Below are 72089 nucleotides of genomic sequence, written 5' to 3' on the forward strand. Positions count from 1 at the left end.
TTTCTGCTCCCAAAATTTCTCCAAAGCTGCTTTGCCCAGTTTCATCCCTGTATTTCCAATACTGGAAATTGTGACTTTAACACTCTAATATTGAACAGCATATGACAGCATACATTCAAAATTAGAAAGCCCTTGGCCTTGGCAGTGCAATATGACCTGCACAAGTCAGCATACTTCCAAAATTGGAAATCCAAATTGGCTTTTACAGTCCACTATTGGACCAGCTTATGCCAGCATGAGTTGATCTTGGAAAGCGGTTGGCTTTGACAGTTGAATATTGACCAGCTTACGCCAGCATGCATCCGATATTGGAAAGCCATTGGCTCTAACAGTCCAATATTGGACAGCTAATGCTGGCATGTATCCAATATTGGAAAGCCATTGGCTCTGACAGTCCAATATTGTACAGTTTATGCCAGCATATATCCAATATCGGAAACCTATCGGCTTTGACAGTCCAATATTGGATAACTTATGCCGGCATATATCCAATATTGGAAAACCATTGACTTTGACAGTCCAATATTGGACAGGTTATGCCAGTATATATTCCATATTGGAAAGCCATTGGCTTTCACAGTCCAATATTGGACAGCTTATTCCAGTGCATCACCAATATTGGAAAAACATTGGCTATGATAGTCCATTATTGGCCCAGGTAATTCCAATATTGGTAAACACATGGCTCAGTTGGGCCATTGTTGGGCCATTCTTTGTCCCATCAATTCCAATGTTGGCCCAATATCGTGTGCTGCCTGGGTAGGCAAGCGCCTTTTTTGTATGCTCTTCGTCGTCTTCATCTTGGAATCTTCGAAATGCCTCTAGCAGACGACGGAGGGATCGTAAGGTGCACAGAGCTGCTCGATCTTGTGGACTCGGCAAATTTTAACCGGGCTACAATAAATAAAAGACTCGCGGTCGCCGCTACAGTACGGCCGCCATGGCCGACGCGGATGTTTGTTTACCCCCCGACCTCCCCCGACATGTGCGAGGGCGGAGCTTAGTCGGAATCGTCATCAACCTCCTCTGCCGCCTTCGCGCCTCCTTTCTCATACGCAGAAGACGAAAATGAGCCCACTTGCGGGGCGTATACTCGGCGACAACTTTTCTTGGCAATGCAGTGGAAGGTACAGACCCGCGTCCCCTCTCCCATTTTGAGTGTGCGCGGGCTCTCCTCCTCTCCCCACTTCCGAGGAGGGGAGGAGGGCCCGCGCACACTCAAAATGGGAGAGGGGACGCGGGCCTGTACCTTCCACTGCATTGCCAAGAATAGTTGTCGCGGAGTATAGCTCCTTTATTTCATCCCCCACTATTAGTCTAGGAGTAAGCAAAGCTGCATCCACTATGACTTACCACCTAAGCTTAACAAGTAAATTAGCATTTTGTGATGAATGAACAAGCTAATACATTAAAGCCCGCCAGAAAAAATACCGGCATGACCTATATACCGCTCAAAATTTCACCACTCTGAAAACAGCCATTTTTTAATGGCAGACAATATTGAAAAACACTAAACAATGCTTTAACGCTTTAGTTTTTGTGTTCGGTTATCACTTGACTGATGTTTGCATTTAAGGTTTTTTTCTTTCGATATTGTTATACGATATCAGTAGTCTGCTTCAAATATCGCAGTTTTTGGCGTTGTACTCCTAAGCAGAATAAGATCATTTAAATGAACAGAATTATGTACGCCACATTAATTACCTCCAATTTATTTCAGCGTCCTTCATCGAAGTCCGAATTAATAATGACAAAAAGCAGCTCGTAAAAAACTTTACGAAGTCCACTCTGGTCACGTGGAACGAAGTAGTGACTGGATCGTTGATCCCGGTTGACCCTTGGGAGTAAGACCTTGATTATTTTCATCACAAGAAGTAACGTTCTGTCTCTTGCATTTCCGAAAAAAGGGAGATACGTGATTGTTTTTGTAGTTGGCAAACGTGTGTCACATATATCATGCACAACTCGTTACAATTTTAATACGTACCAGTTGCAAAAGCTTCACGCCCCCGAAGGGTAAAACCAAAACGTCAAAGCCGCGCTGTTAAACTTCTTGACAATATCATATCTGTAACAATGTTTGATGATGGTTCTGGTTGGTCAATATCTAAGATTTTTTGAACAAAATTTCGTTCAACAAGGCCTAGAGGGTTTCACATTTTTAAATGAAAGGTGACAGCCTCCCGACATGCACCTTGAAAAGCAAAACATGCATTCCGGGGTGGGTTGCAGAAAAGAACCGCCATGTTTCATGCCCTTATCCAGAGATGCAGTAATGACACTACTCTAATGAAACTGCAGTAATTAAATTACTTTTTGGAGTAATCAGTAATGTAATAAATTACTTCTCTGCGCTAGTAATTTCGTGTGTAATGAATTACTTTCAGGCAGTAATTTCCAGAAAATTACTATTTCTTTTGAAATTACTTTTTTTCTAAATTAGAAGGTTTGTTTGCAAGCTTTAGAAAAGAAGGGAAAACGATTTTGCATGGTGAAATGTTGCGAAAGAGCATCGGAGGAAATAAACGACGGCCACCTGAGCGCAAAGCCTTCTACGAAGAGCTGTGTAGACGCACAAAGGAGGGCTGGAAAGGTGTTAGACTGGAGGCGGCCGATAAAACCCGTTTGTTCTACTGACGTCCAACCCCTGGTTATCTCAGTTGGTAGAGTGCTCCAGCTGTAATGGAGAGGTCTCGGGTTCGATACCCGGACACGGCGGATTTTTTCGGTCGCGCACCAGTCACCTAGCTGTGCTAGGAGACTTGTGGTTGTCCTTTGTTCCTCTTTTTCCCCTTCTCCAGAGATTATTTTCGTCATTCTTGCGAAGAAAAGCTCGCGTGTAGACGTCGTTGGAAGGTAACGGCTTACTAATGCCCCTGAATAAGAAAGGCAGCGACTTCTCCCTTCTCCAATGACGCGCACACCTTTTATCTTTGTTTTGCTCTTTTACACCCGCGCGTCGATTGTGGCGTCGCCTAGATTGCTCCAAGAAAGCAAACGGCCTTCCTATATTTGGTTTATACCTGAGTCAGAGCGCAGTCAAAGGTTGAAAGACACGCAAATGCACAGACAGGATAAAAGCGCACTGTCACGGTCTACCAGCCGCGAAGGATGTGCTCAAAGAAAGACGATGAAAGCCGTGACGTTGCACGGTCGGCATTATTTCATTGGCGACATGAGCTCATAGCATGCACTGCACTCCGACAGCATAGGCATTCCTTCTTCCTCCCTTATGCACACTCTTATTGCTACACTTTTCTCTTTCGCGCTCGCGCGTCGAAGTTAGCGCCGCCTGGATCGCTCCAAGATAGCAGGCGGCATTCTTCAAAGGATGTCCTCCTTTTTCGTATACAGGGGCTTTAACAGCTTACGAACTCCATGGCACGACCAGGGAGTAAGATAGACAGGTGGGGTAACAAGAGCCAAATGAGCGACCAAATTGTGTCCCCCTCGGTTTTCTCTTTTTCTGTGGCGCCATTAATGTGGAGCACCGCGAACTCTTACTCCGAGTGAACGAACTGTGGCGACCGGCTAAACTTACGGGGAAGGTTTCTCGTGGATTTTCAGTGGAGGACTGTCGTGCTCTCGGTTTATTTTGCGCACTCTCCCATAAAGTTTCATGCAAATTCGATTTCAATTTTTTTCTTTTCGCCGCAGCGCCATCTGTCGCAAATCGGGGGTACCCGCAAGCAGACGAGTGCACAATACGGTCACGGCGCTGCGGTAGGTTTCAATGGGCCGTTTCTCCACCTGTCTATCTTACACCCTGGGCACGACAGACTCAAGCCATCGCGAGATCAGGACGATACTATGCTTCGTTTATCCCTAAGCTGACAGTGCATAGGAGCTGCAAGCTTACCAGAACCAATCAAGCACCTTCTTTTAATCACTTGTCCCGCCCCTTTCGTTGAGCGTGGGCATGAACGAGAGTGGGGCGGGTTACGTGGCGGACGATAGACGTGTGACCGCTCCAAGAACACGGAGGTTTCACCGTTCATCCCTAAGCTGGCAGCGCGTCAGCTTAGGGATGAACGTCTCATAGGCTACAAGGCGACAGGCCCATCACCAGTGAGTTAAACATAATTTGAAACCTGAGAGGACGGGGCAAGCAGATCCCCAGCCCTGTACTTTCGTAAAGCAAAATCAAACCGTAAGTTTCGACCATAGTGAACAGCAAACAACCGGAATAAATAGCTATTTCCAAATGCCTTGTCAAAGCCCCAGAGCGTTTCGTGCGTCCTCGAGCAAAGCAGGTGCCGCTCGCGGTATGCCTCGCTGCCTTCCCTTGGGAAGTGTATTCGGGAAGAAGCCTACAAGCAGACATCGCCCGCCGTTTGTGGGGAAAGTGCACAATTTAGGAAGCTCGCGCCAGTCTGCAACTGGCAACGCGTCTGCTTAGCAATTATCTAGGCCCTTTGTATGAGAATACACAGAAACTAGGGCCCTTTGGGTGTTTGGGGAAAACGGTCCTTGAAAGGAGTGACCGAGGCTCGTTGGAGAAGAGAATTAGATTGTATCCGGAGGCAAAAAGAAACGTTTCACGTGACGACTAAGAACGAGCTGCCATTGTCCGACCTAAAAAACGGACTCGGACTACAACTTCTAAACCAGGAAGGCGCAAACATGTCACCCTTTTAGTGAGAACCTTCACCGTTGAATGAACAGGGAAACCGGTGAGTCGACTGTCTTTCGGAGTCACGTCTAAAAAAGCTATTCATCGTGCTTAACACTTACGTCGTATGCGCCAGCAAAACCACTGTTCAGTATGGTTCACTTTGAGGCGCGTAGGGCTGTTGCGGTGTAAACGGGAAGGTCTCAGTTTTGGTACATAAAGACCAACTCAGCTCTTTGACGTGACATCACTGTGGTGGTGCTGTTGTCGGTACTGCGCACGCGCAGTGCCTCGCTTTTCCCGGATCTGGTTTATGCACACGCGCTGTGAGGGCAAAAGAGGGCTTGTTTTGTAAACACTGTTTGTGTATGCGGTAAATAAAATGAGCCCCAATTACCACCTCAAAGTATTCAAAAGTAATGTGAAAGTAATTTCAAAGTAAATTCATTATTTCTGGAAAGTAATTGTAATCTAATGCCATTACCTTTAGCTTGCGCTAATTTGCAATGTAATTTAATTAAATTTTTGCAGTTTTCAGAGAAGTAATTAGTAATGTAATTTAATTACTTTTTAAAAGTAATTTTGCCATCTCTGTCCTTATCTGACACCGCATCAAGAACTTTAGTTTTTGCGCGAACCCCCTAGCCCGGGCGTCGTGAAACACTCTATATATTGTCGCAAAACGCGGCAGACAAGATGTTTTAAAGCGCAGCTCTTATGCCTGATTCACATGGTGCGAATTAGCCTGCGATTTCGCAATTGCGACGCCGTTCTTGCGGCACAACGCAGTTGCGGTGCGAATTCGACTAATTCGCTACTCCGTATTTTGCCAAACTTTCCTTGCGAACGGCCGCTCTTGCGAAGGGGACGGACAGCCAATCAAACGCGGCTCGTGAAAGACGTCCCGGTGGTCATAGCAACGTGGGAATCAAAAATACGAAAAATGCGTCACCTACGTCGTCGTCTTCAAAATTCGCTGCGGGAATGGGGCGGTGGATATACTTCTCCCAAGTGAATATTTTTCACCGGAGGATGTAAGCTTGAGTTCGGCATTAAAACGAACTGGCGTTTGCGTAGCACGCGAGGGTTGTGGTTGCTTCCTTTGTAAAATTGTAGGCGGTAACAATTGACGCTTCTGTTTGATCACTTTGTGTAAGGGACTCGTTGCATAGTAAAAAAATCCTTTCTTCAAATCTGCTTGCAGATGACGCAAAGGTCTGTCCAGAAACCGAGAAACGCTGAACAGCACCTTGTTATTAAAACAATTTGATAAAAATCGAGCTTCATATTTTTACGAATTGCCAACAACTATTGATATGTAAACGCGCTGGACGCGTGCTACGCAGTGACACGCGTGTAAAATGGCTTTAATTACAAGGTGCCGATCAGCGATTCTCGGTTTCTGGTCAGACTTTCGGGTCAGATCTGCGAACAGATTTCAAGAAAGGGTCTTTCTACTATTCAAGGAGTCCCCTACGCAAATGTCACACGTGCCATGCGTGCGTAACATTTGTCGTGGAAATCCTGTGACAATTTGGTTTCGTGCATAGTTTGCGATTATTTCACCAACATGATTGTTTTGGCTTACTTTGGAAACCTGTGTTTTTTTATTTATATCGTTTCCTTTACCTTCAGTGTTTTTGTCATGTTCGCAACCGCTAATATTGTTTTGAATTAAAAAGAAAAGCTAAACATTTACGTAAGCTTGTTCATGCTGACCTAGACTGAGAAAGTACAGAATGTGTTTTGCACGTTCACAAGCACACACGTTGTGTGTGTGGTCCAGCGTGTCGTTCATTTCATAAAAATCGGCTGATAGAACGCATTCTGTGTTAAGTAAAGACCCGAATGGGCAGCGTAGGTCCAGCGAAAACAGTAAAATAGCACCTCACTTTGTGGGGAATCAGCCGGTACTCTGTCGATCTACTTTAGGCTATACCTGCCACAAAAAGTGTCCGCCAGTTTGTCCGTAAAAGAGGCCAAAAACCACTTTCTCTTTTCTAAAAAAAAAAAAAAAATATTGATTTGTAGGCAACAGGTCTGGGGTGGAAATGAACTAGAGAGGTGACATGAGGCAGGGGTGATCCACGAATAAATTTTTTATTACTCGCTTTAAATGTTGAAAGATAACAACCAACAAAAGACAAAAAAAAGTTGCAATTACAAAACAAAAACAAAATAAAGTACATATTTACTTGTTTGGCTGACATCAAATGTGAATAAAAAGAAACATAACAAGTTGCTGGAGTTATGGGGTGCACCGGCGCCAAAAGGCAAATATTTGCATTGTGCGCCGGTGCTGCAAGGTCGCCCACTCATCTACGCACGCCGCCAACGATCCGAGTACCCCTTGTTAATAGGGAGTTTTAGAATAACGTACGCAATTTTAGCGCACGCTAGCGCTAAATTTAGCGCTTGTATTAGCGCACGCGACGCAAGAGAGTTTTAGAATAGCGTTTCTCCGCCGCGACGACAAAGCCCAAGCATCTCGCGCTTGCGACGCCACCAAGATACAGTAAAAAAATTTATTTCACACACGAAATGCTGTAACTTTAGAAAAAAAAAACGAGTTTTTTGGTCCAGAGTAGCATTTTATTTTGTTTAAACATGAGAACGCGACGCGAGCGGTTGAGCGGTCGTGTCCGCTTGGTTGAGCGGTCGTGTCCGCTTGCGTCGCCTCGGCAAGAGAGGTCTCGTGTACTTATAATAATAATAATAATAATAATCTTTATTTGCAAGAGCAATGTAACCCGGGGTGGCTTGCGAGGCGATGACAGAAAGGCGAGAGCCCGTACACTAGAGTGCCTGTCAGCCAACCACCCGGGGCATGAAATAACAAAACAAACAACAATAACAGAGAACGAATAAAAACAAAATGAAACCGAACACTGATCATGGCGTAGAATCAGTTTAGGTGCTTTGACCGCGAAAATGCACGGCGCAAGGCAGCGGACTCGTCACGGTTGTTGGGGAGTGGAGATCGAATCGACAGGGGAGCCGCAAGAAAGTCTCTGAGGGCGGCGGGGAGTACGGAGTGCGAGTGGCGCACTGTTCGGGCGTGCAGGAGTTTTGGCTGCCCGGATCGCTTCCCGATCCTGATGCATGAGTGGAGGTGGGTATCACTCATGGACCCGTCGAGCAACCTACAAAGGAGCCCAACCCGAGCCACTGTCCGGCGGTGGCAGAGGCTTTGCCACCCAAGGGCCCTAAGGCGAGCTTCATATGGCGGCACAGGAACTTGCCGGCCCAACATCCGAGAATGAAGTGTTCGAGTAGCCCGGCGCTGCACGCCCTCCAGCCTGTCGATGAGGTGAGCCTGGAAGGGTCCCCACACGGAGCAGCAGTATTCCAGACGAGGCAGGACTAAGGCAGCGTAGAGAGCGCGGAAAGTTTCATGTCCCCAGTTCCTTGAGACACGTGTGACAAAGCCAAGAGTCCGCCGGGCCCTGGACACAGTGTCTGCAATCTGAGGTGAGAAGTCCAGAGTTGAACTGAACACAACCCCAAGGATTGGGAGAGACTGACCTTCGCACATCATACCTTCGCCGTGAAATGTTCGCGCGTCGCAAGCATCAAGTTGTCGGTAATCGTTGCCAAACCGAGTACAATTTCGTCTCGTATTGAAAATTGCACTCGCGAGGATGCCGCCGACGTCGCACTCACGACGCCGCCAAAGCAGCCGCCGTCATAATCCTGGAAGCCGCCATGTTTTTTTAACTGTGCTCGTCTTGGATTTAGCCAACTTCTCATCACGAATCCTCCTAGGAGAAGCGCAAAGACTCTTTGCGTACGCACGCTATTTCCGAGAAATAGCGCACGCTAAAATTGCGCACGCAAAGCGCAAAACCTGGTTTGCGTTCGGAGCATGCGCAGTGGCGACGACGCTATTCTTTGCGTACGCAAAGCTTTAGCGTGCGCTATTCTAAAACTCCCTAATGGCCAGACGAAATCGACCCCTACGTGACCCGGAAGCTACAACGCAAGGCACGATCAGAAGGAAACTCGCCGTGCCTTGTGTTATAGTTTCGTCATAACCACATAACCCTCTACATCACACCCCACACTGCACAGAGGGCAGATGCTACGCTTCTTCGGCGTGTACAAACACACTCCCTCTCAACACTACACTACCCCCAGCAGGTTGCAGGTCTACCTGAACCACCTAAATGCACATACTTCGGAGACTACTCAAATAACTCTCACACACCAAGTTAAAGGGAAGCTGAAGCGGTTTTGTATTTGAGGAAACACACTTAAATCGTCTTGGTTTCACCTCCAGGATCTCGAATATCGAAATTATTTCTTTTATAATTTGGTGCATGGAGGTTGCAGAAAATCATCTTCAATGTACCGCCGAAGGCCCTCCTTCCAGGAGCGTGACGTCACAAAAGGAGTTTTCGGAATCTTCCTTCCAGCAGCGTGCATCAAAGCTATGCATGCGTACTCTTGCTATTTGTTTTTAAGAAGGGCAGAAAAAGATGTTAACACTTTTGCCAGTAGGGGGGAATACACCTGGCAAGATAGGGATTGCATGCGCGGCTCTCGAGCGACACAAGCTTTGCGGCCGGAAGGCCCTCTTATGACGCCACGATGGGTCGGGTGTTTTTCGTGTTTTCTCACGTTTAGTTCCATCTTCGGGGAAAACGAACGCGATATTCATATCCACGGGATAAAACTACGCTAGAATCAAGCTTTATCTGTTTTTATTTTTTTTTAAAGGAGTGTTCCGGCTTCCCTTTAAGGACTGCGCGACAGTTCAGGATCTTGCAGAACGTGCACTGAAAACACTCGTCCCACTTATCCAACCAAGGATCTGAGAGGACTGGGTCACTCCTCCACGGGCGGCAGAGTATAAATTACATCCACTCCTAGTTAAGCACATTAAGAGCGTACATGAACAGGGAGAGTCCCTAATTTCATCCCTCTCCAGTACCACCGGTCTGGGTACAATACAGATGTTTCACTTTCTCTGTTCAAAGTACTAGTGGGCCTCACACGGAAGCCGTCTCACACCAGAGCGCCCGTTCAAAAGTAGCTAACTCGCAGCGGCAGAATATTGTTGTAATGGTGGCCTCAGCTCCCTGTTCCACCGGAAATAGGTCAGACGATCCTCACACACAAAAACTTGAAAACTTTGTGATTTGTCGCCATACCACTGACACTACTTAGGATTTCAGTCTAGCGCTGTTTCTTGGCCATGACACTGCAGCTTCCTTTACAAAGTATCTCCAGCACAGGTCTCTCACTGCGGTGGCCATTGTGTTAATTTTCGGGCAGATTGGTTGACGTGCCGCGATCTCAGCCTCGGTAGGTGGAGCAACGGGCTTGTCTGTTGAGAGACCTTGCGCCACTGGCCATCAACGATGTTGCCGAAGTGGTGGACTTCAATCAGCATAGGCATTTAGCATGTGCAACTTGTCGTCTTGTAGGTAGTTGTGCAGTACACAAGCTGCGCGGACGACTCCAGTGGCGTGGTCTGGGAGGAGGTCGATGGGGCTGCGGAACATGCAAAATCTAGTAGCCAAAATTTCGAATGCGTTCTCGAAGCACCTTCTGAAAATGGGACAAAGACAACATTGTGATTTTTGTTATTAAAATGCAAGTGCAACAATTCTAAAGGTTACCTCGCTCTACACAGTCGATAGTTGAATATTTTTAGATAATCGCTGAGGTATCAACCAGGACAGGGCCTCAGAAAGTCAGGCCTCAGTTCAGCTAGGTGCCTTGTCTCCAACGAAAACGTACGCGGCGATAACATGCGAAGATGGCAGCAGATTTGGTGGTGGACAATTCAAGGCACTTTGACTGAGGCACTGTCCTATCCTTGATGCCTTGAAGACGCCACCATCACTTTGGTGGCCATACGCTCCAGCGTCTGTGGCCACAAACCTCAACTTGCTGCCCACGACAGCCACCAGAATTATAGAGTAGGTTACCCTGAAAAGTCGAATGTTACGTCACTTCATGTGCTCATGCGAAACATGATATATGTTAAAGTAAATTTCTAGACCCATATACAGCACCTTGTAGTTATTTTACACGCTTCCAGAATCGGCAACGGCCTCGATATGTACGTGTTTTCCGTCAACGGCCCCCACACAATGAGGAAAATTCCGGCCTGTCTCATAGCCCTCGGCCATTTCTTCCCAGTCTGTGATTCTTTATGGGAGCTAGAAGTACAGCACAAAGTTCACACGTGGTTTTACGTTGTTATTTAAAATCAGTTCATGTAATCTTACCTCACCTATAGTAATACTGGTAATAAATGCATCCTCAAATATGAGAAATACTTGTTGACGCTTAACAATTGTGAATACTTTTGTAACTGAATCTGAAAAGCTGTGGGTCTGGTTTTTTTTTGTTTTCTCCCTCGCTCCGTTTTTTCTACGTTCAGCTGGAAACTTTCGGAAACATGTTTAGCCAACCAGCCCAGCTCCAGGCACTCACAACTTACTTTTGTGAGCTATCATATTATGCCCAAGTCAGACCGGTGTAAGACTGCGTATACAAAAGACAAAAACCAGTCTGCAGACATCGATTGAACGCGACTCACTGACTCACCCGTGTTTCTAAAGCCGCGTGCCAGGCTGCTCCTTTCATTGGTTGCCGTGCGACATACAAAGCAGGGGTGCTGCGGTGCCTCGAATTGCTATTTGTCTGCAAACTGTATTCGTAGGATGCGTAATGTGTGGCCCGTCTTTCGAAGGTGGCGCAGTAATAGCATTGAGGCCCTCAACATCCTCAGGTCAGCAGCCCTCCTTTCCCAAGTTCGTCCCTATAATCATAAATCAATGGCTCTGCTGTGTAAACTTTTTAAGAAACCATTTTTGACAGTACAGCTTTCAACATAATTCATTTAGATATTTCGGCTGCGCATATAAACCCATGGAACCGCAGAATTCGCCTCAATATTTGCGATCCCGTCTAGTTAGGAGCAGCTGCAAAGGACGAGTTTGCTGCAGTGATTTGTACGCCCGACTCTAATAATTACCTTCAGGTTGGGTGTGACACCCCCCCCCCCCCCCCCCCCCAGAATGTCTTAAGCAGTGTATATAAACCCAAGGTCAGCCCCTTCCGACACCCCCCTATTTATCTCCAGGTTGGGGGCGACACCCCCCAGATTTTCTTGACCAATGCATCTAGACCTAAGGCCACCCCCTCCCAACAGCCCCCCCTCCGCCCCCGAATAATTGCAACACGCCCTGATTTAGAATTCTGGATGATTCCGTGGTTGGGTAGTGTGTGGAAAGAGTACACCAGGGCAAGGGGGGGGGGGGGAGACTTGAATTCATCACTTTCCTAAAACCACCATTATGAGTCTTGGTGTTCGCAATGATCTACATCTTTAAAGGCGGTATTTAGTGGACGCCGTATTGGCGCGCATTGTTCGCAGCTACAGCTCAAAAAGAACTGCCACGTACTGCTGGCAAAGATAAACAATCTTGACGGTGTGAAATATACGTTGCAGAAAGGTTGTGCAAATTCACTAACAGCGCGTGCTCTCAACAGCAACCGGCGCAAGCTATGGCCGCCAGTGAATACCAGACTACCGAAATACCACCTCTATTTAAAGCATTTGTTTTCATTACGAGACGCCAGCGACTCTTTTACAGCATGCATGCGATATTAAGAATACGGTTGGTTTTGGACAAGGCGGGTTTTTATTGGCTGTCTTTCCGTACCGTCGTAGCGGCGCTGGTGAAGTCACGAAAGATGTTTGACAATTGACGCAGCTCCGATTATTTCATAATCGCATTGAACCTGCCTGTTTGCCACAACAGCGCCGTCGCAACTGCGAAATCGCAACTAAAATCGCTCCATGTGAAACCGTCCTCTTTTCCACAAGTTACCAAAAACGAAATCATATTTCTTTGCTAACCTTCATGTGTTTTGGGCGAAGCACCTTCCATATATGCGGACATCTCTCATGCACGATGGATGCCACTGTCGACACTCCAACCTTGAATTGCAGTGCGAGATCCTGCGTTGACGTTGCCAATGGCAGGTACCTGAATAAAAACAAAACATTGTTGTGTATATTATGTCTGGAAGCCGAGAAACTAGTAATGAGTTCGCCATACAAACCAGTTTAATTGCACCTCGTATCCACTCCAAACAGTGCAGTTTAAAAAGAATACCATTTTACCTCAAAGTGATAGCAAGCCGCACCCACGACGAAATGGGCTCTCTGACGACATATTGCTTCGTAAGCTTTGTTTCCAGGCGAGCGTGGAGTCTTTCAAGAAGTGTTCGGCATTATCCGGTAATATCTTCGAAACTGCTCCGGGTCCCTGTGCGGCATAAATAGGGTCTGCAGAGAAAAAGTATGCCAGAAACCCGCTCGCAGAAAAGCACAAGTCGACTTACCGATGAGTAAAACTCCGATTCTTTAGCTCTGTTTTGCCAGCACGGCCTGACCAACCATCCCCGCGGGCTTCCGTTAGGAGCAGCAGTTTTTTTTTTTTTTCCGCAGAAGTAGGTATATTTTTTTACAGAGCAGACTGAACTCGTCGTCACCTAGAGTAGCGGCCATCATGCTCTATGAAAGTCAAGACGCGCTGCTACTTGCCCTCTTTCAATATGGAACAGGGGGATCGGTGGCCGACAATAAAGAAAAAAAAAAATCGGTGGCCGAGTGGTCTAGCGCACACCAGCTCGGAGCACGTGGAGCGAAAGCTCGCGCTGCAGAACCCAGGGATCCTGGGTTCGAGCCCCACCGCTGCCCGTTTTGATCTGGATGAGCATCGTACCGGCGTGCGGTCGTGTATCACTACTGCGTGGTGCACGTTAAAGACCCCAGGCTAGCGGCTGTACCGCACTGGCTAAATTGCTCATCTACAGCTGGGAGACTCGTCGCCCCTGTGAGGTAGACCAAGTTCTAGGCTGTATAAACACACACACAACCCAATTTTTTTTTTCAATATGGAACATCGTCCACGTGACGAAGCCACCGGGACAACTGTTCGCCTTGAGCGACATGACAAGCAACGCAAGAACTAGCTTGCTCAAGCAGTTATGAGCTGTGGCTCTCCCGGTGTCCTTGTCGCATTCGTCGTATTCGTTGTTTTTGTCATTTTCGTTGATGCGAATGCAGTCTATGCAAACGTCTGAATCGGCCCTAAATATAAGTATACCGCGTACTTTTTACCAGAAGCTAAAAAATAAATCTGAAAATTTTATCATTTTGTTAAATATCAAAATTAGTATCCTGAAACGAATTCAAAGGCTCCAACCATGTGCTTCGCAAGTGCGGAAAATCGCATATGTTCTCAATCAATATGAAAGAAACGCGAAATTTCGCATGTGCGGTTCATCGCTTCACCGATTTCGCAGAAGAAAATCGCACCATATGAATCAGGCTTTAGGCGCCCGTTTCCGGCGTGAGCGGCGTCGACGTCGCCGTTGGCGTCACCGTCGGCGTACTTGCGCGGTACACTATGGGTAAATTTCCCCGCTGAATTTAGCAGAAATTTTTCCCACTAAATTTAGCGGAAAAATTTTCTTGCTAAATATAGCGGAAAAATGTCCCCGCTAAATCTAGCGAAAAAATGTCCCCACCCTGAATCTAGAGGAAAAATGTCCCCGCTAATTTTAGCGGAAAGAATTCCCAGCTTAAATTAGCGAAACATATTTTTCCCCCCAAATTTAGTGGAAACAGTTTCCACGCTAGACCTAGCGGAAAGATTTCTCCGCTAAATCTAGCAGAAAATTTTCCCAGCTAAATCTCGCGGAAAGATTTCCCGCTAAATTTAGCGAAAACTTTTTCTCTAAATGGCAAGCAGGAGAGGAGGAGGGGCATAGCCTCCTCTCCGTACCTCACCTTCCCACTCCTTAAGAGCTGCGCTCTAATTCAGCATTACAGGGAGCTGTAAACGGCTTTCATTTTTTTATTTGGAAATTTTAAAAGGTCTGACCATTTTATGGATCCGGTGCTCACCGCACTCTACGCGGATCAATTGAAATCAGATTTATTTTAATTTCAAAAACCGTAAAGGCCAAAGGGCAGTACATAGGGGGTGTTTCTGTAGAATCAGTTCTCATAAAAGCTTTCAAAAACGCAGAATGAACCATTATGGAAGATATTAAAAAAAGTCAGATAAAATGAGGGTTACTTCGACACATTCAGTGGTACAAGAAATTAAACTCAAAATTACAAACGACTAAAACAAGAAACAAAAAAAAGAACGCCGTTTACAACTTCCAGTAACGCCGAACTAGAGCGCAGCTCTTGAGGAGGAGGAGGGGAAGGTGCATAGAGGAGGCTATGCCCCTCCTCCTCTACTGCTCGGCTCCGATTCAGGGAAAAAGTTTCCGCTAATTTTAACGGAAAAATGTTTTTGCTAGATTTAGCGGGGAAAGTTTCCCGCTATAGACGCTTTACACACGCGCCCAATTACAGCCGCCATTGATGACCTTCAGTTGTCTTTCCCAGATGCCAAGCAACTAAAGCGGGCGTTGACGAGCCTCTACAAAGGTCAGTGCTGTGGAGGAGGACGCAGCAGAACCTAAAAGGGCAATAACCTGCCCTGCTGAAGTCACAGTCAAGTGAAGTAATTGTAATAAAAGGTAACAAAAACTGAAGGTCACTTATGGCGGCACCCACGCTCAGCTGCTACAAAGCGTCTATATTTAAGGGGCAAACTTTTTTCGCTAGATTTCGCGGGGAAATATTTCTGCTAAATTTAGCGGGGAAATTTTTACGCTCAATCTAGTTGGGAAATTCTTGCCCAGATTTAGCGGGAAATTTTTCTGCTAAATCTAGCGGTGAAATTTTTCCGTTAAATCTACCGGGGAAATTTTTCCGCTAAATCCAGCGGAGGAATTTTTTCCGCTAGGTTTAGCGGGGAAATTTTTCGGCTAGATTGAGCGGGGAAATTTTTCGGCTAGATTTAGCGGGAAAATTTTTACGCGAGGTTTAGCGGGAAATTCTTTTTTTGTTAACTCTAGCGGAAATATTTTCCGCTAGATTTAGCGCTAAAACTTTTCTGCTAAATTTAACGGGAAAATTTACCCATAATGCACTGCGCTGTTAAGCCGACGCCGCTCAAGCCGGAAACAGGCGCCTAAGGCCTGGTTCACAGCTACAGGTAATCCGCTGCCGCCGAAGCGGAATCGGCCGCGGCAGTGCACAGTGGACGCTACGCCCGGCGGCCGAATTCTCGCAGGTTCGGCCGCCGATTCGCAAGTGTGAACCAGGCCTAAGACAACGGTTAAACCAGCTGAACTACGAAAATAGGGAGAAAGGAGTGAAGACAAGCGATCGCTGGTTTACTCCTTTCTCCCTATTTTCGTAGTTCAGCTGGTTTAACCGTTGTAATATGTACCACCAACTGGCTCAGCTTCTACCCCCAGGCCTAGAGCTGAGCTCTAAAAATAAAGACGGATTCAAAAACAAAATCGCAAAAAGTACACAAAAAAATTAAAAACGAGGCAAGAGGGGAAGGGGGCTACATATCAGTCTCAGCACCGAGGGTGGAGAAGGCGGCAGGCTGGAAGGCAGAATATTATGTTAAAGTGACTACGCACTAAATAATAGACCTTTCAAGGAGGTAAATAATGAACTAAATTATTGCCTTCAGCATTTTCGTTATTGTTTTGATGCACCGTTGCCTTTCTTTGCATGAAAATCTGCTATAAAGCGGTGATCTAAAAATAGTAGCATATCTGCGTTCCGACATTAATTTCTCGTTGCATGTACCCTCAACTCAAGAGTCCAGAAGATGACAATTGCCATTCCCCCGGAGTACCTAGGTGACGACGCAGATCTTCTTTTTATCGGCATGCGGTTCTGGAACAATTTCAGCCGAGCGAGCGAGCTTTCAAAAATTGTGGAAGTCAGAGTTGAAAAATCTGTAAAGTCCCATACTTCAACTTTCACAAGCATTACACCTGAAACTAGCAGAGCAAGCTGGACTGGAACCTCAGGAACAGCCACAAGCGCCCCAGAAGTTTTGCAGACAGTGCGGAGTGTGACGATTCCGCCTAAACAGTCATGTGCGGGAGCATCCATTCTGCTGGGTTCTGCTCTACTTATATTTTTTTTCACAGTCATGTGTGCAGCCCATGTAATAGTGAGTCGGCGGAACGATGGCCCTGAGCATCGCGAAGAGGCTACTCCTTCAGGAACTGGTTTCGTTTCTAGCTGATACGAAATGTACGGTAATAAAATACAAAATAGACAACAAACCTTCTGAGCTTTCAGCATTGGTTTTCTGAACATAGATCAAACCCTACAATATCGAATCTTTTTGACACAAACCCCTCAAATGTAAGAGCGCACTTGTTAGTTTTATTCATTATGATGAACAAGCCGATTTGGTGGACCTCGCGTTTTACGTTGAATGCGTGTATTTCACATTTTAATATTTCATTATAGTAGACATTTCCGATGAAACCAACGTTCACGACCTTGCCGGTTCGTACTGGTCCCAGCCTGGCACCAGTATGCTCGCACAGACCGCCACTGATTCAGAAACTTTTTTTTGTCACGGTGAAATTGTGAAATTGCGAAGATAAAAGGGCACTACTTTTTTCAGTCTTGCCTCTGCAAAGCTGGATGACGTGATTGTGAAATCGAAACCACCCGACTAACGGCAGTCGAGCGCGGCTCACGAATGGACTGGACACGAGAACTGGGTGGGCACTCGACTTCAGCTCGTATCAATGAATGCCTCGGCGGACAGTCGGGTAGTGCCACAGCGGCACGTGTCCAGCCACTGCGGTGATGAGAGGAGCCCAACTCTAACAATGTCCGAGCTCAGCACGCCTTCTCTACGATGTCAACCCCAGCTAACCTTGAACGCATAGGAAAGGCACCAGGCCATGTGGCTGCTTCTTCTGGCTCCGAGTTGAGGGGATGAACGATGTTCGTATTTTTCGAATTTTATTGGCGACTGTCATTGCCTAGAAAGAACAACTAAGGCAAGTTTATTCAGTTATTATCGTTAGGGAGTGATTCTAAGTAGTATTTAGCGAAAGTAAAAAGATCGTTTCAAGGCTCCTTTAGGGCGCGCCTTAGATGACAACTTCGAAGCGAGGAACTCCCGATAATTCACCGGTTCTTTTCGTGCAGGTAAGATATGAAACTTGGCCAATCGGCAGGCAATATGACGAAAAATAATTTTAAATAATAATTTAAGATATATTTGTTTAAAGGCTGGTCGATATTATGGTACACTTTTCCTTTCTAATAGGTTTGATATAAGATATATCGAAATTTATATTAGCATTTGATAAGTGGTTGCAGTAATGTATCATGGGATGAGAGGTTCCAAATATGTCGCAAAAATATGAAAGGTACAATGTCGCTTTTCCTCGGCTTTATTACGTGCGAATAAAATAATTCAGTTTGCAAGGACGAAATTCAGTAAGTGCCGTACATTAAAAGATGTAATATGTGATTTACGTGTTTATTCAAACCAAAGAAAAAAATATGTACGTACTATCGCGACACATCAAAAGAGGAATAAAAGTGTGCATGGCTATTGATCAAAGTTGCTCAAACTGGACACGAGGAAGTGAAGCGTGTGCATGCACAGCAAGACAAGGGATGCTAGGGCCCTTCTCCTTCTCTAAAATGCCTCAAACAGAAAGGTGTTCAAGGCGTCGCGCGGGGCGAGATGTCCCGTGACGCTCTCGGCTTCTAGCATAGGCTGCGGTCAATCCTTAGGTGAAACGGAGTATAGCTTGGGGTCTTTAGGTGCACCACGCAGTAGTGGTTCTACGAACGCACGCCCATGCTAGTCTTCCGTACAGTGCGGTGCCATTCAGCAGTCATGCTGCACTGACCGGCAAGATACTGCGACATGTTGACTATCTGCATGGAGGGCTGCCAAACATTATGCTGTCCAAATGATCCACAGAACCCTTCCGCCCAGTTGAGCTCACGCTGCGTAAAGAGTAACGCGCTGTTTCCATACAAGCCCTCACGAGGTGTGGGAAAAGGCGCAGCTTCCGCACAAGGTGTGGGCACTGCACGTGCGCACAGAGCGCGTCAAGTGGACCGTCTGCGCGTGCGCAATGCCGATAGCAGCACCACCGCAGGGGCAGGACGTTAGCGCCGCGTAGGGTGCCTCAATGTCCTTCTGTTTAGGGTGATGCCACCTTTTGTAGTACCCGATGCCGACAGCACGCGCTCACGGGAAAAATACAAAGAAATCGACGAAAACAAAATGTCGCCATAGCACAGTCAGCGCCACAAACGCGTGCAGAGACACGCTCTTTCACGCGCTTCTGAACAAAAAATTAAAATAAACGTGTGTGACAAAATGGCGAGATGCCACCACCCTAAGCAAATCGCACATGAAGGCACCCTAGCGCCGCGTGTTGGTCTAGACGTGCCCCGTAATTCCGTCACCGATTGACTGTTCGTTCATTTCTAAATCCGAGAATTCGAGTCACGGCAATGTATGCCAAGGTGACCGGAAACCGCCGAAGAGACCTTGTGCGCTGCCAACGTCTCTTCGACGGTTTCCGGTCACCTCGGCATACATTGCCGTGACTGCAGATGCCAGCCTGAGTTCCAACAGTGCGAGGTCGTTCAACGTCACCGGGACCAGCTGACACGCGAAATTCTGGAGGCTCGAGAAATAGAAAGATTGGGTGTCATGTGTGTCAGCTGTTGCTTTATTAAGGAAGGAGATTACTTTTCTGGCCACTTGATTAGCATGGTTTTAGCGCGTGCCCTCTGTATGTTTTTTTTAGAGGTGACACTTCGTTTATTGTGCGTTTCTTTTCGGTGTTTTTTAGGCTGATTTTCTTCTTTTTGTTCTCCACTGTGCGTATATATCGCACCGTTGCGTTCAATAAAAAAATAGTTGCGAACCAGCGCTCTGTCTGTGCCCTTCTTTACCCTGTCCGTCGTTTTTTTGCACTGTTTCAACCTTTTAAGTATGTCGTTCCAACTCGCCCCTATCCGTGTATCGGCAACAAGCGATTTCTTCAAAGAAGCGCAAGAAGTTTTTTGTGATGCGTTTAGTTTTCGGTTCTACAAATGACGGCTTGTGCTACATCGTGTTGAATCTTCACGGACAGCTTCCTTCTCATTTTTTTGTTTGAGTGGATGTCATGCCCGTGTCAACCTGTATCTCGAATTACACCTTTCGGGTCCGGTATCGTCAACGTAAGTGCACTGCAACCTACTTCGCGACAATTGATCGTTTTCCTACAGGTACTCTTTCAGATTACCTCTAGAATTTGGCCGTGTCTATCTCCTGGCAGCCGGGAGAATACTTTCTCCGAAATTCTACCAGCATTCACCTGCCATTGGCGGTCTGAAATCATGTCACAACTGCAGGTAGAATACTGATATTTTTATGCTCCCTGCGTTTCATGATAACACGTTCCACGGCCACCTTCTCGTGGATACACGTTTCACGGACACACGTTTCGTCGACAGTAACGTTTCATCGACGTTCAATACGCGAATGTCGATAATCCTGCTTTCCATGGGAATTTGGTTGACCGAAATCAGAAGTGGCAAGCGCAGCTCATGTAAAAATTAATAAAACTTGGTACATGCTCAATATTTAATTGGTACCTTTCTTATACAAAAAAGAAGTCACTTTTGGTAGATATTTGTAGAAAACAGCTATATAGAGGTTGCCTTATTTGATTGGGACATATCTGGCTTTATGTGGGAGGCAGATATACCCCTATCTGGCAGAGTCAGATATGGATATGTAAAAAATTTGGCTTATCTGGCCAGATATGCCTTATATAAACTGATGTGCTTTATATGGCCTGTTTTGCCGAAAGCTTTATATAACCATATTTTTGTTATATAAGTCTCAGATATGTCATCTTTGTAAGGAATGCATCGAAGAAACTTGAAACTCATCGAGAACGTGACGCTATCAATTTGGATAGACCGCGAAAGTTTAAAAACTTGACGTTAAGTAGATAAAAACATAATTGAGAAAAACAAAATTTCTCAACGAGCCGACGTCCTTTTAAGCCTAATATCGTCAAAAAAGAACTCGACACTGGGGATGACCAATAGCAGTGGAAAACAGTCGTGAGATGGGGAGGGGGTATTGTTTAATTTCTTTCGCTCATTTTAATGAAATAAATGCGACAGCGCCCACAGTGTCATTTCTTGTTTTGAATAAATTAGCGTTATAGGTGCACCCGGGATAATAGAGAAGTTTCGTTTTATATATTGTAGTTTGATCCAAATAGCGTTATGCCCTCAAGCTTTCGCGTTCGGTCCCAACCACTAGCGTCACATTTTCACGGAGTATAAACTTTCTGCGATGCATAGTTGATTTACCCGGGCAGAATAACACAGTTCTCTCTTCTCAGGAACTCCCGGCACATCTAGCTCAACAACAATGCGATAGCGTCGGTGCGAACAGGTTTTGCTTAGGTTGGACGGCTGTCTATGTCGCAGCCTCGGGCTTCTCTTTTTGAAATTAGGAGGGGTGGCTGGCGCCATATGTTGTTGTCGACTGGCCAAGCGCAATTCGAGACAGGACGAGAGAGATCAGTTTCCAAAGTCGGCTACCGTACACCAGATCGGAACACGTGGAGCAAAGCCTCGCGTTCCAGAGCCCAGGGATCCTGGGCTCAATCCCCACCCCTCCCCGCTTCGATCTGGACGAGTATCGTACCGGCGTGCGGTCGTGTTTCCCAGCTGCTTGGTGCATATTAAGAGGTTAGCGGCTGTACTGCACGGGGAAAGGTTCCCATCTACAGCTGAGCAACCAGACGCCCATTGGGCTGACTAAATTCCTGCAATATAAACATACACCCAACACAATTATTATGGGGTTGAGCGATGCTCACATTTCTTGAATTTTTTTGGCGACTGCATTGCATAGAAACAGAAGCTACGGCAAGTTTATTCAATACGAAGAAAACAAAACGTAAAAAAACAGGAGACAGATATGTATAGTTCCGAGGTCTGCAGACGGTTGCAAGTACAGCTTCTGGACGCCTCCATATTGCTGCTCGTGTAGGTAGATTGTCCGATAGTCAAGCATTACTGAACTCTGGGTACGCCCCAACAATGGTTGACTATCAGGTACGCCTTAGCAATGCTTTGTTTGCATACAATCTGCCCACATCAGCCGCAAGGTGGCGGAGCCCAGAAGCCGTAGTTGCAAATGTCTATAAAGAATCGATTTTTTTGGGGGGGAGGGGGGGGGGGTGGGGGAGTGGGGGGGGGGGGGGGGGGGCCAACAGACAGTTTTAATATAGCGTTGCTGGATCTTACGTACGCAATACGCAACAGTATAGCGTACACTAAAAATGACCTGCTCGGACCGAATTTAGTTGTGCTTTACGTTTTCGAGTGAACACCACGCATGATCTTGGATAAATTTGCTAGAGCCGTAGAATTCCGCGTGCGTATAGCGCAACCATGCTCCTGGAAAGAAATATTGAAAAAGAAAAAGTGTCCAATCATTTTATTTGAGATTAAACCAAGCCACAGCTGCCTCGTTAAGCGCGCTTTTCTGCGGGGTACAGAGGCTACGAGTACGAGTGCGTAGCCAAATTCGATCACGGAGCCTCCGTCAGTCGTCCCGTGGAAACGGCACCGCAAAATGAAATTAGGGAGTTTTAGAATAGCGCACGCTAAAGCTTTGCGTGCGCAAAGAATAGCGTCGTCGCTACTGCGCATGCTCCGAACGCAAACCAGATTTTGCGCTTTGCGTGCGCAATTTTAGCGTGCGCTATTTCTCGGAAATAGCGTGCGTACGCAAAGAGTCTTTGCACTTGTCCAAGGAGGATTCGTGATGAGAAGTTGGCTAAAGCCAAGACGAGCAGAGTTGAAAAAAGATGGCGGTTTCCTGGATTATGTCAGCGGCTGCTTTGGCGGCGTCATGAGTGCGACGTCGGCGGCATCCTCGCGACTGCGATTTTCAATACAAGACGACATTGAACTCGGTTTGGCAACGATCACCGACAGCTTTATGCATGTGACGCGCGAACATTTCTCGGCGAAGGTACGATGTGCGAAGGTCAGTACACGAGACCTCTCTTGCCGAGGCGACGCAAGCGGACACAACCGATCAACCGCTCGCGTCGCATTCTTCTGTTTAAACAAATCTAAAATTATACTCTGGACCAAAAAACTTCTTTTTCTTAAGTTACAGCATTTCGTGTGTGAAATAAAAAATGTGACTGTATCTTGGTGGCGTCGCAAGCGCGAGATGCTTGGGATTTTGCGTCGCGACGGAGAAACGCTATTCTAAAACTCTCTCGCGTCGCGTGCGCTAATACAAGCACTAAATTTAGCGCTAGCGTGCGCTAAAATTGCGTACGTTATTCTAAAACTCCCTATTCATGACGCCGATGTACAGTGCATAGCGAGAACTTCGGCGATTTCTTTTAGAGTCGTTCGTCGTCGGCGATGAACTGTGGTAATAGGCTTAGGGCTGAGCAGATCGCAGCGTCAACGCACACTGCGAGCAGCGAACATTTCCACTGTGCACTCCTTCAGCTGCAGGGTGATCTGATTCGACCGCGGTAGGTCCCAGAAAGAATCGCCGAGCTGAACACCACGCAATTTCACGTAACACAGAACTTCGAAAGCACCACGTCGCCCGTGCTGCGCCAGTCGAGGCAACCGCCATCTTGAAACTGGCGCTCTCGTTGGGCCCGAGATCTCTCGAGAGCGTCCCGCGAGGCCCGCTAGCCAGCAACTCAAAATCCCCAGCGTTGCGTGCGTACGCAATACGCTAGCCCTTCTATTGCGTTCTGCGCATGCGCACTCACGACCCGCAATTTTCTTGCGTACGCAAAGCTATAGCGTACGGTCCACTAAAACTGTCTAATATCTCCCCTGGCTACGCCACTGAATTCTCGCCGGCTTTCCTTTGTGCGATAAAGCAAGAACAGACCAGGCAACGGCCGCGCAAGTGAGGTTTGCTCGCTCATTGTGCTTGTTAGTCTCACCAGCAATCAGCTGCATCGCTGGCGATCGCTTAGCGTGTCCCGCCTATATCGATTTTGAGGACAGTGACCAACGCGAACTTCTTTTTCGCTATTTGTTATATGGTAACCGTGTTTATCCGACAGGCTGTAGCAAGTCAACAACGAAGTGTATTCGGTAAGCAATTAGTAATATAGGCCGACGCTGCCAGTACAGATACTAGGCACGTGGCTCATGTTAATCTCTTAGGAAAGATGACAATGCGGTTTACATTCAACGTAGACGTGACTTGCACGATACATTTCCCTCTGTCTACGAATCCGAATAAAGGCCTGTTCACACATGGAGCGGAGCGCTACAAGCCTAGCGCTGACCTCGCGCTAAGCGCGTGCTGACGGGGGCGTTCACCAGCTTTGTGTCGCACCGTCAATACTGTTGTTCATGGCAGACAATAAGTAGCAGACGACACGTGAGAAGCGCTGCATTAGCGCTTCGCTGCATGTGTGAACCGGCCTTAAGAGTTCCAATTATAAATACGCTGAACTTGTGCCAAGTTGTGATCGTACTGCAGCCGCTCTGGTTTTTGGGTTTGCTCTGTGGATCGCCTTGGAGCCGCAGGTGTTAGACGCTTGTCAGCAGGCGGCGTTGGTGGGTTTGTGGCAGGAGAGTGGTGTTGCCGCAGCTACTGCCTCGGAAGGACTGTCACTGTCCGAGTTATCGATTTCGGCAGCCTCTTCACTAAAGGGCGCGCCTGTTGCAAGAAGATGTCGTCGGTTGCGTCGAAGAACCCGGTTGCCCTCGGTAACAACCCGATACGATCTTGGTGCCTCTGAACACAAAACAGGAGCTCTCTGCAGGCCCCACACTTTGTCTCTCACCCTCACGACCTCCCCTTTCTTGAGTTCGGTCAAACTCCTCAATCGCGTGGCCAGTTGCTCGTGCTTAGAAACACACCGGCGTGGTTGTTGGTTGAAGTCAGGAAGTCGGCCGCCGCGTAACCTTCTGCCTTGTAGCAGCTCTGCCGACGATCGACCCTCTTCTAGTGGTGTGGACCGGTAGCTAAGCAGTCCAAGCCAGAAGACCTCGTGGGCCTCTTCAGTCTTCTTCAGGATTCGCTTGACAATCTGTACCCCTTTTACGGCGAGTCCGTTTGATTGGGGAAACTGTGGGCTCGACGTCACATGTTTGAAATCGTATCTGGAAGCAAAAACGGCAAAGTCATGAGATGAAAACTGCGGACCGTTGTCGGGCTGCACACTTCCATCGGGATTCTGTATCTTGAAAAGATAGCGCTCAACTTTGAAATAACGGCGCGTGCCGTGGTGTCCCCTAGTTTTTTCACCTCCGGAAACTTAGAAAGCGCATCCAATACACACAGGTACGAACTCCCCCATGCTGAAAGAGGTCAATCCCAACTCTGTACCATCGGTGATCTGGCGTTGACCTTACTATAAGAGGCTCGCTCGGTTGTCTGTGCGCATACTTTCGGCACACGGCGCAGCCTTGCAGCAAAGTTTCAATGTCCGAGCTAAGCCCAGGCCAGAACACCAAGCGTCCCCTACTGAAAAAAAAAAACATTTGGCGCCTGTATGAAAATAAACGGGTCCATACCGGTAACAGTTTAGCGATAGCGGTCACCAGTTTGCCAAAGGGGTCGCCCGTATGGCTCAAAGGGGTCCGCCTATGAGCCATAACGATCACCTACTTGGGCAAACAGGTCACTTCTTTGGCAAACGGTCACTCGTCGGGGCAAATGGGCGACTCGTTTGGGCAAAGTTGTCGCACGTTTGCTCAAACCGGTGAACATGATGAACAAGCGGGTGACCGGTGGCCGTCAAACTGTACCGGTTTAATCAAACGGCTCTTGGGAGCCCGTTTGTTATTGAACGTACAGATCGGCGGCCTGGGCACGCCTAGCTGATTGAGCCGTGGCAGCCAATGTATCCGGAAGGCTGGGAGCGCTGGTTTATTGATTTCAGATCGTCCGCGTAATGCAAGTAATTGTATTTATATTTTAAGTGCGCTGATGTGTGCTTATTTTTTGCAACTAAAACTAACACTTTTTTTTTTTAATTTTTTTACGTAAACGCGCGACGTTGGTGAGCCGATATTTTTGACAGAACTTTAAAACTTTGTCCATCTTTTTTGCCTCAATTTTCTTATTCAGCTCGAATCTCTCTCGCAGCAGACGCGACCGCATGAAAGAATGTACTTCTTGAGTCCGTTTCACTTCATTTCAAGATGCGGCGAAGGTAGCGCGAACACGTGCATCCAAGAACCTCGAGCATTGCGAGAGCACGCCCGCCGTTGCAGCAGTCAAATTACGAGCTCGTGCTGGGTACTTTCTTGACTCGGGCGCAAGCCGAGCTCATGGCTGATGCCATTTCCAGCGTGCGTGCTGAAATGCGCGCGTTTCGCCTGCTTTGCAAGGCTGCAAACGCGACGTGCAGTGTCAACTCCAAGAGAGAAGAAAAGCGCATGTACAGCGGTTCGTGCGTCCTGTCCCCTAGCATTGACTGCATTGCTGCAAAAAACCAACCGCAAGCATTTTTTTTTATAGAATGCATGAGTGGAGAGTTGCGAGGGAGGGGGGTGGGGTGTCCTAGGGAGCCTTCATGTGCGCTTGCGAAGCGCACATGAAGGCACCCTAGGGTGTCCCGGTGTCTTGCTCCTTGACCTCGCCATCGCCCCCTTCTTCCTCTCTGGTCGGCTCTGTCACGTGACCAGAGAAAGGGTAGGGCACGCTCCACGCTGATAAGCATAGCCAGATCCGGCTGCGGGCGCGTTGACAGTCGCTTGTCTCTTTGTGCAAAAATGTTCCAAAAGCCGGGTGAATTCATGATTGAAAAGGTTTACTCCGACTTAACATAACAAATTATTAACAAAAGGTACAGACGTTTCGCCACCTATGCAGGTGGCATCTTCAGTATACACTGACACAGATGAGGTGAGGTCGACCAGTCTACTTATCACACACGGTTGGTGTTGCACACCGATGCGTCACGGTGAATGAACCAGGACTCGACGAATTTTCTTTGTCTCCACCTTTGTTCTCGGGCCAGCGTCGTCGCATTGTCCAGGTCGAAACTGTGTCCTGTCGTCCAGCAGTGTTCGACAAGTTCCGTCTTGGACCGCGTGGCATGGGTGGCCTTGGCAACGTCCCTTTTGTGTTCTTTCAATCTCGTTGCCCTCTTCCTGCCCGTTTCGCCGATGTAGGTCGCGTCACAATCCCCGCACTATCCCAGTGACGCATCGGTGTGCAACACCAACCGTGGCCCCCTGCCGGACGTTTACGGGGACGTGTGTGATAAGTAGACTGGTCGACCACACCTCATTTGTGCCAGTGTATACTGAAGATGCCACCTGCATAGGTGGCGAAATGTCTGTACCTCTTGTTATTAATTTGTTATGTTAAGTCGGAGTAAACCTTTTCAATCATGTCTTTTTGTCTGCTTGTTTTCCGTTGCAACTTCGTTTGTCCTGCCTGCTTCGACCAGCCGCCTTTCCCTGTGGTCTTATAAGAATGTCTCTCGACAACGTATGGCATGTGCACCAAATGTTCGAAAAGTCCTACGCGTTTATCGGCAACAAGCAATTCTTCAAACAAGTCAGGAATTCTGGCGGTTTGGCTGGGTTCGGCAAATGACAGCTTGTGCGCCGCATCGTGTTGAAACTTTCAAGCCTTCCTTCTCGTTTTTGTGTTTGTGTGGTTGTCCTGCTTTGACCGTGTCGACAAATATCACGGATTACATCTTTCAAGTCCGCCATTATTATGGTAAGTGCACTGCAAAATACGTGTTGGCAACGATTGACCGTTCTTCTACGCGTACTCTTCCAGGATATCCGTAGAATTATGCAGCGCCTATTCACGCGGCAGCCGGGGGAATAATTTCCCCGAAAGTCTAGCTGTATATTCTAGAATTACCTCGGTTCTTGTTTGCTTTGCAATCTTCTCAGTTGTATAAAAGCTTAAAGAGCCTCGCACATTTCACAGATCGCTTGCACGTTTGTACTTGTCGTCAGAAGAGGTAATAAACTTCGAGGAGAATTGAAAACAATCCTTTGTGTCTGTTTTCCTGTCCATTTGCAAGCACCTACGCGAGCGCATTTGTTCTACGTGTGTTCTCCATGTTATAAATACGTTTATAAGTTTCGGGACGTCTTAAATAAGTTTAAAATAACCAACCACCCAGACGATACCCATTTAGGGCTAGCGAATCCGAATGGCACGTTCAAACGTGTGGTCACGTGCCAGGTCGAACGGACACCCGTATCAAACGGCACCTGTATCAAACCGGCACCCGTATCAAACGGGTACTGTTTCCAACGGGTACCGTTTCCAACGGGTACCGTTTCAAACGGGTACCCGTATCCCATAATCACGTTTGATTCAAACGGATCGACAGGTTTGATTCAAACGGGTCGACCAGTTTGAATTTTAAATGTTTTTTTTCAGTAGGGTCGGGCTCTTGCTTTACACTTGTTAAAGCCCAAATGTCCTTCATGGATTCGTTTAAGAATTTCCGGCCTCATAGATTTTGGGATCACCACTCTGCTCCCCTTCAATACAATTCCTTGAAGAAGTGATAACACGGAAACTAGTGGTTTCAGTTGGCCTTCCACATCACCGCTGCTGTTCATGTAGCGTGTGACTGACTGCGAGTCCGGGTCTTTTGCGGCCACTTCAGCCAGGCGATTCAAGATTTTTTCGCTTACCAAGTCCGCGACCACAATCAGGGCATGAACTTCCACATCTTCAGTCGAGCCGGCGGTATCCCCGGTCTTCACTGGTGATGACCTTGACAACATGTCGGCGAGGAGCAGCAGTTTTCCTGGTACGAATTGAAGGGCGTAATCGTACATAAGTAAACGCAGGAAAAAACGCTGAAGTCGCGGAGGCATGTCGCCTATTCCTTATGAAGAAATCGCTATCAGTGGTCGGTGGTCTGTTTCGATTAGTATGTTACGACCATAAACAAAGTGGTGAAATTTGTCGCAGCCAAAAGTGATACCCATCGCTTCCTTTTCAACCTGCGAATATCTTTGTTCTGGGCCTGTCATAACCCGTGATGCGTAAGCTACAGGCCGCCAGCTGTCGCCGTGACGCTGTAGGAGTGCGGCTCCCAGCCCATTTCTTGACGCGTCAAAAGAGATTTTTGTTCCTCGGGCTTAATCAAAGATAGCCAGCAAAGGCGCGCTAGTAAGCATTACGCAGACTTTCTTCCATTCCTTGGCGTGGTTGTCCGTCCAATCGAAGGGTGTGTCTTTTTTAATGAGACCACGCAAAAGTTTTGTTCTTGCCGCTAAATACGGTAGTACTTTTCGAAGTAATTGGCTACTCCAAGCATTCTATGCACGGCCCTCTTGTCCCTGGGGCACGACATTTCGCCTAGCGACGTGACTAACGCGGAGCTTGGCCTTATCCCTTCCTGGCTTATGACGTCACCCAAGTAGTCGATCTCCGTTAGCCCAAACTTGCACTTGTCGGCAGTGAAGGTCAAGCCAGCCCGCCTGGCCAACTGCAATGCGTTTTGGAGGCGCGCATCGTGTTCCTCTTGCGTTGCTCCCCAGATCAAAATATCGTCAATGTACACACGTACTCCCGGGGCTGAGTCAAACATCTCGCTTAGAGTTTTCTGAAAAACCTCAGGGGCCGATGCTATCTCGAAGGGAAGCCTCAAAAACCGGTAACGCCCGAAAGGCGTGCCGAACGTGCAAATGGTCGAAGTGGCCTCATCTAAGGGAATATGGTCGAACCTAGAGTTCGCGTCGAGACGGGAAAAGTGTCTGGCCCCCGCTAGTTCGGCCGCAATGTCCTCGCGCGTAGGCATCGGGTAGTGTTCGCGCTTTAGACAATCGTTAATTCGTCTGGGGTCCATGCAAACGCGGAGTTTGCCGTCCTTTTTTCGTACGAGGACGAGGGGACTCACCCAGTCCGTTGGCTTGTCGACCTTTTGTATGATGCCTCCCCGCTCCATGCGCTCCAGCTCTTATCGAAGGGGCTCTCGGAGTGCCAGGGCCACTCGTCGTGCCGGCTGGACTACCGGTGTCGCGTCCTCTCGCAGGACCATCTAGTACTGTCGTGTAACGCAGCCTGTGCCTTCGAACAATGAGTGAAATTCCTTTACAATTCTGTCGGTGACACCGCTGTTCACAGAATCCACTGAGCGCGACACAAGTCTGAGCGCCTCGCTTGCTAGAAGTCCGAGTATTGCCTGGTTGCCTTTCTTGACAATGAAGAAGTCGATGTCTCCCGAGTGACCGTTCGCAGATTCTCGTAGGCTCGCTACGCCGATGTGCTTGATGACGTCTCCGTTGTATTCTCGAAGCACGGAGCTGCTTGGCTTCAAGCTTGCCTTGTTCATGCACCTTCGGTAGACACAGTAGCGCAGCAAGTCAGCTTGGGAGCCCGTATCGACCTTCAAGATGACTGTCTGGTCAGCCACCCTTGCGTTGACGATCCAATTTGCCTGGCTCCTGACGCTACAAATCTTCACGTCGAGAATCTCAAAGTTGTCGTGGTCATTGAGAATTTCTCCGACACGGAGGTCTCTCTTGCAGCACGCCGCAAAGTGATTAGTGCCTCTGCGCATAAAACACGATTTTCCAAATGCCGGACATCTCCCACGCTCATGTTGGCGGTTCCAGTTGCCACACTTGTACGGCTGCCTCTTTTACACGGGCGCCATGAGCTTTTCCCCATGCGCCCACACCTTGTTCTGCAGAGCCGATACTTCCGCTGCTTTGCAGATCTGTTCGGCCTTGAGCAGCGTGATGTCCTTTTCCTTGAGCATTTTCTCGGGCAACTTCGGATTATTTGTTCCGAACACAACCTGATCCCGAAGAACCGAGTCGGTTAACTGCGCAAAGTTGCAGCAGCGTGCTTGTTTCCGCAAGTCACGCAAGAAATGTTCGAAGGGTTCTGCCTCCACCTGCATTCGTGTCCGGAATATGTACCTTTCATAGACCTCATTCTGTTGTTCGCGACAGTACTCCTCAAACTTGGTCGCCACCGTTCCGTAGTCATCCTGGACTTCATCCTCGGCGAAATAAGAATTTTTGAATATTTCCAAGGCGTCGTCCCCAGCAGCACTCAGCAGCAGCGCGGTCTTGACGGCTTCAGACCTTGGTTCTTTTGGTGAAGCCGTTGCCTTCAGGAACAGCTCGAACTTTTGTCGAAATAGCTCCCAGTTCTTTGCAATGTTCCCGGATAGAAGCAGCGGCTCCGGTGGCTTGAGTAGTTCCATTGGGTTGAAAACTACTGCGTTCCGCTCTTGCTTCGAGCTATCACCGACGTGGACGGCATCGCACTTCTGACACCATGTATCAGAAGGCTGTAGCAAGTCAACAACGACGTTTATTTGGTAAGCAGTTAGTAATATAGGCCGACGCGGCCATTATAGATACTAGGCAGGTGGCTCATGTTAATCTCTTAGGAAAGATGACAATGCGGTTTGCATTCGACGTAGACTTGACTTGCACGATACAACTGTGGTACGAATAGAGGCTCGTACACACATTTGCTTCGACCGCGGTGTGCTACGTTGCGTCGTGCAGCAAAGCGCCTCCCCGATGGCTCGCCGAAAGCTTTACAATAGCAACAGCACGACGCAGCCAGTCTTAACGAGGCGCTTGTGGTTGCAATCGCACTCGAACGCAACTTTGTGAACGAGACTGAATGCGCACGGCATGTGTCGCGTGTTGCTTCCGCACCTGGGCAGATACCGTACTGATTGGTAGCCAAAAAACTCAGTCGGCTTCAATGTTAGTGGGCATGTCAAGTTCGTACAAAGCCCATTTCGAACGACAGACCGTTTCCGACGGGTCTCTCCAGGAACGAGAAATCATGTACCTTTGCAGCGGGCAGGGCCGGCCTTAGAGCAGCAAGCGCCCTGGGCAAACTGTAGCCGTAGCCCCCCCCCCCCCCCCCCCCCTATTTCCGCAACCAACATCACGTTGTTTGTAAACATGCCAGAGTGACTCAGCGAATGGTCGCGATTTTGTCGTTGTCAGTCGAGAACCACACATCCTACAAACGAACGACGTTCGCGGTCATCGAGAGTTTTGTCAGCACCGTGTTCAAATGCTTCAAAATATATTTATTTCCAAGATTAACCAACTTTCAGCTGTGGGTCTCCTTTAGCAAGCTAACGTCTGATGAACAGAGAAAACGAAAGCACAATTTAACCATGTCCGATACCCTACAAAGCAACCTGCCGAGCCTTCAACATCGCAAAGTGGGCTACGGCTTGAGACATATCCAGGCTAGAACTATCCTGTTTTCAATGGACAAAATTGCCAATGACGATAGCCTGTCATCTGCCATGGTTCATCTTAGGTATGTCTTAATAAGCTTTAATTTTGAGAAGCTCCTCTCAGCGGTGGCGACTGACACCGTCGAAGTGAGGAAAATCCTCAATGACACCCACGTATAAAGGAAGTTGTCACGTAGGTGGTTGTCCAAAGCAGAATGAACTGGAGGAAATCCTGGGGAGCACTGTATCCGGTGGGCAGCAGGCTGCATAGGTAGATTAGCTCCTAACAGAGATCAGTACCGTCGATGGCTGCACTTCCTAGGTGTCTCAGTGCGTGGTCAAAGCCTTGGCACAGTTTAAGTAGTTCTGCTTTGCAGGAAGTCGGGTGAGGTCGTAAAAGAACCCCCAGAGGCTCACGTGCTGCTCCCTCACCGTGAAGCGTTCTTCAATTGACATATTTACGGTGTCAATCATCTCGTAGAAGAACTCTCGCTTGAATTTTGTCTCGACATCATCAACCTCGTCCTGGCACTCATAACTGAGTTGGCGCTTTTTCCGCCGCAGTCGAAGGGACGATTTCATCACAGTGTCAACACCCATGCTCTCGGCAAGGCCGTTCGCAGTTGCCAGTGCAGTTTCGTACCCGACATCGCGATAATTGTCGATGTAATCTCTGCATGCTTTCAGCAGCTCGGTGGTTGCTACGATGTCCTTCGGTTTGCAATGCATGTTCTTGGTTATAACATTAACTTGAAAAATAATGTCGTACCACACAACAACGGAAACGAGAAACTTAAGGTCCGTAAGCTGCCCTGCAAGAGTCTGAGCTTCATGTCGGGCGCCAAGGTGTGCCTGCTGTGATTCGGCCTAACCAACAAGGGCGTCATGAAGTTTAGCTGTCTGGTGGCGGACGGGTTTCAGGCGGTTAACTCTGCATTCCTAGCGTGCGGCTCCAAAGTTCTTTACACAATAAGTTTCAGTCGGGTTGAAGCCTCTGTCCCATAGAGGCTCACCGGATGCCGAGGAGGCGTCGGTTCGTTTAGCCTGCAGCTAAAGACTGCACAGTCGTTGGTTTTGCGGCCGAAATGCCAAACGGCGAGCTCAGCCACCCTTTTCTACATGAAGGGGGGGGGGGGGGGGGCGCTCTCCGCGATACGGTTGTTTTGTAGCGTTAGCTACACTGGCCGAGGTTGAGCAGTTTCGCGTGGCTGTCATAATGAGCACGCATAATGAGCGCCCGGTGCCGGCGGCCGAGCCGCCGTCGCCGCCGCGCGTTTTTCATAATGAGCGCGGCTCGCACAATGAGCACGGCTCATTATGAGAGCCACACCACGCGAAGCCGCCGCCGCGCCCACCTCGCCGGTCTGTGCATTCCAGAGCTGGCCACGCGGCAGACGCACTGGCGCCGCCGCGTGGCCAGCTATGCGCTTCCGTTGCGCAGTAGCCAAGTCTGACGCTGCACCGAAGCCGCTTGATAGTGCCTCTCATTTTGTGCGCATAAGCTCACGCTATACGTATATCCTGGCATAGCCGAGCAAGCCCCCGCAATTTTTTTTTAACACCTCGAGATTTGTGCTCTGCATGACCTGACGGCCCTTTCGGCGCCCCCCTATGAATGGCGCCCTGTGCGGCTGCACAGGTCGCCCACCCCAAAGGCAGGCCCTGGCAGCGGGTCCCACGGAGGGGATCTTCGCCTCCCTCGCGAATTTTGGAATGAACGTCCGATCAACCAGTGGAATTCACAATAAGCAACGCGTGTAGCGCGAGCGCCAAGTTGTACAGGACGCGGCACACCCGAATAACGACTTTAAAAATACGTGTATCCCCCCGAGAAGCATGAGAAACCAGCCCTGCAACAGTGTATTACACTAGCCGCTTATCAAAGGCTTATCTGCTGGGGTTGCTTGCAACCGAACGAAGAGAGAACATTATCCAGTGGCTGCGACGCGCGCATGACACCACCTATTGTACAGGGTGTCACAAAAGAAAATTTACACGGTCTTTTTTACCGCAAAAATAAACTAGGCATCGCCGAACGCTCATTCTCCGCTCAAAAGTAGAGCTAGAGGTCGCAACCAGATTCCAAAGTTTCAGCCCGATCCGATGACTTAATCAAAAGTTATAACTGATTTTCAAAAAAATTTCAGTGGGAAAATGGCGGCCGACAGAGTTTTCGAACAGATGGGGCTCTATGGCACCAGAAACCGAAAACGAGTGAAAATCGGCTCTATTTTCCCGATGAAATTTCCGGAAAATCACTTATAACTTTTGATTAAGTTATCGGATCGGGCTGAAACATTGCCATCTGGTTGTGAGCTCGAGCTGTACTTTTAGGCGGAGAATGAGCGTTCGGCGATGCCTAGTTTATTTTTGCGGTAAGAAAGACCGTGTAAATTTTCTTTTATGACACCTTGTATATACCTCACACCTTGATCAAGACGTAAGGAGCGTTCGACGATACGTAGCTTATTTTGCATTTTGACAAACCCGGTTGTAATTTCACCCAAATACCCAGTATGTAATCTCGTTGCCCGTGGAGAGGATGCATCGGTGCGTGAGGCTGGCGTTCGAGCCGGCGTCGACTTTTGTGGTAATTAGGAAATATGCAACTTGTTTTTGGAAGCGAGAAAAGGGCAGGAGTCACCCCAATCACCACGGTGCCCGTGGACAACTTATTCTGGCATTTTTCTGAAAAGAAGTGCGCGTGAACAGCTCTAATCGAGGTTCACGGGCGTGTCTTGCAAAGCTACACAATCAATCAATTTTTTTTCGTTCGGTCGTTTGGTGAGGCGCGCTACTTTTTTTAGTTTGCCGTCTTACTGCACATTTAGTATTAACCAAACGGTATCTTAATGCTTACAATTTCGGCATACTTTCATACAGCTGAAACCCAGTAATTTTCAAAGTTAAATGTCGCTTCTTCTTTCACTGAGAAGCTATGATTCAACACTAAATAATAACAAAAAAGCTCCCAGTCACGAGGAAGCTCGCACTTCGAACGCATTAGCCTCCAGGATTATCTCTCTGGCTGGTGCACTTGGCAGAGGTGAGCTCATTTAGCTTTGTATTTTCAAACCTTGCTATTCCGTACCGATTCGCTTTTTCAAGGCAGGAGAGTTGTGTTTTAGTGGCACCTCGGAGCTGGGTATTCAGGGGCGTCTAGTACCTGGCGTGTAAAATATAACCGTGTTGTTTGGCCAGCGTAAATGAACCACACATCGGAGGGATTTGAAACCTTGTGAAATTGTGCGGCTAGCGGTCGGCAGAGAAAGCGAGAGTTTAAGAACGTGCTGTAAGCTGGGTTAAAAACTAAAAGGGGAGAAGAAAATTTCTTTTTTTAGCCGACGTCTACCTAAGCACGATATTGTAGAAGGAATAAATAACTTTGCAGAGATCTATAGGGTGTACTTTACTGGAGCAACCAGCAAGAAAGAAAACAATATTCCTTTCCTTGCCGGCAAGCTTTTTGTCGCCGAAAGCGAAATGCGAAACAAGCGAAATGTTAGCTGTGTTTGATGTTAGCATTCCGCTTGCCTTCGAGGAATAAATCACGCAGTGCACCCTCCTTCTGGAGTACTACTGGCTGATCTTGTTCGCGCACGCCTCTCGGTTAGTTCCGAGCAAGTGAAGATAATCCCCAGCTTTTGCGCACGGTGCCTAGCTCGAACCAGATGGCCTCCTTGGGGATCAAATGGTAGTTTGTTGGACGAAATTCTGCCTTTCGTCATTTGAGACCATCTTTTTTCTTGGAGTGTGGAGCGTACTGGTGAACTCAACTTGTAGGTGCGCATTTATGCAGTATCCATTCGACTAGTTGAGATACCACTGTTAAATGTACACATTTTATCGTTCTAATGTTAACAATAAAGTCCTTCATGATTAGTATGATGAACGCACTTCATTAGTGAATACACGTTTATGTTGTTGCTCCTAGTAAGCACAACGAGTTCGTCTAATGTTATCTCCGTTTTTTGTAGCTGTACACTACATTTTGAAAGAAGAACGACTCGGAGGATGACGTTTTTTGTATAACTCGTTTTCGGGCTCTCTTTCCAGGTCATCAATAAGAAATGTTTCTTGCGGTGCTGTTTATTCTCACTTCGCTACATGAAGTTGCACCAGCGAGCATTGACGGAAGGGACGGCGGATACAACGTCGTTGTTGCTGTTCACAATTCTGTACCACCCGCAGATCTGATCATCCAGAATATCAAGGTACTCAAATAACACCACGGGTTAAGATTCTAGATGCGTAGTTTATTGGTTGTCACGTGGCCACTTTGGGCCTCATTAAAGAAACGAAATGCCCATCAGTAGGCTTCAATGCTGACTTCTTGGTTGATATGTTGCGTATTTGGCTCATGTCTAGAGCTTTATGAATTGCTCTAAATTACTTAATTTTCTCGAAAACATAATTTTCTCGAATTTCGCGATTCGCCTACGATTCGAGTAAAATAGTTCCCGCGAACCAGTCCGGTAGAGTGTAAACACATTAGAATCTATATCGAGATCCCACCGCGTCGCAAAATTTAGAACCCGCGAAGTATTCTGAAACCTCAGCTTCGACGTAAATCACGAAATATTGAGCCCGCGAAAAATACGTCGCTTACAGTATGTGGCAAAGCAGAAAAAGTCATAGAAAAGCCAACGATAAGTACCTTGACACTTGGTAATGCTGAGGTAGCATAGTGAAAATGCAGTTGAAGAAGAACGGGGCAACACAAAGTGGTAACTCGTAACTTAATGTTTTACCTTAAAGAAAGAAGGACAGAAAAAAAAAACACTGCATTACACACTTTCGCACGTGCATTCTCCGCTCTGCGCCTGAGAGCTGATCATATTTGCACGTCCAAGAGTCTCACCGTAAACTTAATCATAACTATTTTTATGTATCGACTACATCATTGATGCTTCACTAATGCTGTCTGTTTTTTAGGTAGATCTAGCACGCTTCTAGCACCCCCCCCCCCCCCCAATTTGTTCTTGCGCCTTTCACAGATAGTTGTGTTCCTTAAGCGCGGTTGCCATAAAGAAAAAAGGCAATTGTATCTTCTTGTATGCGCTATGTTGCCTCAGTGTGTTCAGTCATTACCAAGTATCCCAGCTATCAGGCTTATTAATAATTAATCTATTCGTTCAAAAGCTTATTATGCCTTAGTTGGAACACTAGGATCGCCAAGCGTAGACCAAGTGAAGCGTTCTTTTGGCGTGCTGCCTAGGAAACGTTTACTAACATCCAGTATCTGGCTTCATTTTCAGTTAGTTTAGTCATGTTTTTCACCTTCAAGATGAACTTATAACAACAACAGTAATTGCAGAGTAACTTTTTATAAATTTCGTTAACATGGGAGCTTGGGCGATTTGGTTACTCATTTGAGGTTATTGCGCACAAGACGCTGACTAAACGAGACACATAGAAAGAGATAAACTCGTGCTGACTTACAACTCCTTTGTATTCGTCTACTTTGTTTTCGCGAAACTAGTTTAAATATCAGATGATTATGAATGAAAGCCAGAAAAAAAAAATAAAGTATTCTGACAAGCGATTGCTATCATCGCGCTAAATATTCTAATTCTTCTTTCAGATGGCGTTATGGATGCGCTACTGACACAATTATCTTCTAGGCGCGCAGTCATCGCTGCCTTCTATTATTTCTCTTGAGAGCGGGTTCTTACTCCTAGCTATGCTGGTACTTTTCACGAGATCTGCTGAGCACCCGCAATCCCTGCAGTGGATGCGGAGGCGACCCTGACATGACCTTGTGGGTGTCATAATGGTGACCCTTAATAGAATCATTTAAGCACCCTCTAGTTTTTCCGATATATTTCTTACCACACGGTAGTGGGGTAGAATAAATCACTCCTTCAGAGCAAGGAACAAAGCATGTTTGGTGTTTTCTTGTGCAGGCGATTGGGCGGTATGGTGAGTGATTTACTTTCCTACACACAAACAAGCTTTTTAGCCTGTGAAGGACAGTAAATCACCCAGCACACCGTCAATAATTAAAAAAAAAACATGATTTGTGTCTTTCTCTGGAGAAGTGATTTATTCTATTCCACTCGCATGTGGGATGAAATACATCAGACAAAGTGGCCGGTGTTTAAATGTTCGATTAGGGGAACACCATTATAACACCCACGAAGTCATTTCTGTACAATTCGGCATCCACTGCAGGGATTGCGGGTGCTCATCGGATCTCGAGAAAAGTACCGCCATAGCTCGAAGTAAAAAAAACGCTCACCAGAGAAACAATAGAGGCAGAGATGATCGCGCGCCTGGAAGATAATTGGGACAGTAGCTATACCTAACGTTATGTGAAAAATAATTAGGATAATTAGCGCAATGATCGCAATGGTTTTTGAGAAGACTTTTGGATTGTTCTCTTTGATTGCGTTTAAAAGCAGTCTTGTACTTAAACTAGTCTCATGAAGAGGAAGTAGAAACATAATACGAAGGAGTTGTAAGTCAGCGCTTTTGTTTGCCTCTTTGTGTACCTCTCGTTTTGCCCTCGTCTTGTGCGCTGTAACGTCAACATGTTAATAAGGCTTTGCATAGAGGACACATTGCCACACAGATATTCTGACTTCCGTTTCGTAACTCTATGATCAATAATTGAAATTGCATTTAACCAAAAGTACGATATGCTATGCTAGAAGTAATCGAAGATTTGTTCTTAAGAATCACTTCTATTTCTTTCCAAATATTTTGTGACCCGAATGGCTCGGAGTGTGATTCCAACGACACTTCCTTGCACTTATTGGATATTTATATATTTGCCTTTGTAACACAATCTACAATAACCTAATGACGCCTGATGATGTTTGCTACTTTTATCCGTAGTGGTTCTTGTTACACCACTCCTTGATCATGCGAACATATAAATGGTCCTTGTTTTTCTTCGGTATTCTTATCTTCATAAACTCCTTCTAAAGGTGCTCTTCAGGCACGGCTCCCGACTACTGCACCAGGCGACGTACGGGAAGTTCTACTTCAAGCGCGTGACCATTGTCCTTCCCTCCTCTTGGCCCCAGACCAGTGAGAGGCAGGTGACAGGGGACAGCCTCTTCCCCAGAGCTGACGTTCGCGTTGGCGACACCCCTAGCGGTGGGAACGGGAATCACCCTTTCACCCGCCACCAGAGAGGCTGTGGAGAGAGGGGAAAGTACATCCAGGTGCCGACGGAATTTCTGGTCAGCATGAATCTTTCTTCGCTGGTTGAATGTGGGAGTCCAGGTAGGCATGCAATTCGTGATTATTTTCAACACAAACATCGTTTAAGCATTACAAACATGATGATCATGTTCCAAGCGGGGACAAAAAGACAACTTCGATATATCAAACATCAAGAACGCGGAATGAAAGTGCGCGTTGTTTCAAGAAATTTAAACTATGAGTGAAACCTAAAGTGTAGCGCATTGATTGCCAAGCCTACGTAAAATATACTGAGCTTTTGAGTTTCTTTTTTTTCTTTTCAGTTTCAGATTCTTTAATTTATCTGAAATTTTACACTATACTCTGTCTCATTTTAAGAGAGATCGCAGCAGAAGCTACAACAGCGAGCTCAGGGCTTTCAGCGTCTCTTCGAAGCACGCGCGCTCGTGCAGTGCAAGCATTGTTCAGGGCCACATGCTTCCGCTTGTGGCACCTAGGGTGCCTTCATGTGCGCTTTGCTTAGGGTGGAGACATCTGGCCATTTTGTTCCCACTTTTACATTCATTTTCTGTTCAGAAGCGCGTGAAAGAGCGTGTTCCTGCACGCGTCTGTGGCGCTGACTGTGCTATGGCGACATTTTGTTTTCGTCGATTTCTTTGTATTTTACCTGTGAGCGCGTGCTGTCGGCATCGGGTACTAAAAGGGTGGCATCACTTTAAACACAAGGTCATCGAGGCACTCTAGTGGCACCTACTGCGTCTGGGCTTAAGACGAAAGGGAGTATATACACAAGCAATGTAGAATGCCTAGACGCCCACGTACAGGTTGCGTTTGAGAGCATGCAATGGGCATTTTAAAGCAACGAGCGCCGTCCAGGGAGTTGATTGCGAACTGGAAATGAAAGGCAGCCCCACTTGCCGTCGCTCGTCAGAATATATTGGCATCGCGCCGATGTAGCGGTTTCGAAAGCTTCTCATACGCCAAACCATCAGTAATAAACAAATGAAGCTCGAAAATAGACGAGATAAACGTGAATATAGATGCTGGCAATGTTGGTCCTGCGGGACTGTGCCCTACGAAAATGGCAGCAACGGGAGGGTAGTCCTAGGGATAAAGTGTACGCATTCGGCCACGCTTACTGGGAAAAGCTGCATTGGCGTGACTCATAGGAAGCAGGGATGCCCTGGTTTAGAAATAGGCAAACTGGAGTCGCGGCCGTGGCGAGCCGGAGAAAGTTCACGGGAAACCCGGGGAGACTTCACTCCCCGGCACGACACTCTCCGGCTAGTTAAGACATACCGCATCATGTCGTGTTCCATGACGAAGCAACTGGATGCTACCAATCACGTTCGCGATTGGAGTGGAGAGGAGGTTCAAGCTAGGTTTACATGGAGCCGGGCGTCGTGGCGACGGCCGACTCCCGGATGCAGCGAAACTCACCGAACACTAGGTCATGTCCATTGGGGGGGTGGGCCAGTCACATCGCTTCCCCCTCTCCGGCCACCATGGCTCACCACGGCTCCCCCTCCTGTTCAAACAGAAGCACAGAAAGGGAGTCCAGCTTTGTTTACGGAGCGGTCGTTCCCACGCCGCCAGTTTGCAAGCCCTTTGATTCGACGTCATGCTGGGAGCCCCTGTCTTCTAGGTGGTGTATTGGTCAGCTGCGCACGAACGATCTCTTACGCATCTGTGTGTACCGGATTTTTGTTAAAGCGAATAGAACTCTCCTTCGTCATCTCCCGTCAAGGACGCTTGGGGTGCACTTCCGGTCTGGGGTGTCGGCGGGAGACGCCATGCGGGCAGGGCTTTGCCCTGTTGTACTGGAAGAAGCCTAACTAACACTTAATTAAATTCTAGACAAAACGCCGCTGCTGAGGTTGCATCGAAAGAACAAGAAAAGGGGTCAAATCATTTTTTATGTATTTTCGGCCTTCCCGGTTTGTTCGAAAAAAAATGGAGAGGTGCCTTAGAAAAAAACAAGAAGAAAAAAAGAAGAGTTTGCCGGATCAGGTTGCTTTTTGCGGGAAGTGCTTTGGGTTGAATTCGCGCATACTTTTGGTGGTCAGATTTATTGATTTTGTTTCAACACAAATGTGGAAAAGGCGCGAGTTTGTCCGGACCATCCGGACCACGTTCAGTGCGCCTTCAGATTCAAGCGGCCGTCTGATTGTTCAAGCTGTTGTCTGCTCGTTGAAGTTGTTGTCTTCTTGTTCGAGTGACCACGACCCGTATACCGTACATTGACACGGTAATTGCGATAGGAAGCCACTGGAGGAGACAAAATACTTTTAAATAAGAAGGTTTTTCGGGGTTAATATTGCCGCGCGCGCAGCTGGCCAAGTAGGCAGCGCGCGCGTGGCCGATTCCACCGCCGGACGCGATAGCGAGCGGACGTGCGATGGAGCGCTCGTCAGCGACTACGACAACGGCGGTTTCTAGCCGTGGTGAAGCTGGCGTCGGCGGTTTGCCGAATGACTACGCAGTTATTTTGCCCTCGATTCCCTCCGGCGAAGCTATGAACCGCAGCGTTGTGCTGCACGCCGACACCCGGGGACGTCCGTAGAAGATTTTGTTCGGCCGCTGAACCAGGTGGGTGTCCGGGAAGAAGTGGAAGGCCTAGGCGCCTTTCAAATGGGACACGTTTGGCTACTAAAGCTGCATACTACTGCAGCCAAGGAGAAGCTCTTGGCGACAGGGCACCTGCAAGTGAAAGACCGCCTGTGTCTGGTCATCGACCCCAACAAGCGGGAATTAAAAGTCAAAGTTCACTGGGTAGCGTTTGACGTGCCCGTGGAAACTATCCGTCGAGCCTTCGAAGCCTACGGAGAAGTCAAGGGAGTCACCCGCGAAAAGTGGAAAGTCGAGGGCCTGTCGGACGTGTACACCACGACAGTCATCGTGCGCCTGGTGCTTCGGGATGGCATGACGCCGGAGTCCCTTCCTCGCCAGCTCCGGTTCCTAGGAGGCACAGTACTTGTGGTCGTTCCCGTGCGCGCGCCGGTTTGCCTTCGCTGTCTACGCTCGGGACACATACGACGTGAGTGCAGGGTGCCTAGGTGCGAGGAATGTCGAGCCTTCGGGCACGACGCAAGGGACTGCGTGCGGTCGTACGCCCGAGCCGTCGCCAGCCATACCGCTGACGACACGGGTATGAGCCACGTCATGGACGAGGCCGAGGCGAAAGAGGCAGCGTCACCCACAACGATAGCTCCCTCACCAACAGAGCTTCAAACAACGGGAGCGGAGGCCAGCACGGCGCCGTGTGTCGCGCAAAAATCAAGCGTCGACCACTCCTACGGCACTGGGAAACGGACTTAGCGGCGAACCTGCGAGAGAAGTGAAAGTGACGGCGCAGGAGACACCGGCCGCGAGCGACACGACAAAGGCCTCCGAGGGTGAAGACGCGGGTGAAATGGACTTGGACGTGCGGGGACTCGCAGCTAGGCGTAGGCAACAGAAGCTCTACCGACTGTTTACTGAGCATGAGTTAGATATCGTGGCCATTCAAGAGACAAAAGTAGAGAGTGTGGGTCAAACCGACAGTATGTTGAGGTTGTTTCTGTCGCGCTATGAAGTCTGCGTGAGCCACGCTGTTGGTTTGTCGGCAGGTTGCTGCTTGTTCGTTAAGAAAGCTGTCGTCCACACTGTTACGACATGCCCGTCCGGGCGGTTTGTTATGTGTGATTTCACCGCTTACAGTCTTGACTGGCGGGTAATTTGTGTTTATGCTCCCAATAAGCCCGATGAGTGCAGACTGTTTTTTGAAAATATTTATGGGTTCTGCCAGTGCGATCGACTTATTATATTTCTGGGAGACTTCATTGTGTTTGCAAAAGTGAGGACCGCTCCCATTGGAGGGCGCTACAAAGACGCCAGTGTGACGGCTTTATATAACCTTATTGGGCACTGTGAGTTGGAAGATATTGCGTGTTGCGTGCCTCGTGCAAAAGGTCTGGTGTACACCCACTTCCAAGGTACCAGTCACGCCAGGTTGGACAGAATATACATTTCGTCGGATTTGGTTCCCCTTAGTGGTCGTTACTCGGTCGACTACGTCTCCTTTAGCGATCACTGCCTTGTTAGTGTTCAATTAGGTGTCAAGAAAAACGGGCCACCTTTTTCGTGGGAACAGTGGAAACTTAACGCGGAGCTGATGCGAGGTGAGTCTTTTAGGAACTTAGTCAAGGAGAAATGGCATGAAGTAAAGCGGAAGGGAGGGTGTGTCATCGAGAAGTGGGAGACCTTCAAGCAGGAGGTAAAAATCAGCGGAATTGAGAAGGCGTGTTTCTTGAAGTTCCAAGAAAAGAAAAACGAAGATGTGTTGCGTGAAAACCTGAAGAAGCTTTTACGGGAAGAATGCCGAACTCCCGGCCTTTTTATGGATGACATTAATAACCTAAAAGCCCAACTCGAGATCATAGATCAGGAAAGATATAGGGGAGCCGCTATACGAGCCCGTTCCGAAAGATTCTTGGTAGGAGAAGCGCCCACAAAAAGGATGGTTGCTGCGGAAAAGAAATACGCGCGCGGCAATGAAATAGTGGAAATCGAACACCATGGCGTTCTGTCTGACGAGAAAAATTTCATAGAAAAGGCTTTCGTAGAACACTACACTAATCTTTTCAGTCGTCATGCCTCACAAAAGACGGCGTTTGAAAGCGAGTTCTTGTCTTTACTGCCGACAATAGATAGTACTTTAAAAGGTCTCCTTGAAGAACCGATAAGCCTGTCGGAGATAACAACTGCGATAGAAGATTTGAAACCTGGGAAATCGCCAGGTCCAGATGGGTTGACCGCACTTTTCTATAAGACGTTTAAGCATGAGGTTGCAGTTATTTTGTTAGATGTTTCTACTGAAGCGTATGACCAAAAATACTTACCGCCGTCGTTTCTGCGTACGCATACCGTATTGATTCCTAAGTGTGACGACCCCGCTAAACTTCGTAGTGTAAAATCTTATCGTCCTATAACGCTTACTAACATAGACTACAAAATACTAATGAAAGTCCTCGCTAGACGATTGCAATGCGTGATCACGAACGTGGTGGGGCCGCACCAGACGTACGGCATACGGGGTCGAAGTATTTTAACTAACATTCATGTCGCTCGGAGTATATTGAAGTGCTGCGAGTCAGAGATAATGAAGGTAGCGATGTTACAGTTAGACTTAGAAAAAGCCTTCGACCGCGTGTCTCATGATGTCCTCTTTAGTGTTTTGGAACATATAGGGGTAGGGTCTGTAATTTTAGAAGGAGTGCGGATGGGCGTACCGAAACTGTACAACTAGCTTGATTGTCAATAAGCGTGTAAGCGAACGCATCCCTGTCAGATCTTCCGTAAGGCAGGGATGCCCGCTATCCCCACTATTGTTTGCTTTGTATATAGAACCCTTTTGTTTGCGCATTATTCATGAGCAGAATGTTCGCGGTTTTACTCTAAACACGTGTGAGGTGCGAATACTGGCTTGCGCGGATGATATTGCGATATTTTGCACCGATAGAAAGAGTGTTAAAAAAGTAATCGAAATCACAAAGACCCTCTGTCTGCAAACTGTGTGTTTAGTGAATTGGTCAAAGTGTTTGGGTTTCTGGCATGGCGAGTGTCCATCCAAACCGAGAGTGTACGGAAATATCGAATGGAAAGCCTTATCAACCCGTTATCTAGGCGTCCCACTAGAGTGTTACCGTGATAATGCCCATTTCTGGCGCGAAGAGACTGATAAGCTACATGATAAAGCAACAGAGAGCGGTTGCCGTCGTATGTCAATGTTCGCACGCGCCACGGTGTGTAACCTATTTTTTGTTGCAAAGGTATGGTACCTACTTCAAGTACTGCACTGTTCTCGTATTTCCATTCAAAGGTTGCATCGTGTTTTCGCGGTAGTCATTTGGGCCTCCTCTTGGGAACGTACCAGCCGAGCGAACCTATTTCGACGTGTCCGATCTGGTGGCCTCTCTTTGGCCCATCTCTTTATTCGACAAGTTGTTAACCGTTTTATCTTCCTGCGTGATCAAACCAGTCCCTTTTTGCGTACTGTTTTTCAGGTTCATTTGTGTGACGCCTTACCTGATTTTATTGTTTCGTCCTGTGACGGAGGGTCTGGTCCACTAAGTCCCTACTTAAGAGAAGTAGTCGGTGCTTACAGATTTCTAGTTGTTCGCTTTTCGTTGGAATATTTATGCAATGTGTCACGAAAACGTCTAACGAAAGATTTAATAGAAATGTCTTTTTCACCTCCCATTTATTGAATGTTGTATAGCACTCTCCCTGGGCAGGATGTACTCTGTCGGGTTAAAAAAATGCTGGTGCCCGCTAATATGAAAACGTTTTTCTTTAAATTACATACTGCGACACTGCCGGTGAAAACATGGTTACATGAGAAAGGTGTGTACGTTCCCTGGTCAGTGAATTGTTTTTTGTGTAAGCAACCCGAAGCAATCGAGCATGTGTTTTTAAACTGCTGGGATGCCGTGTTTTACTGGGACGTCCTTCAGCGAACGTTGAAAAAATATCTCCCGTTGAATGGGCATGGGATACGGTTTCTGCCAGTTGATATCACAGAGTCTGTGCCATATGATTTAATTATGGCCGTAGGTCTCCACAGCATCTGGAGGAGTCGCATGGCAGTGCGGCACGCGGACGTTGACGCGCGACCTGTGTGCCAGTATTTTACTGAGAGTATCCAGAAAATTAGGGAAGTGTTTAGCGTTTCAGGAGATGGCCCAGATTGGTTGCCAATCCTAGACAACCTGGCTACAATAAGATCTGTATAAGCACTCCACGCTAGAGCACTGCACGGGCCCGGGCCAGCCCAAAAGCCCGAGCCCGGCCCGGCCAGCGGGCCGGGCTCGGGCCGGGTAGCACGTATTTTCTCGGGCCCGGGCCGGGCTCGGGCGTGAACAAAAAAAGTTCTCGGGCCGCGCCGGCCCGGGCCGGCCCGGGCCGTGCCTGGTCAATCTTGTGCCGTAAATCATAAATTGTTGTTGATAGCAAGAAGTTTGCTCATTGATCTTTTAGGTTCATTAAATACAAAAAAAAAGCGAAGTGCAAATTCACTACAGCGTCGTTAAAAATAATAACTAAAAGACGTCTTGAAGCTAGAAAGCCTTCAAGCTTTTTCCGTGTGAGCGAGGGTTCAGTGTTATAAGTTGTAAACAAAATAAATTCCCAGCCATATGCTTGTCAACCTGTCCGATTCATCGCTCTCAAAAATATCTGGTTCACTATTAGGAAGGTTTAAAAAAACGTACGCAAGCGCTTTGGGTACCGTAAAATAGCGTTGCGATGTAAAACCTATGGCGATGCTAATTTTAGCTTGCCCAAAGTGCTTGAGCACGTTATTCTAAGACTCCCTTATTGCACAGAGCGCGACACTATATTAGCGAGAACAAGCGATCGTCGTGTTTTTATGTTTATCTCAGAGAATCAAGACGCTGTTTTCAAAACTATTAGTGTCTTTAGAAGTGCTCATCTGGGCCACAGACCTAAGCGGTATACTTTGGTGCCTACCAACACCATTTCGAAGTAAAATTCGAAAAAAGAGCCAACGTCGTGTCCGCAGTATCAGTGTCGCGCAGTGTACTTAGTCCGTTCCGCGCTTGCACGTTTTGGGAACCATCTTGAAAAAAAGAAAAAAAAAACGTTTTAAGGCATTAAGTAGGAATATATTAAACTTAAGCTTGCCTGAAAGGGTTGTATATTTTAAGAACGCGTTGACATGTAAAGCTACTTCAGAACATATTCTTAAACAGAAAAGGTGCGCAGACCAGGCTTAGAACGATGGAGACTTTTTGCGAAGAGGTTGCGATGTGCAGGGCCTTATAAAAGTAGGTTGAAACGGGACGCGTTGAAACGCAAAGGGTGTTTCGGAAACTGGTTCAAATAAGAAGGACGTTCAGAGAATGGGTCGAAACAAGACAAATTCAAACGAGAAGGGCGTTTAGGGAACTGGTCGAAACGGGACGGGTTCATATGGGTAGGGCGTTTAAACAATGGGTCGAAACAGGACGGGTTCAAATGGGGAGCTCGTTTCGAGGGTCAAAACGGGACAGGTTCAAACGGTAATTGGTTGTTTCGGGCTACAGCCATCGGGCCGGGTCGGGCGGGGCCTAGAAATTAAAAATTCTGTCGGGCTCGGGCCGAGCCCGGGCCGTGTCTCTTCCGGGCCGGGTCGGGCCGGGCCTAGAAATTAAAAATTCTGTCGGGCTCGGGCCGGGCCCGGGTCGTGTCTCTACCGGGCCGGGTCGGGCCGGGCCTAGAAATTCCGGCCCGTGCAGTGCTCTACTCCACGCTCACCGAAGTTTCGCTGAGGTGTTTGTGAACAACGTATCTGTATAATCCCATGTATACCTGGCAACAAAAAAAAAAAAAAAAAAACGCTCGCGTGGTTTAATGGTTATCGCGCCTGCCTCCCACGCGAAAAGCTAGGGTTCGAATCCTGGGAGCGACGTGTCTTTTGTTTATTCCTGAAATTTAGTGTTCTGGAGAATTCGAGAATCATGTTGCTTGTTCCAGGCCCGAATGTTCTACGCGTCGAAGTTTCTACGCCGATTATTCCAGAAGACCACGCATGTACATAAGGGGCTCCGCGTGGCGAGCCACGGTCAGTTTTCGCCCCAGCGTTCGACTCTGCTGCTACGCTGACTTCGACTCCCGCAACGCTCTGTTATTAGCTTTTGTACCCTTTTATTTTTTGGCACAAGTTCGCCACATTAAACGTTCATTTATTCCTGTTTATTTCTTGTTTATTGGTCACCACCCGTGACATTTTGGTGGAGGTGCGGGGTACCGCATGCCCGTGCAGCGTTCCCCTCCCAGGGCCCGCAGTGCAAGCCCGATTCCAAGCCCGGTGAGAAGACCACTCAACGCGGAGCCTGAAACTCGGACCAGTCGCCGCACCCAAGTTCTACACCCGGATTACGGACTTCTGCCACCCCGGACCGGCAGCCAACGAGGCCGACGATGGACAACCAGTCGTCGCAGAACCCGTCCGCCGCCGCCGTCGTATACCTTCCCGTCGCACCCCGGACTCCGACGCCAATCCACGGGGAGGTCCACGAAGACGTTGAAGATTGGCTTCAACATTACGAACGAGTTGCTCGCCATAACACATGGACTCCGGAGCAGTGCCTTCAGAACGTCTACTTCGCTCTGGAAGGCACGGCACGCACCTGATTCGAGAACCACGAAGCGTCGATTTCGTCGTGGGTAGAATTCCAGGCGGAGCTGCGACGCACCTTTGCCAACCAGCATCGACGACAGCTTGCCGAAGAACTCCTGCGAGCGAGAACCCAAGGGCCGACCGAAAGCGTCACGAGCTTCGTCGAAGACGAAGGCCTTGTTCGGAGCCCGCCTACCACCGTCGAAGGTTTCATCACAGAGGCCACCAACATCGAACGTGCCCTTCAAGCACGCGCCGCCCACTATCACCGAGTTCCCGGCGTCGCTGACTTCTCATCTTCCGGCTACAACCCCACGGACATCCGCGAGATAATTCGGGACGTCGTGCGGGAGGAAATCAGAAAGCTGCTATCTGCTGCCACAAGCCCAGCTACGCCCTCGGTCGCTGAGATTGTCCGGGAAGAACTTCAGCAGGCGCTGCAGCCAGAAGTTCTCACCAGCACCGCTCCTGAACCGCCGAAGCTGAGCTACGCGGCAGCTACCCGACGACCACCGCCCCCTGCTCACCCGTATACGGCACCACCTCGACGTGAACCTCTAGCGCCGCAGTATTCACGACGCCATGAAGATCGGGCGTACGTCCGCCCAGAACAAGTTGCTCCACGAAAGACCGACGTGTGGAGGACGGCCGATCGACGCCCGTTGTGTTACCACTGCGGTGAAGCGGGCCACATTTACCGTCAATGCCCCTACCGACAACTGGGGCTGCGCGGGTTCCACCTGAACGACCCGCGCCCAAGGTACGACGAACGCCCTCGTGACATCGAGGAGTACCTCCGACGTTCGCCATCTTCAACGCCGCTTCGCCGTGAGCCCCGCTCACCGTCACCCAGACGTTCAGCATCTCCAGCGCCACGACCCCGCCGAGAGAGCCTGTCGCCCTTGCGTCGCCGGGAAAACTAAGTGCGGCAACGCCTGGAGGTGGCGTTGCCGAAGACCACCAAAGTAAAGAGCCTCCTAGAACGCCGGAGCGCTCCCACTCTCTCGACGCTACGCATCACAACGACGTCCCTGCATCGGTGTCCAACAACCTAAACATCATTATCGACGGCCACGACGCATCGGCACTCGTGGACACCGGAAGCAGACTACTCAGTATTGAGTGGGAGGCTCTCTCGTCGCCTGCGAAAAGTGACAACGCCGTGGGAAGGCCCTCAAATACGAACCGCCGGTGGGCACCTCATCACACCAGTCGGGCGATGCACTGCTCGCGTCGAGATCCACGGTGAGACGTGCCCTGTGAAGTTCGTCGTTCTGCAGGACTGTTCGACGGACTTTATCCTCGGAATGGACTTCCTCGGCGAGTATGGTGCCGTCATCGACCTCAGAGCAAACCGGCTAACTCTGCGAAAACCTGTTTCACCACCGGAGGAACCCAAAGCGACGTCATCCGGGGTCCGAGTCCTCGCAAGTCACGTAAACTTACCGCCGCGGTCGAGTGTTTTCGTACCTATCGGGATCACCGAAGCTTTCTGCGGCGAAGTTCTGCTCGAGGCGAGCCTCCAGTTGCTTCTAGGAAGGGGAATAGGCGTCGCAAGAGGGGTAGCTGAACTTCAGGATGGCGGCACTGTGATCCTCATGACGAACTTCCGAAACGAAGCGCAACACCTCACGAAAGGGACAGCCGTTGGCCACGTGGAGGAACTCCGAAACTCCGCGGAAATCGCCGCCATTGCTAACGAATTTTCGCCACCTCAGCAAGACAGTACGTCGCCAGCGTAGCTCGGCATTGACCCTAAGCTTCCGGGCCCGAAACGACGTCAGCTGATTAAACTCCTCGCCGAATACCGCGACTGCTTTGCGACGTCGTCGAAGGTGCGCCAAACCGCCGTTGCGAAGCATCGCATCCTTACCGAGGACGACGCGCGCCCTGTGCACCGATCTCCATACAGAGTCTCCGTCAAAGAAAGGCAGGTGATCCCGGAGCAAGTTCACGAGATGCTGAACGACGACATAATTCAACCCTCAAGCAGTCCTTGGGCCTCCCCAGTCGTACTGGTTAAGAAGAAAGACGGGACGCTTAGGTTCTGCGTGGACTACCGGCAGCTGAACGCAGTGACGAAGAAAGACGTCTATCCACTCCCCCGCATCGACGACACGTTAGACCGGCTGCGCCATTCTCAATACTTTTCATCGATGGACCTGAAGAGCGGCTACTGGCAGATCGAAGTCGGTGAACGGGACCGAGAGAAGACAGCCTTCGTCACACCGGATGGGCTGTACGAGTTTAAGGTGATGCCCTTCGGACTATGCACGGCGCCAGCAACTTTCCAGCGTGTCATGGACACCGTACTGGCAGGACTGAAGTGGCAGAGCTGTCTCGTTTGTGAGGGTTTATAAGGACGCCGATCTAGCAGCTTTGATCACAAGAATTAATAATGTTTCTAAAGACACGTTTGGCATTAAATTTTTCCTTAAAGATCATAAGGTAGATCTTCCTCTAAGAGTAGTCATAAACGAGAATGGCACATGGCAGAAAATAGTGTCCTCATTTCTTCAGAAGACTCTCACGATCTTGGATACTAGATCCCCGTTGTCACTGCGGTGTTCTGATGATTTAGTAGCTGAATTTCAACCTTTCCACGGAAAGAGGTGCACGATATTTTCACTTGACGTAAAAGATCTGTACTATTCTTTGGAACCAAAGACGTTATTGGCTAGGGTCAGCAGCTTTTTGGAAGAACATTTAGTCAGTTTCCAGTCGCAGTCGGGGGTATCTGTTCAGGATGTTCTCGGGATTTTAGAAGTGTATCTAGGTTCTACTGTGGTGCAACATAATGGTCAAAGTTACACTCAGCAACAAGGTGTGTGTATTTGGTCAACGGTAGCCCCAACTCTTTCGGATATTTATCTAAGAGACCTAGATCTGCGTCTTCTAGAGTCTTTTAGACATAGATCCCCTAAGGAAATTCTGGTGAGGAGGTACGTAGACGATATCTTGGTTTGTTCAACAGATGGCTCCTTAGCGGATTCTTTGGAGAAAGTAGTGTTCGAAGCAGCGCCCGAATTAAAGTTTTCGCTAGAGGGACCGAATGAAGACCGTTTACAGTATCTCGATATTCAGCTTAGGAATAGTTCAGGCCTTTGTTGGGAGTACGGAAAGTTCGCAGCAAAACCTCTTCTTCCTTTCAATAGCTGCCATTCTAAACATGTCAAACTGGGAATAATTCGGAATCTGGTCAATTCAACAGTACAGAAATCATGCTCACATTTTCTTGGCTCTTCTCTTCGTCGACGGACAGAACGTTTCGAGGTTGCTGGATATTCTCAGGAACATAGTTTAAGGCAATTTATGTATATGATATGTCCAAAGAAGTCAATTCAGAAAACTCCTAGACCTTCAAAGCGAGTAGTCCTTCCATATTTTCATAAGATTTCGCACAACATCAAAGCGTTAGCCAGTAGGTTTAATATTGGCACTGCCTTTTATACAGATCAAAGATTGAGCCGTCTGACCCCTTTTGCCTCGACTGTTTCAGGTTGCACGGTAAAACACAGAGAAAGGGATGTAGAATGTTCGTCGGGTGTCGTTTACAAGATACCCTTTGATTGTGGCCTCTGTTATGTTGGACAGACTAAACGCTGTATAAATGAGCGCTTGATGGAACACAAACGTTGTATAATGAAAAAAGGCCCGTACTCCGAGGTGTCAAAACATCTGATCGAATGTAGCAACTGTGCACCGTTGTGGCATTTAACTTCAGCAGAGTTGCGGGAAAAAGATGACCATAAGCGATTGATGCAAGAGTCATTAACAATACTAAGTCACGGGAACGCAGTTAATAGGCCGTCGTTTGGGTTGGACAATGAACTTCGGCGGTTTCTAAGGCTGTGAAAAGTTCTGACCTTCAAGGTTTATCTTTGTAGGTTTTCGGGTAGAAGAAACGTTAAGTCGTTTTTTATGTGTGTGTGTGTGTGTTAATGGGGGGGGGGGGGGGGGGGGCTTAGGCTTTCCAGTGTGTTTCGCGGTCGGGTAGCGAGGGGTCAAAGATAAGAGAGGTGCATGACGCAGAGTCCGTTGTCCTTGTATTTAGTCAAAGGTAACATTGGTGGAAAGTGGCATTCTTTGGGGTTCTCACCCTCTCCCCCTTTTTGTTCTTTTGTATAGAAGTGCCTATATAACCAGATTTCGGAAAATAAAAATTTTAGCTGTGCTAGAGTCTTTTTAGTGTTGTGTCGTTTACCCGCAGTCTCGGGGTTTTTTCAACCATGTGCAATGTACACCAGGTCGTTTGCGCCCTTACCTTTTGTTCATACATGCTACAGGATTCTATATCAAAATTAGACCGGATCATTTTGTTCAGAAACGTTGGCAGTGTTATTTGAATCATCTGTAAACCATAGTCGGTACGAGATGCATCTACTACCCAGAAATCGGAATGCCGAGTGTAATATGTTATAGGTTGGTTTCTAGGGGATGCTAAGCGTATCAAAAAGCTGTTTATATCTCGATATTCCTGTTTATATTTTACACACAATCTAAAATCATAGTATTGATACACATTCGAAACACCCAGCCCAACAAAAAGTTTGTTAGTATCAAAATTATATGGCACGTTGCATACGACCCTTAGCACTCTTTTCTGTAGTAAAAATAGTTTTTGCAGATTAGTTTTTGTGGTGGTACCCCAGACTGGATGACAGTAATTCAGGTGAGATAAAAATAATGAGTTATATAAAAGCAGCTTAACTCCAGTAGGAAGAATATGACGATGTCTATGTAACATACCAGCTATTCTGGCAAGTTTAGAAATTAAATAGTCCACATGTTCGGTCCAAGACATGTGCTTTGAGAAAATTTCCCCCAAAATTTCAAATGTGTTTACTATTTCGATCGGACACGAGTCTAAGACAATGTCGCTTGTTAGGATGATATTCTTATTTCTGGAGCTAAAAAAGGTTGCCTTCGTTGTTTTTTTTTGTTTATGATAAGATTATTCGAATTAGCCCAGGTCTCTAGAATTTTTATGGTTTTATTAGCAACACAAGAAATTTTATTGGAATTTTTAGCTGAAAAAAGAAGCTGGTGTCATCAGCGTAGGTGATAATCTTTACGTTTGCTGCCATGTTAACGATATCATTGATGTATATATTAAACAGTAGTGGCCTTTTGGTACTCCAGATTTAATTGATTTTGTTTCGAATAAGTGGCCGCTAATATTAACGAACTGTTGGCGACTTTCTAAGTATGATTTAATGAGGATTGCTGCATGTCCCCTGATACCATAAATCTCAAGTTTTGGAATAAGTAGCTCGTGGTTAATATAATCAAATGCTTTTGTAAAGGCTATGAATATGCCTAGGACTACATTCCTTTCTTCTATGTTGCGTAAAATATATTCTTTCTGGTCCAGTAAAGATAGTTCTGTAGAAAGTTTCTTTCTAAACCCGAAATGGGATTTTGTAATGATGTTATGCTTTTCTATAAAAATGGTAAGACGATTATGTATTATTTTTTCTAAACCTTTCGAGAACACTGGGAGAAGTGACACAGGCGTGTAGTTATTTATATCATTTCTATCCCCTTTCTTATGAAGTGCAGTTACCTTAGCTATCTGCATTTTTTGGGGGAATGTGGCGGTTTCTAAACGAAGATTAAAGATATATGCCAGACAGCGAGCGATGATGTCTAGAACGAGCAGGACTGGACGTATATGTATATCATCGGCGTCGCAGCTATGACTAATGTTGACGGTGCGGAATACTGAGGCCATCTCTTCTTCAGTAACCGGGTTTAAATAAATCGTTTCATCTACTTTTTGATGGACATAAGAACAAGCATCGGCCATGTTTGTATTCTCTCCTAAATTAATAAAAAATCATTGAACACATTAGCCAGAGAGCGACCAGTCAGTTCGACGTCATTATGGATTATTGATTCGATGTTACTTTGAGTTACGTTGCAATTCAAAACAGTGTTCAGCTTTTTCCATATTACATCAGTGCCCGGTGGGATACCGTATTAAACAAATTGTGATATTAGATAATTTTTCCTTTCTTGAATCCCTTGTTCAAAGTATTTCTGTATGCCTTGAAGATATTAAGTTTCTCGGGGTCTTTACTTTTGGTGAAAGATTGATATAGTTTGTTTTTTATTTGAATCTTTGCAACTAATTCTGATGTTATTCATGGTTTTCGATCTCTCTTGAAGCGCTTAACGTTTACATAGGGGAAGTGTTTTGCATATATAGCTTTGAAAATTCGAAGAAATGTCTCTTAAGCTTGATTCGCATCAGCTTTGTTCAAGACCGGAGTCCAGTCTACACTGTTCAAACTATCTCTGAAATGATCTAGGCTGTCGCTGGTAATACTTTTGTACCCGAGTGTGAGGTTTGGGGTATTTACGTTTACTTAAATTTGCATCTAAACAAAAGAGAGTTGCAAAATGGTCACTGATATCGCAAGCTATCACAAATGATTTTGTTTTACATAGCTCAAAATTGGAAATGAATAAATCTATCAACGTTTCTGACGTGGTTGTAATACGTGTTGGTTGACCTACAAAGTTCACGCACCCGTTTACTTGAAAAAGTGTAGTAATATTCTTTTTGAACTACTATCGCTTAACATGTCAATATTAAAATCCCCTGCCCAAATTACGCTGTACTGTTTTTCTTCTATAAACGTAAAGAAGCTATCCAAAAATTCCCAAAACTTTAAAAAGTTTCCGTCTGGGGGACGATAAAATACTGACACAACATGTTTATCTATTTTTATCGACAGTACCTCATAGTCATCGGTAGAGCGATAATACTCAGATAAAAATTTGTAACTCATTAATTTATGAGTCAACATAGCAACACCACCACCGCGCTGAATTTACGGTATGGGTTTTTTAATCAGGAAGTTTGAAAGCATCACTATCACGTTTATACCAAGTTTCCGATAGCATAATTACGTCGAAAGAGACATCCAGCTCATTCAAAAAAAGCTCCAAATCAGCAGAGTTATTTTTGGCAGTTCTGGTGTTTAGATAAAAACATTTCAGTGAGGATGAACATTTAGCGCCCAAAAATATTTTAAGTTCTCGCGGCAATAGAATTTTGGCGGTCCCCATCTCGCAAGATGACCTGAATTAACATATCAGACAAACAATAATGTTGAATTATCGAATCTTTGCAAGGTCATCCACATTCTTAACAACAAAAGGTCAATCTCCATCTTTTTCGCGCACAATAACCTTTTCATTTTTATGCCATGCATACTTGAATCGGTTGGCACTCGCCCAGTCTTTCGCGGCGTGAAGGAGTTCTCCGTTTTGACGGGTCATGTTTTTTTGGATGTAGATATCACACCGCTGCTTTCTTAATTTTAGCACTATAGTCAACACTTGGTGCAGTCGTATTTGTTGTTCACAATTGCTTTAGTATTTTTTTCTCGTAAATATTATATCCGTATTAGACATGGAATTCAGCTCGGGCTACTCTCGGAGTTCCACTCACGCGGCCGATCTGTCGTAGACGAGAAGTGAAACATCTAAACAAGGTTCAAGTCTGAGTTAGACAATGATCTCACATCTACTTCCGCTAACCGTTCTCTTGGATTCATAAAGCAATTTCTTAAACAAGCACCCGCTCACTTACGTAAACTAGCTTATATCACTCTAATCCGCCCCAAAATTCAGTATGCTTCTGCAATATGGGATCCTGAGCAAACCTACATTATAAGAAACATCGAGTCTTGGCAAAACTGTGCTGCGCGTTTCAATTGCTCTGACTGCTCTCCATTTTCCAGTGTCGCCGCATTAAAAAATCAAGCTGAGTTGCATGACCCTATCACGCCGCCGTAAACAAGCCCGTCTGTAATTATTTTACAAGCTGTATTACCAAGCAATGCTTCACGACGATGTTTTTTTTTTTAAAATCACTCATTATTTTTGCACGTCGCGATCATTGATTCAAAGTAGCGCGCATCACATGCCACATATATAGTTACGCACGATCATTCATACCACGGATTATAATCGACTGAACAACCTACCGGCCCACATTGGAACTGAACTAGATTTGTCTAACTTTCAAGAGCTCGTGCGTAGTTATACTAATACTTACGTTCTTTTTTATTCCTTGTTGTTTTTGTGTAATTTTGTGTACTATCTGTGTACTACACATTTGCTTGCCCCCCTCCCCCCCCCCCCCCCCTTCCCTATGTAATACCCTCATACAAAGGGCCTTTAGGGGTGTTTTGAGTAAATAAATAAATAAAATAATAAGATTTTCTACATATTGCTATTCGTGTCTGGTATTACAGAGGTTCATGGAACAGGTGTTTAGATCCATTAATATACAAAATAGTCGGTGCCTGGTTGGTCAAGTGCTTGGTGTGCAATGTCCTCTCACAGAAGAGATGGTGAAAGCATCTTTATTTTATTCTATTGCGGCGAAATGCGATATAGCATACAAAGCTTTTTTAAAACCATTAAAGTGATTAATGTCTTTCAGGGGAGCCAAGGAGATTTAGAGCTGATGGAAACTGCGCTAAACAAAAGCTTAATTTAAAAAAAAATCTTATAATATTTACCTCCTTATCACGTGTACTCGTGGATGAGTGTTAGAGCACGTTGGATTCTTCTCCGACAGAAAAACAACAACATAAAAGAGAAATGTTATTACAAATTTTTTTAGTAATTTTTGTTAACTTATTTTCAAATATAAATTCGATGACGCACTACCGTACTTTATGTTCAATCATATCTTCGAGATAATATTCTTTATTTGAGGATGGGTAGTGTACTCGTATATTTTGCACGCCTTTCATAGCGCCTTGATGTTTAGCTCAATGGGAACTGAGTTATTTTTATTTTAATTTTAGCGCGATCTTCATGGTCCAATAACCAACCATCTGGCCTACACTGACGCGGTTCATTCCATTCCATACATCTTATTGCTTACTAGAACCACAGCATAGACGCTTTATATGAGAGCCCAGCACGCGCATCTTCGCCGCTTTGGGAGGCGAGCAAAGCACGCGCCACACGCACGAACGATGAAAATGGCGCCGACCAGAAGCGCTCTTCTGGAATGGTCTGTAGATATTTTCCAAAATAAATTAAACACCAAGGAGCACGCTTATTTGTAGATTAGCTTCACGTGCTGCCGTCTCTAGCAGTAAGTTTTCTAAAGAAATTCTTAAAGAAATGACACGTTCCTTCGGGTAACGCGAGCGTGCGGGGCATCTGTACCCGCACTCGGAACATTCTGTGTGGCGCTTGGGTAATTTGCCAAAAATGTATTGCGTGAACAACCAGCCTTTTTTCACAGGCGAAACTGCCAGCTTCTGATAAAAGGATAACGGATTTCCTAGCGATTTCACGAAACTAGCGAGCCGTGGCTTGAGCGCACCGAGTAGCAAAGAACGGTGTCTCAAGGTCCCAATTGCTTTCGTTGTTTTATTTCCTCATAGCACATACCATAGGTCTTGGCACGTAGGCCAAAATCATGCTTTGTGAAGCTAGAGATTATCATAGCACGAATGCCCCTGTTTTCTCGCTATTTGACGCGAGAAAGGCGGGCGCGAGCGTACCCGATTGTCGGCCGCGCGCCTCGGTGCCCGCCCGTGACGCCACATTTGAATGACGTGGAAAACTAGGGAAAACCTGGCAAGAGCTATGTACTGGTTTTGGCAGCGAACAAAATATCGCTTTTTTAATTAACAAGAATTCTGTAGGAACGAGATAGCATTTCGGAATCAGGAAGTCATCCTCATTCAGACGCCTTTGAATTAAATAGCTAAAAAACCGGCGGAGTTCCCTTTTAACATATTTTCTTTTTATACGTTCTTTATTAAACGTGAGTTGTGAGTTTAGCGCATGTCCACTCTACGTATTTCACATTTCTTTGTTCTTGGTGCTTCTACGCTTATTAAGTCAATCAATTTAGCGTCCATTCTGCGGAGTCCACGTGGAATAAATCGCCGCGCGTCACATCTATTCGCGCGAAGTTTTGCGAAGCAAGAAATCTTATTACGTTCAATAAAGCCAATAACATACTCAAATATTGCTACGAATGCGTAGAATCAACTATTTCAACGTGAAAAAGAGCAGGGGGACTTACATCGACGCCGACATGGCACGCCAATGGTTGGTAGCTGGAGGATGGCGAGCTTCTTGCCTGCATTCCATTGCGCATGCGCAGCGCCGGTTTCATGCATCTAGGGTCGCTCCGGTTTATTTCTAAATATAAGGTGTGTGTAGAACGAAGGGTGATGATGCGTCGATTATATTTTTCAGCTTTTATTTTAACTCACGAGTGGGCTCGTTTCCGGTATGGAGTGTTTGACAATTCCGGACATTCCTCAGACAACGGTTGCAACCTTTTCTGTACCGAAGGTTTGCAGGTAAAATTAATTTTTGGCTTTTCTTTGTTTTTAATGTTTCGTGATGTACGTTTGTGTGTATGTTCGTACATATTGAAGTTAGTCTATCTCAACTGGCGACTTGTCTCTCCACTGCAGGTGAACAATTTAGGCAGTTCATTAGAACCGCGATCCCGAGGTCTTTGGCGTGCGCCAACCAGTGGTGATACACGACAGCATGATTTGCGATAGTCATAGAGATTGAAATGGACAGGGGTGGAGGTTAAAGCCAGCATCCCTGGTTTTGCAGGGCGAGCTTTCGCCCTATGTGCTCCGAACTGGTGTGCGCTAGCTCACTTTTACTTGATGTGCTTTCAATATGTCCTGTTGATGAGCGAATTTTGACATACAAATAACATACCCAACTTCTTGTTACTTGACACAAGTATGTTTCTAAAAATACACTGATATTTTTACAGCCTCAAATATCAAATAAGTTTTATTGATGGAGTAGTAAAAATAAATTGTTAAGGAGAAAACTTTGTTACAAGCATTCGTTCAATAGTATAAACTGTTACGTTAAATTTGCAAAAGAGCTATGGACGAGAAAATTTATAGCATCTGTTTAATTTACCGTGACATATTCGACATTAGGCCCGAATTTCGAATCCCTGTGCGTTCTAATCTAGAAAAGACGGGGCAAACTTATGCTTGTAATTTTTTACGACGTGAATTAATACAAGTCACAATGAGGTTATTTTTTCCTGCAACTTAGAGATTGTACTTGCTGTGCACACCTTATGTGGTTTTCAGTTCCACGTGAGGAAAAAAAATTGTAGAGCGCATCCACTTCCCGTCAAGATGGAGGACCAGTGAAGCTCCTATCTTCACGACAACCATACAACTATACAACATCTATACGATTTACATATGATTGCGATGAAGAAACGTACAATACTTAGTGGTTTATTTGTCTTCATTTCCGATCGAGTCCAAGTCTGTTTATCAGCATCGTGGAAGCGAAAGAAAGGAAGGTTAGATCTCCGCGTTCTGGTCTCAGTCTCGTCACAGCGCACTTCTGGCTGAGATAAGTCGGTGACCGTAGATGATAACGAGGAATCAGGACCTCACTATCTAATTATGCCAAGGAAGACTGGCTCACGCGGGTTGACGTCTCTATATTTGTATTTATTTATATTTGCAACGACCGATGGGGAGTTTCTGGTTGACATCCGCAGACGTATTTTTTTCCTGATTCTAGCGCATAACAGCTTCGCTTTAAAATTTGCTACGTCTATTTTTTTGCAGGTGTTCAGGTTTTGCAACGAGAAAGGGAATGACAATATTTTACCGGCAAAAAATTTTAACTACGAAACTTGCTCATCTAAACCAACCTGGGCTGTTGTAAGAGAGAGCGACGACTATTATGAGTAAGCCTAGTTTATTTGACACGTGTCTTAAGATGAAGAGTTTTATTCATTAACAATTTCATCACACCGCATCCTTTCTTTAACCAAGATTGCAAGGCCCTTCGCTCGAAGCCATACCCGATGTGGTATTTCGTGTGATTCAACACATCCAGGGGCGTGGAAGAAGAACTGTTCTTGTTTTTGATACGTCGAGCTCGATTGTGAGTGATTAAATCCCAATTATGTTTTTTTGCAGTATTTTTAAACGCTTTTAATTTCGACACAAAAGGATTAGACGTGCTTCCAGGATTTCTGGGAAATTATTTTGCACCCTGAACAGCTAGCGTCGACAATATAAAGATTGATTTATTTCTAGATTTATGGCTCGCACAATTTTGAAATTGCGGCATTACTAAATAGATTATAGCAGTGGAATTTATTTGTGAAAGAGGTTTTACGATTAGAATTTTTTTTTAAGGTTTGTATTTGGTGTCTAGTAAATGCAGCTCCTTAAATAAAAAAAAAACGATTCAATATTTTAGGAGCCACGATTTCTCAGCCTGGTGAAACGTTCGACTCTCTACATGATTCGAAGTTTATTTCCTGATGAAGATCGACTGAGCATTGTGTCACTCAACGAGGGAAGTCACATTGTACACCCACTTGATGTCATTGGCCCTTCCTCACGGAAAGAATTCGCGAACGTTATCAGGTCTCTTAAACCGGATGGCGATGCCTGCGTTGCTTGCGGAGTGGAGAGATCCCTGACGGTAAGTTCTTGACTCTTTATTAAGCCTATTTATAAATGTTTTCCTAATCAACAGGTCTTAATGTCACAAGGTGAATCGCCCGATGGTGCATCAGTGTGCATATTTTTAGGCTCCAAATCAAATCGGAGCGAAAACACTGCTAATACTTTCCCGGTTATACTAGAAAAAAATGTCATCCTGCACACCTTTGCTTTGGTATTTGACGACTTCTACAGACTGTCAGTGAAAACAGGAGGAAAAGCCTTTTTCTTCGGAGACGTCAAAAATGGACAACAGATGGCACTGGAAGAAGCCTTAACTGAGGTAGTCTATTCAAATCTTCCGGAGTGGCAGCAACCTGTGCTGGTGAGTGAATAACTTTAGTTCTCACTGTGTGGAAGGGGCCCTCAATGAATGAATGAATGAATTTGGAGTTTTCTGGCGCAGCAGCAACATAGGCCATGGTGCGCCGAACACAAGGTAAGGAAATATCACAAGGCTAAATGTTCATTATTGCAGCGGATCAAAATATCAAATATCACTTAAACAAGATTGTAGTTTAAAGTCGATGTAAAATATTAAACTTTTCTAAAAAGTAAAAAAACTTGTCTGTACGGAGTAACGGGCTCGTCTCCAAGCAAAAGTGCCAAGTGGAAAGGCATTTGTTTTCTGAAAAAGATAGAAAAGCAAGAGCGGCGTTCGTTTTTAAATTGTGGACATACTAAAAGGATGTGAAGTACACTTAAAGTTTCTGAGCAGTAGTCACACATCGGTGGGTCGTCGTTTCTTAGAAGGTAGCTGTGAGTCAGGTGTGTGTGGCCTATCCTCAGTCGACATAAGATGACCTCATAGAACCTTTCTCGATGTCTGGCGCTGCGCCATTCACTCAAAACAGGTTTAACTTTATATAGCTTATTGTGAGGGTCAGAGTCCCACTCTACTTGCCAAGAATCTTTGATTTTATTTCGTAGTGTGGTTCTATTGTCTGTCACTCGGAGGGTGTGAATTTCAATGGACCTGTTTACACATGCACCTGCGGCTCGGTCGGCTTCCTCATTGCCGTGTATTCCTATATGGCTAGGAACCCAGCAAAAGTGAATAGTGATGTGTTGCTTTATAGCATTCATTAATTTAACACGAAGCAGACAAACCAGGGGATGCTTCCAGGATCTTGCAGAGTTAAAGGGTAACTGCAAAGAAAAAAAGGTTTTTTTTTAAAGAGCCTAATTGGGACAAGCATGTCAAAAAACAATTTTTCCGCGAGAAAAAACATTTTTTACAGCAATATTTATTGCGTGAGACTGATTTTAGTTTGCGGCTATTTCGCCCGTTTTAAATCGCGCGCCACGAAGTTGTGATTATGTGACGTCAATCCCAAAAGGATCTCATTGGCTAAGAGTTTGATTGAGAGCTTAGATCTTGGTTGTTAAACCTTTGTTATTCCTTGCAATTTCCTTTTGAGCGGCATATTTTTACGTTTAAAGAATAACCCATGTGATGAGAGTTATTATTCTTTACAAAAGGTTTACAAGACGGGCACTTCCGTTTGGATTCATACAAACAAAGCTTCGCCATTCTTTCATGGCCGCCGAAGTCTGCTCCCGCCTGTCTCGCCTACCTCGACTAATCGTTTCGCCGAAGTGATCAGTGTTTCGTCGTTTCGTGCTGACCCAGGTGCTTGAGTGAGACTTCTTGAAGTGAAGTAGTGTGTGTTTAGCAGCTGTCGCAGGTGTTAGTGATAGGAAGCGACGCGGGGTTTTGGCTTTCATAGCGCGGTTCTTTCGTTTTCCTCTTTGCTTGCTTAGCGTGCTTTTTTTTTTTTTGCTTGTTTGTGCGTGCAAATGCTGACTTTTCGGAGATGTCAGATGCGTGATCCAGACAGTGAGCCTTCCAGCAGCCATGTCGCCCCGAAAGGAATGCTATTTGGGTGGAGGCAATCGGGCGTTCGCGTAGCGACCAACGTGTCTAGTTACGTTCCCGTCATATCGCTCTGGAGGCCGTCGAGATTCGCCCCGTGTGCACCTAACGTCCGCGACTAGACAGAAAATAATAAAGCACTATGTCCACTACATAAAAATGGTCTCAGTTCATGCATCTGTAGGCAGGTGCGAAATCGTGCCCAAATTTATTCACACCGCACGATGCAACACGTCGCTGTGCAAACGCAGTCCAACACGAAGCATAAAAACGGCAGATTTAGGACAACAATGCGGAGTCCATAGTTCAATTAAAACGTAGTAATTTTGTTGAAAACGCCCGCAGCTTTTTACTCACGGAATGCGTCGGGAAACTTCCACATTTTGAAACAGAACGCGGCAGATTTACTTTTAAGAACGCTCCCAGCGTCCTCCCGGACCAGTTTGACTGGATCAGCTGACGACGACGGGACTTAACTGGTTGAACGTCAACCCCACAACAACCAATTTGCGCTCCGTGTTAGCACCGCATTACACACACCACAAACGTTTCAGCTCTGTCGCATCGCCGTGTTGCACCAAACGGAACGAGATCGCCGAAACCAACGCAGCGCTGTCGTGAACCTTGGCTCGTGGTTGCGCACTCGTGGATTCTGTGACTCCCTTCGCTTTCAAAGCGCGCACGACGATTACGAACGATACTTTCCATCTTCCGGGAACATCACAGGGGCACTTCTCCGGTCACGTCTTCGCTACATGTGCTCGCAAACCGCGTCAAACCAAAAAAATACCACGGCCTGGCGTGGTTGCCAGATCTTGCCGGAAGTCGAGACGCTGCGTCGTTCAACTCGGCAACGCAAGGGGTGAGAGGGGCGGGGCGTACTCCTCTTCCGCGGGGGTCGAAAGAGCGGGAGTTTCAAATGTGGAGAGGTTCTGACTCTACTAAATTACGTCCTGTGCCGTAAATATTGATAAAAAAAATATTTTTTTTCGCGGAACATTTGTTTTGTGACATGCTTGTCCCAATTAGGCTGTTAAAAAAAAAACTTTTTTTTCTTTGCAGTTACCTGTTAAGGGCAAGAAGGGAACTGAGCGAGTCTGTAAATATCACAGATAATCTGTATTTTTGTTTGATTATTTCATCTACAATCACTAAGAGTCCATGAAGCTCAGCTGTAAACACAGATGCATTGGCATTAATTCGAATAACACGTTGGTAGGACTGCCCAACCGCAGCGCAGCCAGCATAGCCAGCACCTTTCGTCCCATCAGTAAAAAAACTTTTGTCCGTCTCGTAACGACTAGCAATCTCAAAAAATTCTTGTTTTATAACAATAGCGGCGGACACTTTCTTGTTGTATTTTGTCAAAGAGAGGTCGCATGTTATAGTTAGGTCATCCCAAGGAGCAAGTATTTGTTCAGTTTCCATGACAGAACAAGATATGTCAAAACTATAAGTCGCTGCAGCATCCTTCACACGAAGTGCAAAGGGACGCATTATGGATGGCTTGTTATGAAAGGCCTGCTCATATCTTATGCTTTCAATCAAAGAAAAATTTGGGTGCTGTGGAAGAGTACGGAGTCTTAAATAGTACTGCATGCTAAGATAAAATCTACGTTTGTCAAGCGACCACTCATTTGACTCGGCATACAAGCTGGGCACGGGGGATGTTCGAAAGGCTCCGGTTGCCAGTCTGATTCCCTGGTGATGAATTGGGTCTAACATTTTAAGTGTAGAGGGTTTGGCAGAACCATAAACAATACTTCCATAATCCAAAACTGAGCGAACACAGGCCCTGTAGATTCGCAAAAGGCAGACACGGCCGGAACCCCAAGAACGGTGTGCAAGGACCTTAAGAAGATTCGACTTTCGCTGACATTTTAATCTTAGTTCCTTTATATGTGGGCCAAAAGTTAATTTACTATCGAATATTAGACCTAAAAACTTATGCTCCGATTTAACCGGAATGGGTGTACCTTTACTATACAATGATGGTTCCGGAGACATTACTCGTTTTCGAGAAAAACAAACAGCCACAGTCTTCTCGGCAGAAAACCGGAAGCCATTCTGGCCAGCCCACTTACTCGTCCTGCTTACCATAAGTTGAACTTGTCGCTCACAGATGGCTAAGTTACATTAAGAAAAACAAATCTGGACAGCGTCGACGTAAAGAGAATGAGTGATTGTGGGCGGAATTACTTGAGATAGAGAATTTATCTTTATAATAAACAAAGTGACGCTCAAAACACAGCCCTGCGGCACGCCATTCTCCTGGGGGAAAGGGTCGGAGATTGTAGCTCCCAAGCGTACCTGAAAGCTACGATCCTGTAGAAAGTCAGCAATGCAGTTGAACATTCTCCCTTTTATGTTCATCGACATAAGGTCCTGGAGTATGCCGTATCGCCAGGCGGTGTCGTAAGCTTTTTCAAGGTCGAAAAATACAGACAGACAAAATTGCTTATTTATGAAAGCCTCGCGGATTGTCGTCTCAAGACGTACCAGGTGGTCAGCAGTAGACCTGGAAGTGCGGAAACCACACTGGAAATTGCTTAGTAGGTTCTTTTCTTCTAGTATGTAGATTAGCCTGTTGTTAACCAGCCGCTCAAAAGTTTTCCCCAAACAGCTAGTAAGGGCAATTGGCCTGTAGCTCTTGGCTGTACTTCTGTCCTTTCCTTGTTTTAAGATGGGGATGACAATAGCCTGTTTCCAGCTGCTAGGAAACTTTCCTTTCGCCCAGATGATGTTAAAAAACTGGAGGAGAATGACTAGAAATGTTTCAGGTAGATGAGAAAGCATGCTAGGGTGAATTGCATGAAGCCCAGGGGATGTAGGCTTTGCAGCAGCAAGGGCTCGACGAAGCTCGACGAGGGAGAAAGGACAATTATATTTTTGAGTGCAATCTTCTGACCTACGAATTGGAATTCTCTCGCGCTTGGACTTAAACTGCAGAAACTCTGCAGTGTAGTTTTCAGAACTAGAGACTTGTGCAAAGTGTCTACCCAGTGCGTTGGCTTGTTCATATAATGATGAAAATGGTTCTCCCTTCTCGTCTAATAGCAAGGGGATTGAGAAAGGATGGTAGTCACCATCCATTCTACCTACTCTGTCCCAGACAATCTTCGCTGGTGTGAAACTATTAATAGAAGATGCATATGAGCAAAAGGATCTCCTTTTCGCCCGTTTCCTAATAGAGCGGGCTTTTGCACGTAATTGCTTAAATGCCAGGAGGTTTATGGAAGTGGGATACCTCCTAAATTTTGCCCAAGAACAATTTTGGCGGTTTCGGGATTCTTTACACTCATTATCCCACCACGGTTTAGGACGTCTCGGCAGCTTGCCGGATGTCTGTGGGATGGACAGACGGGCTGCCTCAACAATTGCTGTTGTTATGAGAGCATTTTTTTCGTCCACGGAGGCCGCTTGCGAAAGATCCAGGGAAGAAGGGATATTTGACCGAAAAAGGTTCCAATCTGCTAAAGAGATCTTCCAACAGGGGGAACGACAAGGCACCCTGGGCAGGACTTCTAAGGGAGTAAGATACACCGGAAAATGGTCGCTTCCATAAGGGTTATCCAATATATTCCAAATAAAATCTGTAAAAAGTGCAGCGGAACAAATAGTGAGGTGCAATGCAAGAAAAGGAGTGATTAGCAGAACTGAAATATGTTGGCTCGCCTGTATTTAATACACATACTTCTCTGAGAGATAAAAACCGCGCCACAACGGCACCTCGAGTGTCAGTTCGGACACTGCCCCAGAGGGGGTTGTGTGCATTAAAGTCGCCCATTAAAATAAAAGGTTCAGGGAGCTGATCGACTAAAGTTTCAAGTTGGGCGAGTTCCAGGGCAAATGAAGGGGGGATGTAAATGGAGCAAATTGTAATAAGGCGTTGCTGTAGCAACCTCACCGCAACGGCCTCTAGAGGCGTGTCTAGGGGGACCTCATAGGCAGGAGTGCCATTGTCTACGACAATAGCAACCCCACCGGCAGCGCTAGAGCTAGTCACGCGGTCCTTCCTGTAGGCTTGATATGATCTAAGAAAGTTGTTGTTGGGTGGTTTGAGGTAAGTCTCTTGCAGGCAAAATGCAGAGGGTTCATGCCTCTGCAACAAGAGCTTCACATCATCTAAATTACTAAAAAGACCTCTGCAGTTCCACTGCATAAAACTCATTATTTAAAAAAACAGTAGAGCAAATATTAAAAACTTAAAAAACTCGAAAGAGAAAAAAATTGAGAATATTCTGATCAAAAGGGATCTTCAGGTCTTAAAATCTATCTTAATACGCGGGGCATTTTTCTTTTTCGTAGTTTCCTTCTGTTTCCCAGTGGGACCACTGGGAGCGCAAGAGGAAGACTCAGATCCCGGGAGGAGGGCGTCCTCGTCAGATCTGGGTCCGCTCTCATCCATTGGTTTCTCTGTTGGGGAGGCAATGGCCTCAGGTTGACCTGCAGAGGTCGACTGCTTGGGGGGCTCCCCAGGCTTCCTCTGAGGACCAGAGTTCCGGGATTGGAGGCCCCGGCCCCGAGGGACCGAAGCAGCAGGTGGGGCAGGGGAGGTCATACCCTGCCCTCAGGTGGATGCTGACGCAGCAGCATCCACCTTGCAGTTTGGAGGCGGTGCCATGGGCACCTCTCCCGAGGTGGACGCTGATGAGGGATCATCCACCCTGCGGTTTGGAGGCAGTGCAACTGGCACTGCTCCCGAGGAAGGGGACCTAACGGGAGACGCAGGTCGTCCGAAGACGTCTGCGTTCCCGTCGACACCACTGACCGTGCCGGACCCCTGTGCACGGCCTGGGCATAAGACCCTTTAGAGATAAATGCAAAGCGTTTCTTTGCATCAATGTAGCTTATATTTTCTTTAATTTTTAGTACAAGAATTGTTTTTTCTTGTTTCCAGACAGGGCAGGATCTGGAATAGGCAGGGTGGTGGCCTTCACAGTTTGAACACAGAGGTTCGCTCTCACATGCGTCAGCAACGTGCTCTTTACTAGAGCACTTGGCGCACTTGTTGGTCCCCCGGCAGCTCCGCGACCCATGCCCGAACCGCTGGCACTTAAAGCAGCGCAGCGGATTTGGCACATATGGGCGGACGCGGCACTGGAGGTAGCCGGCTCTAACAACTTCGGGGAGAGAGGTTGATTCGAAAGTTAAAACAATATGTTTTGTTTTCAATTCTACGCCGTCCCGACGCAGGGTGATCCGCCGTGCAGCCGTCACTCCCCGCATGGCCAGCCCCTCAACGACTTCTTTCTCCGGCGTATCAAGGAGGTCATCCTCAGAGATGACGCCTTGAACGGTGTTAAGGGTGCGGTGTGCTGTGACAGTGACCCTATAGTCTGAGATGGAGTTTAGCGTTAAGAGGGCGTCACTTTGTCGTTTAGTGTTAATCTGGATGAGGAGGTCGCCAGATGACGTTTTCTTGGCATGGAAGTCTTTTCCAACCACTCCCTCTATCACCTTCGCGACAAGGAATGGGGACAGTTTGGCAAGAGGTTTTTCAGTCTCCGAATGCATCACGAGGAATTTTGAAAATTTTTCAGGCGTTGATAGTGTTTTTTCATGGAGTAGAGCTTTGGTGCGGCCTCTTTTCAGAGGCCGATCAAGAAAGTTTCGCTTGGAACCCATAATAATGGGAGGATCTTCGGTGCCCCGGGTGCGCCACCCACCACGGAGCCCAACACGGGGATAGGTAATGCGCTATAGCAAGAATGGCTTGGCTGACGACATTACACTATCAGCGCTGCCCAGGCACTATAACCCAGTGTGGTGCTAGACAGGGGGTCTGTCGCCACCCAAGGTTAGCCCTTGCCGCCAAAGAAGTTGAAATGGAAAAAAGGCGAGAGAAGAGGAAAGAGAAAGAAGAGAGGGGATAGTAGAAGAAATGGCGACTGACTGCATCATCCTGGTCGGGCCAAGCCAGGACACCCGTCTACGAGAAGCAGGGGCCAAAGTGGTGTGTTGCCTCACCCGGGGGGCCCCGAAGGGTCCAAACCTACCCCGGGTTCAGCTCAACCACCAGGATGCCCTTTTCCCCGGACACGGGCTCGCCACGCACAGCCAGACGTGGGTGGGTCTTAGCCACTTTTTACTCAAGGTCTGTGATGTTGCCAATGTGGCTAGGGTCCGTGGTGACGCTACTCACCAAGCACCTGCTTTCACAGGTGCCCCCTGCGGGGTGGAAGGGGCCCTCAAAAGATGATCTAGAACAGTGTGCTTAAAGGAGTTTCACACTTAGTTATACGAGACTAATTTTTTGGAAGCACCAAACCTGCCTGCACCGATAAAAAAGAGACGACTTCAGAAAACGAGTTATTATTTAAACTCAGGTGTGCATCGCTTCCTTTATTACATTTAGTATTTGGATTTTATCGGTCTGGGTTCTAGGAATGTGCGGTTATTAAAGTTATTTATTTTATCTCTAGCATAATCCCAGTCGCAGTTGAAGAATGATCCTGTTGATGTCTGCGCCTTGGTAAATGCTTCTAGGCAATACACACGGGAACTCCAATTTACACGCTTGGTTCCGTAAGGTTCAGGGTTGTAATACACCTTGATGTTCACGTGCATATTTAATTATTCTTCACAATGTAACTCAATCAATTCGGTTCTATGATAAAAAAACACAGTTTGTGTGGGTGTGATTTACCGTTTTCATATTAATATTGCGATTCTATATCACTACCAGACACACAGGTTTTAAGCAACAGAATAAAAAAAAAATATATATATATATATATATATATATATTACGGTGTTCTTTTATTCGGAAGTGATTCGCTTGCATTGTGAAGCACTTTTCAGGGGAGCCAGTACCACACACATACACACAAAAAAAATCTAGTTTTACTATTATCCAGAAGAGCACTATTAATATCAAACTAATAAATTCTAAAAAAAAATCTCAACAAATGACGATGCAATAACTATGTTTGAGCACGAGACGATTCCTGTCTGCTTCACTGAGCGAGTCGTTTAATATTTCTCAGGTCTTATGGAGGTCTTCAATGTTAAGTCTCAGCCGAATCCCAACCTTGTCATTCTCTAAGCTTCACCTGTAGGCCGCACCTGAAAGTAGGGTCCCGATAATTTCTCTTTTCATTGTAGTCCCTTTGATAGACCTAAGTTATTTTAAAATATATAGTTCTCATCGCGAGATGCAAGCCGAGCACTGCTCATGCGAGTGTTAGCCGTTCATCTTGGCGAAAAAATAAATATAATAAGGCTCAAAAATGCGTAGAACAGTGATGAAGCTTTGATGAAAAGCGCAACAACGCTGCGGATAATGTTTCGTTTTTAAGATATTTTGAATCGCATTTATACAAGTGGAGAGAGAGAGATGAGTGCAACGTTTTCAGGTACACTTTATCATTAGAATGCCAGAGGACTACTCTGAAATGTTCTCTATATTACCTAGCGTTCTCACCATAGATAAGGATTTTGTGATTTCTTTGGAAAATTATAACACAATAAAACTAAACTTACCGTTTATAAATCTAGGGTAAAGACTCAACATATTGACACGTAGGTTTCCTCTTCTGTTTCTTTGTACAGCTCCTGAAAGAATCAAAAACGTTTGTGAAGACGCTGACGTGCATGTTCAATGTCCCATTTGAACTGGGGAAGGAAACATCCGTCCGCATTGTAGGCGGACCAGGACAAAAACTGGACGCTCGTCTTAAGCATGACAGTGGTACAACTTGTGCAGACTGCGCTCTAATCAAGGATGAAGAAGCCAGTTCTTTTTTGGTTATTATCCCTTCACCTGCCCAGGTTTGGCTTGTATTATTACTGATTTGTGTTGTTTATTTACGCACAAGCGATTGCAGTGTCACTGCACGCATGTTCTTTCAGTACACGATTATAACCTTAAGATGCACCCACCACAAAGTAATGTCAGGATAGCTTACCCCAAGAAACAAAATATATGCGCATATAAATATAGGTGTTTTTTTAGCTGAACCAAATTTTAAATAAAAGGGGAAGATGTTTATGAATGTGGTTATCACACCGTGTTTATATGGCACGGCGAACATTAGAGGGAAATATAACCATCACGATTATCAGAATAATTACCTGTATTTTGTTAATTAACTTTTTAATTACAGTAATTAAGTTGTACATATAAATACAGATTTGAGGTGGTCGTCTGTTGGGACTGTTTCATTTTGTAGAATTCGAGTAACCGGCCCGGTGTTCCGCGATATTCGTCACCGAATTTGGTTCCTTTATGCGGGTAATGAAGCAAACTTCGGCTATAGAGGCGACTTTCGTGTGTTTGCCTGATTGAGCGGAGAACAGTCGGGTTATGTTGAGAATTCGGGCGCAGATATTTGGGAATACGGGCTGGTTACGCTGCTTGAACAAAATGGAACAGTCTTTGCATACAACCGCCACAAAATGTGTAGTATAAACATATAGCAATTACAGTAATGAAAAAGTTAATTACGAATATGAGTTAATTAATCTGATAATAGTGAGGGTTACAATACCGTCTCGAGTACGCCGAGTATTATAAATACGAAGTGATAACCCCATATATATAACTTCCCACCCCTTTATTTAAAAATTTGCTGCAGCTAAAAGAAGGAAGTAAAACACGAAGGAAAAAAAAGTGAAAGTCGTTTACCACTCCCTGTAACGCCGAATTGGAGCGCAGCTCTTGAGGAGGAGGAGGGAAGAGTACTGAGGGCCACGTGTTCTCGGGGGGGGGGGGGGGGGGGGTCACGTGACCCCCCCGCAAGGGCACGCGACCTTGGTGGGGTCACGTGGGGGCAAACACGTGCCCCCTCAGAGGTCACGTGACCTCGGGAGGGGGTCACGTGACTCCCCAGGTCACGTGACCCCCCGGGTCACGTGACCAAAATTTTTCCGCTAGATTTAGCGGGGAAATTTTTCCGCTAGATTTAGCGGGGAAAGGTTTCCGCTGGATTTAGCGGGGAAATTTTTTCCGCTAGATTTAGCGGGGAAAGTTTTCCGCTAGATTTAGCGGGGAAATTTTTTCCGCTAGATTTAGCGGAGAAATTTTTCCGCTAGATTTAGCGGGGAAATTTCTCCGCTAGATTTAGCGGGGAAATTTACCCATAATGCACCGCGCGGTTACGCCGACGGCGACGCCGACGGCGACGCCAACGGCGACGGCGACGACGACGCCGCTCAAGCCGGAAACGGGCGCCTAAGAGCTGCGCTCTAAAAAGGATGTAAAGCAAATATTGACTTTATAATAAGTGTTCCTGGAATACTACCGCTTAATCGTGCCACCTCAGGCGTCGCACTTACGGAGCACCGGTAACTTGTCCCATCGAGCTAAAACACGTCGGAAAAACCGATAAAAACGCGATTGCGCCGCACGCGCTGCTCAATGGGTGACCCTACTAGTCTCATTACCTTGGCGTTTTGCTTGCGGTCGTCCTAGACATCATCCTACACCTCTAGAAAGACTTCAATTGTTACATTACGTGAAAAACAAGCGGCATCGGCTTTGTTCTGCCCGAAAGATGGTCACAAAAACACGTCATCAAGCGTCATCAGCGTGACGTCATCAAACGCCGTCGTGCGTCAACGTGAAAAAACCGCCGCAGCGCCGTGTGCAAAGGTTGCGCTTTGGACTTCACCTCTGCTCGTTGTGTGCTTCGTGCGATGGAC

The 72089-nt window shown here is 46.7% G+C and overlaps 1 protein-coding gene and 2 pseudogenes across 1 annotated transcript; 1 reads left to right on the plus strand and 2 right to left on the minus strand.

Moving 5' to 3' along the window:
* Positions 1–7491: 7491 nt before the first annotated feature.
* On the minus strand, positions 7492–11082 carry LOC120838469. The gene is made up of 2 exons (XM_040500287.2): positions 11067–11082; positions 7492–8128 (listed from the first exon to the last, which is right to left on the minus strand). Exons 1-2 carry the CDS (start codon positions 11080–11082, stop codon positions 7518–7520), a joined length of 627 nt encoding a protein of 208 aa, XP_040356221.1. The 3' UTR covers positions 7492–7517.
* An 18343-nt stretch (positions 11083–29425) lies between these two features.
* LOC121045490 lies at positions 29426–30736 on the minus strand (annotated as a pseudogene).
* A 1731-nt stretch (positions 30737–32467) lies between these two features.
* Positions 32468–59803, plus strand: LOC120838470 (annotated as a pseudogene).
* The last annotated feature ends 12286 nt before the right edge of the window (positions 59804–72089 follow it).

Source organism: Ixodes scapularis, unplaced genomic scaffold (assembly GCF_016920785.2).
Source record: "Ixodes scapularis isolate PalLabHiFi unplaced genomic scaffold, ASM1692078v2 PGA_scaffold1__304_contigs__length_218370807, whole genome shotgun sequence".
In the NCBI taxonomy this organism is placed as follows: domain Eukaryota; kingdom Metazoa; phylum Arthropoda; class Arachnida; order Ixodida; family Ixodidae; genus Ixodes; species Ixodes scapularis.